Source organism: Phacochoerus africanus, chromosome 15 (assembly GCF_016906955.1).
Source record: "Phacochoerus africanus isolate WHEZ1 chromosome 15, ROS_Pafr_v1, whole genome shotgun sequence".
NCBI classification, from domain to species: domain Eukaryota; kingdom Metazoa; phylum Chordata; class Mammalia; order Artiodactyla; family Suidae; genus Phacochoerus; species Phacochoerus africanus.
In genome coordinates, this window is record NC_062558.1 from 51,801,407 (window position 1) to 51,870,898 (window position 69,492).

Here is a 69,492-nt window from a genome sequence, read left to right on the forward strand (position 1 = left end):
TTGCCCTGTCCAGGTGGGTCCCAGCTCCCATCGGCCACCTCCGCCCTAGCAATGGGGGCAGGGGGGGCCTCAGATACTCTCTTCTCAAGCCATGGAATGGATCACTGAACTAGCCTCCAACATACATTCCCTGGGCCTCTGCTACAGATCTGGGTGGAACCTGGCCATGGCTTGGCTGGGCACACAGGAGTACCCACGCCCGGAGGCAAAGAGACACATGCCGATGTGCTCATAGGCACACATGGTCACGCGAACAGACACACACGTGCAGACGCATACCGAGTTCACACACACACACACACACACACACGCCCACGGGCTGGGAGGGGAGAATCCCAGGGCATGCATGGGTTTCTCAGTCCTCTGAGCTCTGAGCACCCCCCCCCATTACACATGTGCATGGAGGCACAGGAACAGGTCCCTCTGAGGGACTTCGGCATGTGCCAAGCATGGAGACCACAGCAGGCATGCTAAGTGCATGCATGGCTGTGGGGTGTGCAGGCGGGGGCGAGGACATGGATGTGCACCCACAGCATGTGTGCGCGTGCACACAGGGCAGCCTGGCATGCCGTGTGCACATGCGGTGTGCAAGTGTGCAGCCCTTGTAGACACGTGCACGTGCGAAAAAAACGTGTGCAGCCTGCGGCAACGGGCACATGAACAGGGCACCGGGGGGCGGGGGTAGGGGGGCAGGCAGGGAAGCTCCCTCCAGGCAGGGCATGCCCAACTCCCCCCACAGGAAGTCATCCCCAGCACCCACTCTCAGGACCTCACACCAGGTTGGGGGAAGGGTCCCATGAGAGCTGCCAGAGAGGGGGTGCTTGGAGCTTCACCACCTCTGGTGCCCCCAGGGAAGCCCGCAGGGGCCCTCAGGCTGCGGATAGAGCGGGTGCTTGGCTGCACCTCTCCTCGCCCGCCCCCTTAGGGGGACAGCTCTGGGCCAGCCCCGCCCCCCACACCCTGTACTGTCGCCAACGCCCCCATTCTTCCTGCGGCGGTCTGATCCCAGAAAAACGAGAGGTCTTGATCTGAGCCCACCGGGGCAAGGATGGAGGCTGCCGGACACCTCCATCCCTGCTCCGCGCCCGCGTTTCTGCAGACCTGCTCATTAACCCCTCCGCGGCCGGGGCGCTCCGAGGCAGGACCCCACCCTTCCAGCCATTAGTCCCCACCCGAGCCTGGGAGCTGGCCCCGCCGCCGCCGCCAACTTTCCCGGGAAGCGGCAACTTTTCCTGCTGCCGCGGGCTCCGCCCTCCCGGGGCAGGAGCGGCACTGCGGTGGCCTCGCGGCCGCGCGGTAACCCTCCACAGCCTCGGCAGCCCGGGCGCGCCCCGCGGCTCCGCGAGGGGCCGCCCGCGTCCCCGCCCGCCGGCTGGCCCGGGCGCGGCACTCACCTCCAGCGGACGCCCTCTTCATCTTAGGGGTCGGGCGGGGCGCGTCGGGGACCGAAAGTCGCTCCGGGGCCGGCGCCCGTCTTCCCGCGGCCGGGTCCGCATCCAGGCGCCGCCGCTCCGGCCCGGCCCCGGCCCGGCCGCGGGACGAGGCTGCGCGCTCCGCCCGGTCGGCTGGGCTGGCGGGCGGCGGCGCGGAGGCGAGGGCGGCGGGCCGGGAGCGGATGAATGTTTTACGGGATCATGTGGTTTGACGCGCGAGCTCTCCGCCAGGTCCCCGCCGACCGGGCCGGGCGGGGCGGGGGCGGGGAGGGGCGGGGCCAGGCGGCGGGCGGGGCGCCCACCTGCGCGCGCCTGGCCGGGCCGGGCCGGGCCGGGCCGGGCCCGCGGGATGGGCGCGGGGCGCGGGGTGCAGGGCACGGGCGGGGCGCGGGCGAGGCGCGGACGGGACGCAGCCTGGGGTCGCTGGCCGAGCTCTGGAGGTGCACAGCCCGTCCGGTGCAGTGGCGCCGCGCGGCCCCGGACAAAGGCAGCGCGTTTCTAAAGAGGCGGCGGCCCCTGCAGGCTGCGGCGGGGATGGCGGCCCGGCCCGAGCGGGCTGGGGGTGCAGGCGAGGGCGTGGTGGCCCAAGCTGCGGGCCTTTGGGGGTCCCGGAGGGGCCAGCTGCCAGGAAAGGCTTTGTCCACAGGCCTGGGAATGCGAGGTGCGCCTCTGCCTGGCCCACGCCCTTCCTCACCTCAGTAAACCCTGGAGGCCAACCAATCCCCCTGCCCAGCAACCCTTTGCTGGGGGTAGCGTTGCTCCATTTTTCAGGTAGAAAACAGGCTCAAAGCTCCGGAGACTTCCGGGAGATCCCCAGCTGTCTTTGTGGCCCTCTCTGCACCACTCCAGAAAGGGGACTCAGACACAGGCCTGCCCCTACCTCCACAGGTGTCCCCCTACTTGATCCCTCCTGTGGAATGGGATCTTCTGCCCACTTGCTTAGTACTCTCCCCATCCACAAAGCTAGACCAGGTACTAGAGCCAGAGAACCCAGTGACACACACTTACATCCCAGGCACACCTGCACAGGTGTCCCATCTCCGTATTCTGTTTCGGAATCTGTCTGGCCTCACAGAGAAGCTTCTAAGTGCATCCCAGAGTCTTCAGCCAGCTGCCAGGCCAGCATCCCTGCAGGCTGCCCTGCTCATGGAGGAGGATGGAGAGCTAACCGCAGGATCTGGCCCTCTCTGAGCCTGCCCTGCAGGTAAGAGGGCCACGTGGATGGGGGACTGGCTGGCAGAGTTGATTCCAGTCTGAGGATCCTGTGCCCAGGGCAGGCCCCTCCCTGTGACTGGAACACCCTGGCTGAGGGCTTGGTGGTCCCCTGGGTGATGTGAAACTGAGGAATCTGGTGACTGAGAAGCCTGGTGCACTCTGCCTCCCCCTCTCTGAGCCCAGTAATCCCACCTGAGCACAGAATCACAGGCAGACTCATGGGATGGAGACCAATGGCGGTATCCATGCCAGGTTGACCCTCCGGCTGGTGTGGAGGCCACACTGCCCAGACCCCTTTGGCTGCTGTACTGTGGCCCTGACCACACCTTTGCCTGTTGCATCCCTGTCGCCCTTGTCCAGGTTCTTGTGGAGTACATTCAATTCCCAGGCATATGGGAGGTGAGGGGGAGCCAAGATCCCTCCCCAGCTCCTGTGCACTTGTGCCTGCCCCCGCCCCCACCAGCCATATACCCACAGCCGCCTCCCCAGTGGTCACTGGTGCTGGGTGCCATGGGTGAATCCTTCCCACAGCAACAGGGAGGCAGTTTGGGAGCCTGAGGCCAAGCTTCCCAGAGCCAGAAGGAGGCTGAGGCTTGTTCCCTATGCCAGCCCTACCCCCAGGATCTCTGAATGCTGGGCTCCCAGATCAGGAAGGGTTCTCCCCCACAGGGCCACTTCAGACCACATAACAAGCCATGTGGCACTGGCTGAGGTCAGGGCTAGTGTGAATAGGATCCCATGCTCCTGGATGGCTATAATGACCCAGGACCCTGGGGTTGGTGCACCACTGCTAAAGACTGTGCCTCCTCACACCTGTCTGTAGGTTCAAAGCCCCCTCCTTCAGCAACTGGGGCAGCCGTTCTGGGGCACAGGCCCATGGGTTTAATCCACCAAGCCCGATATGCCTGGCTGTTCTGGCCCTGGGTCTGGGCCCACCAGCCACCCACAGGTCTGTGCAGTGGGAGTGAGGCCTGCAAGCCAGCCCTGTGGGTGGTGGGAAAGATTTCTCTTGCCCCCATCAGCACCTTGACCAGTGCCCTCCTGGCTGAAAGCCCAGCGTCTGGGATGAGGCCTGGGTTTGTGCTGGGGGAGGGGGAGACAGGTGAGGAGGACCTGAGCAGATATGGGTTGTGGCTCACTTTGGCCTCCGGCAGGATACAACTGGTACCTCAGTCTGGAGACATGGGGAGGTGATGATAGGCAGAGGTACCAGAGGGACCTCTGGTCAAGGAGCACAGCCAGCCCTGGGGGTGGTATCAGTGCCTTGGGCAGGAGCCAGAGACCCCATGGGAAGAGTCTAGTCACATACTGCTGACTGCTGACCGGTTCCTGGGACGCCCAACATGGGTAGAGAGATGATTGGCCATTTGGGTCACACTGATCTGAATTCCCTAGGCTTTCTCTGGACACATGGCCCTGGGGCTCAGGAGCGGGCATGGCTGGAGACTGTGGACACCTCTGCTGTTGGGGTGAACAGACCTGTCATCCCTGCCTGGGCTGGACTTCTGCCTGAATTGCCCCCCTCAGACCTACCACACATAGGGCATGGGCTTGTGTCAGCTCACCCACCACACCCCTCCAGTAAGGCCATGTACAGGACTGCCTCAACCCTCAGTTCTGGATACCAGCCTCCAAGGTCATACTATTAGGCATGAGAGGGCCCTTCCCACTGTGTGACCAAAGCCCAGCCCCTTGGCTTCTCTTAGCAGCATGTGGATGAGGCAGACACTAAGGCCTCCTGGGATAGCTGGTCACTATCCCTCTGTTGCCCACCTCTCCTGCTCCCTGAGAGGGCACTGTGGGATTCTCACTCAAACCTCTAGAGCTACTGGGAGAATCCAGCTTGGACAAGGGGACCCTTCCACTGTAGCCGGGCTTGGGTGACAGGGACAGGGTTCAACCTGCTCAGAAGCTCCCAGAGGCTCATTTTCCATACTGGAGAGACAGGCTTGTGGTGGCTTCGTTCAGGGAGTCAGTGTGGTACCCTCAGCCACCCAGTCCCTCAACACCTCCTGGGGAGGGATGAGGGGACAAGGGGGCATGGTCTTGACTGCATCTCAGGGCAGCACAAGGAAGGTCCTATTAGGATCTCAAAGGGCATGCAGCAAAGCTACTCCTATGCAGGTGCTGCTGCAATGTGACCCTTCCTGGCACACCGAGTGGGCAGCTGGGAGTGTGGTCCCAGTGCCAGGGAGCTGGGGGCGCCGGCCTGCCATCTGCTCTCTCCACAGAGGGCGGCTGCCTGCCCGAGAGGGCTCTGTGCCAGGCCTGCTGAACACTGCTTCCTGTGGTATAGACACCAGCACCACTACCCATTGTACAGATGGGAGAATGGAGGTCAGGGGAAGTTTGGTGGATCCACATCCTGGCAGCCCCTCTAGGACGACCTTTGCCCATAGCCACTGCTTCACCTAGAAGCCCCCAACAGAGGCTACTGGATGTCTTGGCCTACTGTCACCAGCCCTGTGCCCCAAAGAGTCCTTCTGCCCAACTTTATTGCGTATTAGGCAATAATTAATCCGCTTCCTCATCTCTTATTCATCAAAGTCACACACAGCTGCAATTGGGGCCAGCACAGGGAAGGGGCTGACAGCCCATTTCCTGGCAGCATCCTCAAGAACCCCACTGGGCCTGCCCATCTCCAAATGCCTCCATTCTTCACACCAGAAGCTTCCTCCCACAAGATGGCTTCCTGGATTTTGCCAGGACATATGCAACTCCCACCTCCAGTAGGCTGCTGGGGACGGTTGAGGTAGTGTGTGCATTATGCAGTGGTGGCCCTCACCACAACCCTCACCCTGCTTCCCATGGCCAGTCTCCAGGATGGGAGCCCCAACCTGGAGAGGGGAAGGGACTCAGGCCGAGTGGGACATGAAGCACTGGGACCTGGCCCCCAAGGCTGGATCTGCCCCTTTGCTGACTCCAGAGGGTAGGGTGAATCCCTGTGGCTCCCTAGTGTTCACTGGGGGTGGGGTAAACTAGGGTCCTCTTTCAGTGAGTGTAGATTGGTGGCCTTTGCCTGGGCATCAGCCAGGGCCAGAGCTAGGGCTGGGAATGAGCAGGACGCTCCTGGTCCCTGAGGGCCCAAAGTCTGGTGCAGGGGCAGAACTCCAGAAGACAGGGTCCCCAGGCTATGCCCAAGGCACCAGCACTGGATCCACACCCCTCCCCCACCCCTGCAGGGAATGCGGATCCTTCCAGAGCCACCCACCCGGCAGTGACAGCTAAATTGGGAGCCACTCTTCACACCAGGAGCCCAGCAAGCGGTCAAAACCAGGTGGGGGTAGGAGGGGCACCTGTGAGAGGACCCACAAGTGCCCAGTGGAGTGGGGAAGGCAGGCCTAGGCATGGCCTTGGCTGCCAGCTGGAGTAGATAGGAGTGGAGGGCAGGGAGCATCATAGACCCTTTCAGGGGCACAGTTAAGGCACGCCTGCTGGGCCAACTCTGGCTCACATCTTGCTTTCCTAGGGCACCTCAGGATACTGAGACCCTCTCTGGGCTGCCATGATCCACTGGGCATGAAGATTTGCTCCATTTCCCAGATGGAGAGGCTGAGGGCAGAGAAGGCCAGCCCAACTTGGAGCTCAGAACTCCCACCCAAAGTGTACTGTGGAAGACGCCCTGGCCCTTCTCCCCTCAAGGCCTTCATCTGCGCTCTTGCTCAGTCATTTAGTCATTTGGTAAACCACTGGGAGGCCGATTCCAGGTCCCTTTATGCCTCTCTGGACTCCACTCCTCTCACCCTTACAGGGTATAGGTGAGGAAACTGAGCCCCAGTGAGGATGGCCTTGTCCTGGGGTCCCTCAGCTAATGAATCCAGAACAAAGGGTGTGCCCATGCCAAATGGTCACCCAGAAGCCCACAGGGACTGATGCACTAATAGGGCAGGCAATCTGGACAGTGCCCGCTTGGCACTGGCCTGGTGCCCCACATTTTGCTGGGGTAGCTCAGCCCAAGGTCTTGAGGCTCTGCCCCCCCAGCAAGTGGCTCTGTACCCCAGGAGGCAGGGGACAGAGAACCCCGCACAGTGGGGTTAGTAGAGCTTTCACCCCATGCCCCATTAGGCTGGACCTGGTCTCATCCTGATCCCTGCTGCAAGCAGGGAGCAGGGAGATAGAGTCCTGGAGACTGGAGCCCTGGACTGGGGCCCACTGAGTGCAGGTTCTGAGTTTTCATATCTGTTCAATGGGCCTTCTCACCAGCCTCTTTCACCGGGGTAGAAGGGCACTTTTGCAGGACCTGGCATGAGGAGGGGGCTCTGAGGCTGCCGCGGTAGCAGGCGGGCCTCTGAGACTGGGGTATTTTTAGCCAGGATTCCTGCTGACAGGCCAGGCTGGCCAAGGTTTGCTGCCAGCCACAGAGGCATTTCTCCTGGCCTGTGTCAGGACATCCAGGGTCTGCCCCCCTAGCCCATCCCCTGCTCAGTGCCCCCACCCCACCAGCCCATCCAGCTGCAGCCCTTTCTGGTAAAGTTGCTGGTTCCTCCCCAGTGGAGGGGGGCTCTCCCGGGTTAGGCACTCTGAGAACTGAGCCTGGACCCTGGTGGTACAGCTGAAAACAGATGAGGGAAGACAGGGGCTCAGAGCCATGAACTGCCCACTCTCGACCTGCCTGAGAGTTGGGTTGCTGGGAGGCTCTAAGCAATGCCCAGGTTCCTGGCTCTGGCCTCCAAGGCCTGGATGAAGCATGTGCAAGTTCTTCCTGAGGGCCCATTGGCCGCTGCCTCCCACCTGCAGGCCTCCTCTGGAATGTGTGGTCAGCAGAGTAGCCATAGCCACCTGCTCTGGGCCTGGGTCCTCTCCTGGACACCTCTGCTAATTGCTGCCTACCTCCTCTGGCCACTGGGTCTCTCCAGCTGGTTCTGCAGGGTCAGCAGGCTCTGCCCAGGTTCATGTGAGCAGAAGGGCCTACACCTGGGACTGCAGAGCATGTGGCTCAGCCAGGACCACCTTCCTTCCCATAATAAGTGATGACACCTAGAGAGAAGGCCCTCAGCCTGGGCCACTCCCTTGAACACTCCATTTCCAAGGCCCGGGAGGGATTAGAGTTGAGGGGCACAGAACCACAGTTCAGCACGCTGGACCGCCCCACGCACTCAGCCTGCTGGGGGCGGGGCCTGGATGGGACCGGGCTGTGGGCGTGGGTCAGAGGAGGTGGCCCTGGGCACATCCTGGACCTCGCTGGAGTTCTGACTGGTTGTTCTCTGAGCAAATCAGGAGGCCCTGCCAAAGTAATTCTGAGGTTCACATGAAAGAAACCCAAGAAAAATGTTAAAATAAGCATACTGAGGGAGACGGGCCATGTGGGATCCTAAAATATATTCTAGAACCACAGTAATTAACACAACCCATGGACAGTCAGATGATGGGGGGAAAAAAAAACAGAAGAAACCTCCAATGCAAATATGAGGAGGGAGCAGGGTGAAGTCCAGGAGGGAAAAATGGATTATTTAATAAATAATTCAAAACATATAATAAATACATCATCTTAGGACAACTAAACCAACATTTGGGGGAAATTTTTGGACTCCCCACCTCACTCCTTGATACTAAAATAAGTTCCAAATGGGTCAAAGCTTTAAAGTAAAAAAGAAACCATAAAACTACCAGAAATAAAAAAAAATGATAACCTTGAATCATTCTAAGAATTATACAAAAACCAGAAGCCATAAAATATGAGATGGATATATTCAACCTCATAAAAATAAAAGGCAGATGCATGGCAGTGGGAGGGGGGCACACAATAAAAAGATAAACAACATACTGTGGGAATACTGGCGACTCATCTCACAAAAGGCCACTGTTGGCTATATATGATGAATTCTTACAAATCTAAGAAAAGACCAACAGCCCAAGAGAAGGGTGACCAAGATATGAAATGAACCCATCAAAATAGGTTCAACTTGACTCAGTTTAAGAAAGATGCCAAATTAATTGACCGTGAAATGCAGTCCTCCCACCCCCTGGCAGGGCAGCAGAGTTCATTAGGGGGAGGAACTGTGCCAGAGAGGGGTCTACAGGTGAGGCCGTGGGGGTGAGGGGGCCCACAGGTACTGCTGTGGGAGTGAGGAGGGCTGCAGGTAGGGCTGGGGGCTTCAGGTAGCTGGAGGTGGGCTGATTCATCCCCTCCCGGATTTCCCCCCCAACACACAGGCAGGGCAGGGGTTCTTGGGGCCACCTGTGTGGAGCTGCCTCCAGATGCCTCGTCCTCACTGCGCTGTGCTGAAGACCTGCTCAATCTCTCATCCTGCTGTCCTGTTTCTCAGCAGAAGTGCCAGATTAACAGGGGTGCATGGAGGCCCTGCTCCACCCCCAGCCCCCATCACAGCCCCTCATCACAAGCTCCACTGCCCCCACCTCAGGGTCTAGTCAGCTTTACCCACATTGCTTTATCACATCCCAGCTGTCCCCACTCGTCACAGGTGGCCATCAAATCCCTGGCCTCCCACAGACTGCAGTGTCCCCAGGCAGTTCCTTCTCTTCCCAGCCTCAGTTACCCTGTTGGTGAAAGGGGTGAGACGTACCTCTTAGGAGGGAGAATTAATAAGAATGTGGGAGGTAGGAGGGCAGGATAGGGGGTCCCAGAGTGGGTCGGGATCCCTGAGTTTGCAGGTCCTGCCTAGGGATATCTATCTGGGAGGTGCAGTGACAACAGTCCTTTGGAGAAGAGGTGGGCAAACCGGGAGGTCTGCCAGGAGGAGCCAGAAGCTGACCCCTGAATGCTGGGCCAGCATGGCCAAGGCTGGCTGACTGCTCCTCAGGAACCCACTTGCCTGGTTTTGCCTGCACACCCCCCTTGCCCATGACCAAGGAAGACTACTTGACCAGCTTGCTGGGTGGCCCCTGGGGCTGAGCTTCAGGGACCGGAGTGAGGCCAGAGCTGCTCTCACGAGGCAGAGCGTGTGGGTCCCTCCTGCCCCATAACTCACCAGCTTGTCTTGTCCTGCCTGGCAGAGCTTCCTAGTGAAAAGGTTACCTTTTTACCTGAGGCTGTCTCGAGGAGGGAGGATGGCAATAGGGTGGGGAGCAGGGAATGAGGCTCGGGTGTGAGACCTGAGGGGAAGCACCCCCAGAAGCCACTCCACCTGGCAGCTCAGGGAGCAGACTCTGCTCCCCGGGCCCTGGGACAGGGAGACCCAGTCTGTGGGACCCAGGCTCCTGGGAGGGGGGTTGTCCAGCCCCAAGAGCTTCTGGCCACAGCCGAAAGTGGGAAGAAGCTATGCCACATGCTTGTTGGTGTTTGTTTGTTGGTGTGGATGCGGCAGCCACCTGGGTTTTTGTCACAGATGAGGAGACCAAAGCCCAGGAGGGTCCCCAGGAAGTGTCCAGGAAGTAAGGAGTGGGGAAGGGCCGTGACCAGCCAGGTGGAGGGTCACTGTCCATCTTGTCCAGGCCTGACTCCCAGGGAGCCCCTGGACGCCTGGTGGGCTGCAGAGCCCGGTTGACAAATACAACTCTGTGCCCCTTTGTTCTTAGGGAGTTTCAATGACTAAAAGGCAGCTTCTACAATAGAAAAAGGACATCAGGTAAAAACTAGAGAAAGAGGAATAAAGTATGGGCTTCAGTTGATAATAAAGTATCAGCATTGGTTCATCAATTAGACACACTGAGTAGGATGTAAACAATAGGGGAAGCTGTGTGTGCTGCTTCTGGGAACTCTGTGTTATCCTCTCAATTTTTCTGTAAATACAGAACTGTTCTGAAATCTAAAAGTTTATTTAAAAAATTAAAAGAACAGATAGATTTGTCAGCAAAAGCTTTGACTCTATAGAACAGAGCAGGACACCCTCCTCCATGACAAACCAGGCTCTATGCACCTGTTTCCACCCATTGAGCCCAGTTCTGTGCTGGTCCTGACAACCTCAAGTGGCCACTTGGGGGCTTTGACCAGAAAATTCTGCCGTAGATATTAAAAAGAATTTTTTTTTGTCTTTTTGCTATTTCTTGGGCCGCTCCCGCGGCATATGGAGGTTCCCAGGCTAGGGGTCCAATCGGAGCTGTAGCCACCGACCTACGCCAGAGCCACAGCAACGCAGGATCCGAGCCACGTCTGTAACCTACACCACAGCTCACGGCAATGCAGGATCGTTAACCCACTGAGCAAGGGCAGGGACCGAACCCGCAACCTCATGGTTCCTAGTCGGATTCGTCAACCACTGCACCACGACGGGAACTCCTAAAAAAAATTTTTTTTATTATAGTTGATTTACAATGTTCTGTCAATAGCTGCTGTACAGCAAAGTGACCCAGCCATATATATATATACACATACATTCTATTTCTCACATTATCCTCCATCATGTTCCATCACAAGTGACTAGATATAGTTCCCTGTGCAGCAGGATCTCATTGCTTATCCACTCCAAATGCAATAGTTTGCATCTACTAACCTTAACTCCCAGTCCATCCTACTCCCTCCCCCTCCCCCTTGGCAACCACATTTTGTTCTCCACGTCCATGAGTTTGTTTCTTTTCTGCAGATAGGTTCATTTGTACCGTATATCAGATTCCAGATATAAGTGGTATCATATAGTATTTGTCTTTCTCTTTCTGACTTTCTTAGTATGAGAGTCTCTGGTTCCATCCATGTTGCTGCAAATGCTGTAGATTTTTTTAGTTGCGTGAGTCTGAGGAGATGATTAAAGGGTGGATTGTCAGGAAGTAAAGAGTGCGAGTGGTGCCCAGGGCATAGAGAAAGCGCAAGCACCTCAAAGGCCCCGCGACACCCTATGGGATGACTCAAAGACAGATGGCACACAGTGGACGGATGTGGAGGCAAGAGGGGGCACGGCTGGGTGCTGTGGGCGGAGCACATGGAGGGAAGGACGGCATCTCCCCAGGCCTGTGTCCCCCAGCCTCAGGGACCCTGCAGTTACTCAGGGTAGATGGAGATTTTGGCTAGGGAGTGGGGATGGTGGGGCCAGAGTCTTGCGGCCACCATGTGGTTCCCTGCAGCCCTCACAGGCCAAGCATCACGCTGGGCTGCAGAGAGAGAAAGGGAGCCAAGGACCAGCACACCTCAGTTTCCCTCATTGTCTGTAACTTGAAAGGAGATCCCTGTAGAAGCGCACCTGTTCCCAGGGGCCTAGAGGAGCCCCCCACCAGAGTGAGAGGCAGTGGGTGGACCAGTCCCAGCTGAGTCCAGCCTTCAGCTGGACGGAGAGAGGAGGTGGCATGTGCTGCCAGCCCTCCCAGCTACCCCCGCCCAGCCGGCCCGCCAGGAGAGGAGGGAAGCCTTGAAGTGCCAGGCCTTTGAATCACCGTCTCCATGGCAACGCGTGGGCACAAAGGGCTGGGCCTGAGCAGGCGGCTGCGCAAAGCTGGAAGGAGGAAGGAATCTTTTATTTATGGGGATGAAGCACTGGGGAGCTGGGCTGCACCCATGCCTGGGGCCAGACCAAGGTCTTGAGGCTGTGCACTCTGCCTGTAGCTGGAGCCCCTGAGCCAGCACCTGCCTGGTGCACAACCCAGTCACCTGGCTAGTTCAGGAGTATGAAGCATGGGCAAATCGAAGGAGCAAGAGTCCAGCCCATACCCAGCCTGAGGAGCAATGGCAGAGGCGAGGGGTTGAGGTAGCCCCCCACTTCCATGGCACCCCAGTCTACAGGGCATATTTGCCAGGACAGGTCCATGCCAGGTACTAGGACAGGTACAGGTGTGAGGACATGTGGCCAGACCAGGTGCTACAGAAACAGAACTCAGGTGCTACAAAAGGGACTCTCAGAAGAGGAGGCTTAAAGGAGCCAGACGTGGGCAGCAGGAACCACCCACGCAGAGACCATGGGTCAGAACAAAGCTGTGGAACTCTAAGGGTAGGAAGGAAGCCAGGAGCCAGGGGAGAGGGTGGCAGCCTAGTCCCCTGCAGCCTCTCCTGTTCCCCTACCTGGCCATGGGCACCAGGCCTCAGACATCAGGTGCCTTGGCCACCAGGCATGGGTCCTGCCTGCTTCCAGCGCAGCCACCGTCCACTCCCAGGTTCCAACCACCACCCCCATCTTCCCTCCAGTTTGTCCCCTCAGTTCCTCAGTGTTCATTTTGTTCTCTGAGTACCCCCCGTGCAGGAACTGCACCCAGGGTGCATGAGGGGGTTCTGACCCCAAAGACCCAGGAGCAATGCAGAAACTACTATTATGAGCAGAGATTTTATTTTACTTTTTTAAAATATCTGAGCTGGAGTTCCCGTTGTAGCTCAGTGAGTTAAAAACCTGACATAGTGTCTGTGAGGATACAGGTTTGATCCCTGGCCTCACTCAGTAGGTTAAGGATCCAACTGGCTCTTATTCAACCCCTAGCTTGGGAACCTCCATATGCCACAGGTGCAGCTGTAAAAAAAATAAAATAAAATATCTGAGCCAGACTGAAGAGAGAAAGAGAGAGATGGAGGTGAATGTCATAGCCCTGCAGGTGTCTCCCCAGACCCACCCCACAACAGTTCCTCACTCCTCCTGGAAGCAGCCCTTGTAAATGTCTAGGTTGAGGCAATATTTTGTGAAATCAGGAGGATCAAACCGGAAATTCAAACCCAGCATGTCCGATGAGCTACACACACGTCCTCTGAGGCGAGAGAGGGATGCTGAGGTACCAGAACCTTGGATTTCAATGAGGAACCAAATCTCGGTGCTACAGAGGGCTTGTGGGGCAACATACCTCACTCTACCTGAGGCCTAGGCTGACCTGTATGGGAAAATGCCACCCTTTGGGGAGCCAGGGAACCTGGAGCCCAAGACCCAAGTGGCCCATCTGAGCTTTTGTGTTTTCCACAGCCCTAGGTCCTGGACCCCTGCACGCCAGCCCCAGCAAAGCTTAGGGCAGCTGGGGCTGTTTCCTCCCTTCGTGTCTGGGTACCACTCCCTCACACCCCTGCCTGAGCCAGGCTGCCTCCCTCCTGGTGGCCTTTGGGTCAGTTTGGTCTCCCTTAAGTTCCACTTTGGGGTCTGAGCCCTGAGTCAGGGGAGTGAGGGCTCCAGGGGAGCAGGCAAGACTGAAGGGACAGGCCCAAGTGAACAGTGAAACAATAAGGCCAAACCCTAGGCTGGGACCAGCAGAGGGAGAAGAGCTTGCGGGTGGTGATAGCAAATTCAAAACACCACCCATGGGGTGGAGGGCACTGAAGCGCCAAGCCTGGGCTTGTGGGAAGCAGCTGTGCAGGTTCTGAAACCAGCAGCCTTGAAGGGATGATCTCCGCATCACTGAAGGACGTAGGGACTGACCTTCTGCTGGGGTGACAAGAATCTGCAGCCTTCAAGATGCTGGGTCCAGGAGTTTCTGCTGTGGTGCGATGGGATTGGAGGTATCTCTGGAGTGCTAGGAAGCAAGTTTGATCCCAACCTGACACAGCGGGTTAAGGATACAGCGTTGCTGCAGCTGTAGCATAGGTGGCAACTGTGGCCCGGATCTGATTCCTGGCCTGGGAGTTCCATATGCTGCAGGGAACCCAAAAAAAGGAAAAAAAAAGAAAAGAAAAAAAGCAGATGTTGGGTCCAGAAATCCTCAGGCCCAGGGCGCAGTCACATCTGCCCCCCCTCCACCTTTAGGCAGAAGGTGGCCTCTGAGGATGCTTGCCAGGCCCTTGAGGCCAAATTTTGCTTCATGAAGGCGCTGCCTGCCTATGGCCATGCTGGCCCGCTGGCAAGCAGGGTCCCTGAGCTGCTGGGAGGTGTGTTCTTTAGGACTCGTGGTGCAGAGGCAACACAAACGTGCTTGATGGCCCCTGAGATGTGTTCGTCGTGTGCCACTCAGAATGTGCTAGAGCTTCACCCCCTTCCTGGGGGCAGGGGCAGGATTGCAGGAGGCAAACCCTGCACTGGGCTCTAGGATGGGCCAAGATTGTCCAGGGGGTGACCCATGGGGGTTGGGGGCGAGGACAGGGGAGAGAGAGTTCTCTGCAGGAGGCAGGCAGCAGGTGAGAGGCCTGAAGGGGAGGTGGGAGAGGGGTGCTAGCATGGGGTCAGGGAGGGGTGAGGTCTGATCTCCCTCTTCAGCCTCAGCTGGTGGTCTGGGTGTCCTTGAGGGGCAGCAAAGACGCTCTGTAGGGTGGCTCCATGGCTCTCTGCTGCCCTCTGCTGACCCATTCTGTCACCGTGGGCCTGGATGGTCAGCTCCCCAGAACCCACAAGGGCCTGGACCCTGGGAGAGCAGGCTAGGAAGTGCCAGGGGAAGGCACAGGTTGAGTAGCCAAGTTCTGAGGGAGGTTGTGTCCACCTCTGTGCCCTGCCTCATCCTGGCCAGGAGGCCCTGGTGGACTCTGTGGGACAGCCTGGGGGCCACCACCACTGCCACACAGTGGCTCAAGAGGAAAGGGCTCAGAGATGCTGGGCTGCCACCCATCTCAGAACAGCAGGGGCCAACCTGTCATGTGCTACCCAGGAGGGGGACAGGAAACCCCACCCAGAGCACCCCAGCCCCCTACAGGCACTGAGGCGCCCCATCTGGGCCCTTGGTTGGGGCCTAAGGAGAGGTTAAGGGAGGAGCTCCTTGCACCTTCTGCCCCCAACCTCACCCTGAACATGACCCTGCTCCCCCAGTCCCCTCCCAGTATGGGGCTCACCCCCAGACCCCCTCCATGAGGACCTACGTGTTGAGGGGATGTATCTTTATGGTGGATCTTTCTCTGTGTGCCCCAGAGCTCTGTACACAAATAAGGAATACCATCAATCTTTTTTTTTTTTTCTTTTCTTTTCTTTTTACAGCTGCACCCATGGCACATGGAAATTCCTGGGCCAAAGGTGAAATCGGAGCTGCAGTTGCCAGCCTATGCCACAGCCACAGCAACACCAGATCTGAGCCACATCTGCAAACTCACTGTAGCTTGCAGCAACACCAGATCCTTAACTCACTGAGCGAGGCCAGGGATTGAACCCACATTCTCACTGACACTATGTTCTTAACCCACTGAGCCATGATGGGAACTCCCTGTCAATATCAATGGTATTTGATCCCTGGTTAAGACAGGCCTGTGGGCTGTTCTGGAAGCATAGGTGCTGACCTGTGCTGAGCTGAGGCAGGGTCTTCACCTGTGTGAACCCAGGGCTGTGAAGGGCTCAGGGTGATTCTGTTTGCTAAGAAGCCCTCAGTGCCCTGGGCCTCCTCCCATCCCACCACGGCCCCCTCAGACTCCTGAGGCTCCCTTACCCCCTGAAGTTACTCAAAATCTTCCCTGCTCTTCAGGGGGTGTCAGATCCTCATCTCCCATGCTGTTTCTCCTGAGCCTGCCCACCCTGGCTGGTTGCAGGGGTCCTGTGGCAGAACAAACCCTTGCAGGCTGCTGTGGAGACAGTGCTGGAGGCAGCTCTCAGCTTCCATGGGCCTCTGTACCCACTGCGCAGCTGTGAGCCAGAGCAGGGCTTTCCAGTGCCTTGACAACTCGCCCTGAGGCAGCCCCATCCCTGCAGCGGTCTTACGTGGCCAGCAGGTCCCTCTGAGGACACGGATGCTGAGAAGCGCCAGGAAGGCGGGAGCCTGGAGCCAGGAGGGGTGGGAAGTTCCAGCAGAGAGGGCGGGTATGCACACACAAGCAGTGTGCTGAGGGTGCAGGTATGTGGGGGGCGGGGGAGTCTGCGCACATACACTTGAAATGTGTGTGCACATGTGTCACACCTGCAAAGAAGAAACTGCAGAGAGATACACCTGCATTTAGCCTTGGCTTCTCTCCCTGGGTTTGGGATCTCAGAGAGTGCTGTTCTTTCTGCTGCCTTTCCATGTGTTTATCAAGAGGTCTACAAGAATCACAGGATAGTTCTATAATCAGAAAGAAAACAAGCTTTTTCAAAACATCAGGCAGTGTTCAAAGCATACAAAGACCTCTGAGAGGCTGGGAGTAAGGCCTGGGTGGTCCAGATCGAGGTTCCAGAAAACTGGGAGGAGGGCTAAAGCAGGACCAGGGCTTCACTGGCACTGGGGGAATCCCCAAGTCTCTGTTTTAGAATCATGTGCATGTGTGTGTGTGTGTGTGTGTGTGGCATTTCTCACCAGCCATCCTGTCCTCACCAGTCCCCTCCTGGATAGAGGTGGGAACTTCCTGCCCTGTCCTACAGCCTGTTCTGCCCAGATTGCCCAACTGAGTCGCTCCAGACCCACCCTTGGGCCCCAGGGGTCTCACTGGTGCTAGCCTGAAGTGGGCACCCTGGTTCCCCAGGCTCAGCCCTCAGAGAAGGCACAGACCCTCCAGCGCCCACAGCATCCTGCTTCCCCTTCAGCCTCCCCAGTCAGCAGCATCTGAATGGACCCACCCCCTGAGTATAACACGGTCCGCAAGGGGGCCGGGTTGTCTGTGCCTTGGTGTCCGCCTCTCCAGAACAGCCGGATGCACAGGAGGACAAGAGCTTTGTGCTCTGCTGGGAGCAGGGAGGCCAAGGTCAGCATTGCTGAGTACCTGGAGGTACAGCTTGTACCAACGTCAAAGTGTGGCCGGAGCAAGGAAGGAAAATCGATGTCGAGCTGAGGGACTGTCCACAGCCGCAGCTGCACGTGTGCAGGGACAGGGTGGGGGCGGGGCTGGGATGGGGCTGGGGGCGCCAGACCCAGGCTGCTGCACCTTTCCACCTCCTATGAGAACTTGGGAAAGGGGCAGCCAGGTGAACAGCACCCCGGGAGCCTGTCCACGTGGGCCCGGGTGTCCCACCGTCCCTTGGGAGTAGTCAGGCTCCTAGCCCAGCTGGAGCAGAACTGCTGACTGAGCACTGGGGTGGATCCTGGGGAGGAGCGAGGGCCTTGAACAGCAGTCCAGAGACACTCCAGGCCAGCACCAGCCACGCCAGTGAACCAATCTTCAAAAAATTCTGGCTAACCTGGGTTGAAGGGCACCGGTGAGGGGTCGGCTTAGAGGCCTGCATCTCTGTCTCCAACTGGCCTTGATTATTACACTTTACAAAATAAGCTATAGGGTTATTTTATGGCATTATTACTTTCCTAAAAAATGATGCCATCACTTTATAAAAGAGCAATCGATACAAAAACACTACTATAAAAAACAAGGGTCACCCACAGTCCCTGCTTCCTCCATTCATGTGTTCTCTCCCCACTCCCACCCCTTTCTGTGGTCTTTGTGGGCACACAGCTTTGCCTATGCCGGCGCTCCCCACCCCTGTGCAGCAGGGACACATGTCCCTGTGGCCAGCACACAAAAGACTCGTTATCATCAGCCCTTCAGCCCCTGTGGTGACATTTAAGGATGTCCCAAATCTGCTTTATCAGGGGGCTCTGGCAGAAGCCCCAACACACTGAGCCCACGAAGGACCCAGTGTGCTGCACTGACCCTGCTGCCAGGTGACCTTCAGTGAGACCTTGGGCTGAAAAGCCTCTATGCATCCCAGGGAGATAGCTCTGCAGTCCCTGAGAGGTGCTGGGGCAGCAGAGGAACCTTCAGTCATCAGGTGTGCAGCCCCCACCTGTCCCTGACCCCAGGGAACCCATCTCAGTGACGCAAGTGCAAGTTCTGATGTAGCTACTGTTGGGGGACAGCCAGGGCAAGGAGCCCCTGAGGGTTCCCCAGGCCCAGACCCCAGGAGAGGCTGTGGTTTGGTGCCCCCAATTCAGGAGCTGTAAGGGACAAGAGCTCAGGGGGAACCAGGCACAACTCAGTACTGCTGGAGGGAGATGGGGCCAGGGCGGGGAGCCACTATGCTGAAGTATCAGAAGTCAGAAGCAGAGTCTGCAAGCCCCCTCCCCCCCAGGTATCCTGCTGGCTGGAAGATGCTCAGGCTGCAACCACTGATAGAGCAGGACCACCAGCCTCCCCATCTTGGGCCAGGTCTTGCTGTCACCCCCTGAATTCCCAGCTCTCCTGTACCAATCCAGCATTTCCTGATCTCAATTCAGCTGTTGCCTTCAGGAAGCTGCCTAGTCACCACACAGGTGCCCAGGAAGCACAGCCAGTGCCGAGGCCATTGCCAGTGGCTGGCTTGGGACACACAGTTCTGCCAGGCCCTGGGGACTCTGGGCAAGCTAATCCCTACACACTGGGGGCCTCCCTCCTTGGGGAGAGACTACCATGGACAGGGAGCTTGTGGGTCCCACCTGTGCAAGTTGCCATGTGGGTCCAAAGCCATGAAGGGCTGGTCGTGTAATCCTGACTTGGGCCAGCTCCTCAGGAATGTCCAGGACTTCAGCCAGAGCCCCTGCTTTGCCTTTTCTTTCTATGGCTATTATTCACACACTTAAAACATATATATATATTTTTTATCACAGAAGTCACATATGCTTGTCAGGAATAATAAGCTCAAAGAAGACAGGTGTATAAAGGCACAGGTGCCTATATCTGCCTACTGCACCTTCCCTGAGAGATTTCGGGGCCCTGGGCACCTGCAAAGACCACCCAAGCAGCCTATCACAGGCACCATCCTACACCTGCCCCCTGGCCTTGGGGAGGTATCGACTGGGTCCCCTAGAGGAGCTGGGTCATGTTCCCCAGGGAGGTTCCCATCTGGGCTGGTGTGTCACCGGGCTGGAGCAGAGAGGGCATGGCTGGCCCAGTGTCACCAAGAGTCCTGGCTTTTGGGTGACCCCAGAGGACCATGTGGTGTGTCTCTCACATCCCTCCTAGGCTCACAGAGTGTGTGTGTGTCACCCAGGGAGGACTGCAGGTAGGGAGACCAAAGCCACAGCTTCCCAGGATGGCCTTGCCTCTGAGACTTGGCCCAGGACCTATTGGCTATCCACAAGGTCCAGGTCCTTGGTGACCTGCCAGCACCCCCCAGGGGAATATTCATCATGTAGGAAGCCTGGGTAGAGGACACTGCCACGTCTGTGTCTCCAGGACTAGTGCCAGAAGGGTATCCCCTTCCACATGGGACTCCCCACCTGTAACCTGCTCATCTCTGAGCGCTGAGGTCCCTGGAAGCTCCCTCCTGACCAGCAGGAGGCCTGGTCTCCTGAAATTTCCCTGCACCTCAAAGGTGCCCTGTGCAGGTGACAAGAGCACACCTGGTTTGTCAGGTGTTTAGTGGATGCTCCCCAGTGCCCAATGAATCTTGGCAGCAATCCTGAGGGAGTGTTGCTGTTATTGTTTCCCCAGGGGATAGGTCCCAGCGAGTTCCTGTCGTGGCACAGTGGTAATGAACCCAACTAATATCTATGAGGATGCAGTTTGGATCCCTGGCCTCGCTCAGTGGGCTAAGGATTGGGCATTGCCATGAGCTGTGGCATAGGTCACAGACTTGGCTCAGATGCTGCGTTGCTTGGCTGTGGTGTAGGCCAGCATCTACAGCTCCAATTCGACCCCTAGCCCGGGGACTTCCACATGCTGTGAGTGTAGCCCTAAAAAGACAAAAAAAACCAAAAACAAAAAACCCTGGGGAGAGGACCTCTACCTGGCCCACAGCCACTGTCTGCGTCCTCGCTCTGCAGTCCCCGTACCAGGGTGTGGGGTGTGTCTAGGACACAACCACAGCTGGGTCGCCGTGGGCTGGCGTTACCATTGCCAAGTTACTCCAGTCTTTGTGTGCCTGCTTGGTCCTGTTAAAGGTGTCTGGAGCCCCGAGCTGACTGTCCTGTTTGAGGGAAGGACTCCATCTCACTGACCTCAGCCACACACGTGTATCCACCAGCCTTGAGTCTGCTTCATGCCTGCCCTTCCATCACCAGAGGCTTCAGGTCCCTCAGGCTTGGTTCCCTTTCAAGGCCTGAGCCTGGGCCAAGGCCCACATTCCTGCATCCCTGGCCTGCAGGTGCCCCGCCTAGTGCCAGCCAGCTCCACAGATGGAGTCTGACAACTGGAAAAGGTGGAAGAGGACTCTGGGGACAGTAACCCTGGCTTTGAATCCTGCAGTGGGCCCTTGGGCGGGTGGTCCCGCCCTTCTGAGCCTCAGTTTCCCCTGCATAAAATGGAGCAGCAGTCATAACTCCCCGAGGGGAAGTGTGTGATTGTCATGCTTGTCAGCATGTAGAAGACAATTTGATTTCACAGAGAAAGAATCTGGGACGGGGCGGGGGGTGGGGGGGACCTGAATGCCTTTCCTCACACATATTGAAAGTCACCATACAAAGCAGCCAGTGTAGTGAAGCGTAACGACATTCATGTAAACACAGTAGCTTGTTCTAGGCCTGAGCAATCTTAACGTCAGGAAATGCAATCATATTTTACTAGCTCTGAAAAAAAAATGACTAAAATCACAGAGTTAAATAGAGCTCGGACAGAATCTGTGAACGCTGGCAGGGGGTAGGATAAAGGGATAATGTGCCGATGAGGGAATTTACACTCTGGGGGAGCAAACACTGGCCTGTGTTTGGTGCAGGCCGATAACAGGAAGACAAGCCCCAAATTACACAAATGTGAATGAAACTCTCTGTGTGCAGACGGAGCAAATATATTAGTACAAATGGGTACAGAGCAAGCAGCAAAATGTAATAAATTGCAATGAGTCTGACGTGGAGCCACAATTCAGGCAAATATTTCAGGAAATACAGGAAGAGGCATAGGGCAAAATAATAACTTTGACAGAGTGCCAATGTCATGTTCATGGATGAAGTAAAAACAAACATTTCACTGCATGTCTGTAGGAGAAGGGGCGCAGGAGGAACTCAGGGAGGCTCTCTGGGAAGAGCTGGACCACAGGAATGTGCAAAAGGGGGTGGGGGGGCTGAGATGGCCAGGCTGGCCACTCACCAGGGCCTGTGGCCTGGCTGCTTCTTCCTTGAAGCCCCTGGCCTTGCTGACTGGCCCTCCTCAGGGGGGTTGACCAGCAAGGGACTTCCACATGACCAGGTCCCCTGAGGTCTGGCCCTCTCAGATCTGCCTCAACCTCCTGAGCTAGAGGACAGGGGTCCAGGGCTGACGTGAGGTGGGGAACCCAGTGCGACCTCCCTGCATGAGGCAGGGCTGAACATGCTCCTGTGGACTGACCACCACATGACTGTGCTGCCTCCTCTGTGAGGTTGGCCTGGAACTTGCCTTGACTTTGTCAGCTGTGTTTTGCCTTAGACTCTACCCTTTATTTCTTGAGTCAGAGCAGAGATGGAGAGACAATGTACGGGAAGTTCAGCCCATGAGCTGACCTGGCATTTCACATGTGCAATCATTTTGCCAAATGTGGACGATTATCAACCTTCTTCATTATCAGTGCAGTGAACCGTGGTACAGCTGGTGGTGCCACGGTACCCTCACCACTCTGGCCACTAATACAAGCACATTAGAGTGATGTCACTGGCAGGGGCAGACAAAATCCAGATTATCCTGGAAATGGGCTGAGCATGGTACCAGGCTGGTGGGGAGGGTTGGAGTCGGGTTCAGCTCCAGCCCTGTGTGTTGGCTGGGAGCGCAGACTCACACCGACTGGTGTGTATATCACCAGGTACCTGCAAAACTGCTCAGCTGCACTTTGTCTGGACATGTGTTCCTGGGGGGAATGCTGAGGACTGGGGACCTGGGTTCAATCCTGGTAACAGGTGCAGATGCTCTTGAGGGAATGCAGCCCAGGCCAGCTTGATGTGTCCAGCAGAGAAGAGACATGGCACCAATGGGGTGTCTGCATAGAAAGCAGGAGCCAGGGTGCTGGGTGTGGGCTGGGCATGATCCAAGGGGGCTCAGGGCTCAGGGCAGGGCCTGGAGGATGAGTCTCCAACCCAGTCACCAGCCTAGGGCCTGGCATCAAACTTCCCATGTCACAGGTGCTCCTTCTTTCATTCAGTAAAGACACCTCGTGGGGCATTTGGGGAGGGACACAGCAGGAGGCAGAGACATGTGTAAAAAGAGGGAGCTGTCAGGTCAAGTTGGTGCCCAGCTGACCCTGAGGAAGAGGGAAGGAGCTGGGTGCAGGGGGAGGGACAGCAGATTGACCTGCACAATGAGAGGTAAGGTGGGTGTAGGCAGGGCCTAGTTGAGAGGGCTGATGAGCCAGGCTGAGCCATACAGTCTTGTCCAGGTGGCAGCAAGGAGTCCCTGAATGGCTTTCGGGAGGAGGAAGTTCATCCAGAAAAGGAAATGGGGGGGTGACCATGGCCAGCTGCCAAGGCTGGCCTACTCTTGGCAAACTAGGTTTCTGAACTGTTGGAGGGACCCCCAAGTTCTGCTCCTGGGTCTTAACTCGCCTGCCCCCTGTGTCTCCCTTTCAACTCCAAAGGCGGGGGGCGTGGCAGGAGGAAACCTGTGACCAAGTCTAGAAGCCTCCTCAATGCAGGGTGTGAAGATGGTACCCCCTGGAGACATCAGCAAGGTCTGGGAGAGAGATGCCCCTGGCACCTAGCGGTTAGAAGCCTGGGGTGCTGATCAACGTCCTGCATACACAGGACCACCCCACAATTATTCACTCCAAAGTGCCAAACAGGTTACTGTGTCCAGGACACCGAGATGCGTGGAGCACCCAGCAAATGAGGTGAAACAGGTGAGCAAGGTGGGGAGTGAGGTCAGCTCCAAGTGAGGTCACACCTACAGTCAGACCCAGGCGTGCATTTGTGCGATGTTGGTGGGGGGCGGAGTTCCAGTGGTGCAGGCGGAGGCCCGTCTGCCAAGGAGGCAGGGTCTCCTAGGGGGTGCGGCCACCAGCTGAGGAGGCGGGGCCTTCAGGGTACTGGGCGCACGTGGCCGCCCCTTGTGGGCGGGGCCTGCCAGTGGATGCGCACCATTCGGGAAGGCGCGGGATGAAGCCTCTGGGTAGAGGGCGTAGCTCGAAGCTCAGTGTGCGGCTGGGAGAGGACGCGGGCGGGGCTGAGAGCCGGGGCGGGGCCGAGCGCGGGGCGGGGCCGGCGGCGGGTACTTAAGCAGCCGGCGGCCTTCCCTCAAGCCCAACCATGGGTCTGAGGCGGTTACTCTCTGTTCTGCGCTCCGGCCTACCCCGCCGCACCCCGCTGTCTACGGCGCCGGCGACTCGCGAGCAGCCTGCCGCGGGACCGGAAGCCGAGCGGGGACGTGGGGCGGCCGAGGTCGCGCGCCCCCCAGTACCCGCTGTAGACTTCGGCAACACGCAGGAGGCGTACCGGAGCCGGCGCAGCTGGGAGCTGGTGCGAAGCTTGCTGGTGCTGCGCCTTTGCGCCTCTCCAGCTCTGCTGGCGCGCCACGATCAGGTGCGCGATGTGGGGTGGGGTTGGGGATGCATGAGGGAAGCGCGGATAGGGCCCCGCGGGCGTTTCTGCCGGTTCTCGGTGCCTCTATGAAGTTTCAAAGTGGAAAGCAGGGTCGCTGGAGCATCGCTTGTAGCCGGGAAGTCAGGAAGGGAGGTGTTTCCTGCATTCCCTCTCAGGCCCTTAAATTTTACTATGTCAGTTACTAGCAACTACAAACAAAGACTAGTTTAAATTTTCACCTAAAAGGTAAAATTGAGTGTTGTCCATGTCGCCCGCAGGGAAGCTTGGTTGTGTTGAAGGACTCATAGCCTAGGACCCCAGAGTTCTAGGAAGCCGTGACCCAGGGGATCCCCAGAAGTGGCCACTCTGAACAGTGTTGAGGGAAACTGGGAATTTTCCTGAATATGCAGCCTTTGAAACTTTAATACAGTATTTAGAAAAGTATGAGAGCTTGGGAGGAAGTAAAAAGCAGAAGTGTCTTAGCCACTCAGCACAGGTGATCCTGGGAACAGTTTAAAAGTCAGAGTCCAGTTGATGTGGAGGGTCTGGAAAGCTTTTCATGCATTGGTGTTGACTTCTCAGTGAGACTATGCTGAGGGTATGTGGGCTGGGGGAGAGGCTGTGGAGACATCCGGAAGAAGCAACGAGCCACACCTTGGGCATAGGTGAATGTGAGGCCACGTGGGTGGGTGGTGAGGTCTAAAGTTGGGTCGCTCTGAGGGGGCCAAGTTCAAAATCAGAGAATCTAGCAGGGCTGGGGCCCTGGGGTACTGTGGGAGATGGTGGGAGGGACATGTCAGCTCCACTGTCCCTTGGGTGCCTGCCTGGGAAGAGTGCCAGTGCCATGGGTGCCTGGAGGAGCAAGGAGGCTCCTCCCAGGCTCCTCTCTGTCCTGTGTGCCCTGGGGACATCCTTAAGAAGCCCAGTAACTGTGCTGGGTCCTCTGCCTGCCCTCTGTGGGACCTGTTCCACTGGTGACAGTGGTCTTGGGGCCTGGTGCTGGAGGGATTGGGACAGAGGCCAGCTGCAGTGTTGTGGGCCCCTTACCAGAGTACCTCCTCCTTGTACTCTGGCCTGCAGCAAGAATTCCTCCTTCTGAGTCAGTGCAGGTCTGTGCAGCTCCTGCCCAGGGGAATGTCAGCCTGCAGGAGGAGCCCAGTTGGAGCTGTGGCATTGGCTCAGGACCCAGTGGGGGGCCTGCACTTGCCAGGAGGCTGTTCTTTTTGAGAAGGGTTTAGAAAATCCAGGTCTTCCAGGATGAAAGGCTCTATGCTTGGGTGTGAGCCAGTGCTGGAGTGTGTGAGAGAGGGGGATGGGCCCTGGGGGGGTGGGGGGTTAAGGGAGGAGAGAACCGGCTTTACCCGTCCTCCTCACTCTGCAGGCATCTCTTGGAGCCTTTTATAATGAAAATGAGTGTTTGTGTTTCTAGTTCAAGTTACTAAATCCATGAAGGATGCTCCTATCTGGAGGAGAGGTGGGACCACCCTGGCCTCAGTTAGTGCCACCCTGGGGGATGTCTGATGCCGGGGTGGTTTTACAGGGGCTGCTTTGCTCTGGAGTTGGCTTAAAACTGCCAGCCCTGCCCCAGGTGCTTCCATAGCCCTCTGTGACTGGCTGGCCTCCCCTTTGCCAGGGTGAGAGGGTGAGAGGTTACTTGGGTAGCCTTCGCTGTGGTTCCCTTTGAGCCCTGCCTCCCTTTGGGAATCATTAGGTCACCAGCCCATGACCCCTGGACCACATCCCAGCATCAGCCTTGCTCCTCCACCTTTGATGGGCATTGGCCAGGGCTGTTTTTATGCTAGTTGGGTAGTTACAACAGACACACAGCCTAAATTATTTACCATGTGGCCCGGGTCAGGAAAATTTGCTGGGCCAAGTGCAGACAGTGGCCCACTTCCACACACAGTGGGTTTCTGCAGAACTGGCATGTATGACCTCAGGCCTTTTCCAGAGCTAAGGGATGGTTTTCAGGTCCCTGATTCTCCTCACCTACCTCTGGGGTGAACTTTGATGTGTCCAAGTTCTGGCTTTTCCTCCTGTGAGGCTGCTCTGGCCTGTTGGAGCAAAGAAAGAAGACAGAAAGAAGGTCTCACCCTGCCCTGGCCAGCACCCCTCACCCTCCATTTGAATCACTGTGGAGTTACCTTCCCCTCCTTCTTTCTGTCTTCAGTCTGACTTCTGGCCAGACCTCCTATAAGGCAACATAGGCCTGGCCGTCTCCCAGGTTGGCACTTTCACTTTCCATTTCTGCTCTTCTTTATAAAAATAATGAGATGCGGTAAAACCAGATGCTGCACAGAGACTGCAGTGAGGCAGAGGCAATGGCCTGGAAACCTTCACCCCTGGGATACCGTGTGGCTCCTATAGGTGTGGCTCCTATAGGTGTGGCCCCTAAGCATCTCATTGAAGCGCCAGCCACAGTTCTGGTGTGTCTGCCTTTGAACGGGTGTGGGCTGTTGGGGACTCTTGGTGGATAAAGGTGTGTGAGTCGCTCATGTGTTTACTTAGGTCAGAGATTGTTCCCTGAGACCCTGATCCCAAGAGATGGTCCTCACAAAAAGAGGTGGGGTTCTGTTGTTCACTGCATTTGAGACACTTTAGGCTTTTCCTGTCTTGGAACTGGAGGTGGGAAGAATGGCCACCCGGGAATTCTCAGACACATGATGGCTGTGTCCTCCCAGTGGTCTGCTCCCTCGCCCCTCCTTGTCCTTGTTCCTCCTGTCTTGGCTGCACCCAGAACAGGTGTTCCATGTCACCTCCTTGCAAACAGGTCTCACCCTGCCCTGGCCAGCACCCCTCACCCTCCATTTGAATCACTGTGGAGTTACCTTCCCCTCCTTCTCTCTGACTAGGAGGTGAGCTCCTTGTCTGTTTCATTCAGCCTAGAATTATGCCGGGCAGGAGGCAGCTGCCTGGGACACTTGAGTGAAGGATGGCAGAAATTTGGGGTATGGCGGGATATGATTGGGGGACGAAGCTAAGTGTCTTTCCCGAGGACACATGTGCTTGACTTGCGGGTCAGCTACGGCCTGGATGACTATGCTGAGTCCCCGCTGGTCCAGGTGATGGTGGCCTGGCTCCAGTGGAACTCACATTCATTCTGAGTTTTGCACATGTTCATCTGTTGCACAACCACTGGAGGGCAGGCCCCTTGCTGGGCACTGTTTAGGGACTTGGAATAAGCAGTGAGTCAAATATTGAAAAATCTGGGTGCTTGCCTTCTATTTCTTATTTTCTTTTTTGGCCACCACACAGCATATAAAGTTCCTGGGCCAGGGATCAGATCTGAACCACAGTTGCAACCTAAGCCACAGCTGTGGCAATGCCAGATCCTTGAACCACTGAGCCCGGCTGGGGATTGGAACTGCCTCCTGGCCCTCCCAAGGCACTGCAGATCTCATTGTGCCACAGTGGTAACTCTTGGTGCTTGCCTTTTAGAAAGTCACACCAAATCTTCCTCTTCTCCAGTGTAACCCACAGGGGTGTGGATGCAGAGGATGTTATGAACACACCATTGCTCTTCCCAGAGAGACCTGCTGGTCACTTCTTTGTCCACCAAGTGGTGCTCAGGCAACTGTGTTGTGCTGCTGGAGTCACCCTGAGCATGCAGGGCAGGGAGGCAAGAGCGGCGCCTAGGACCAGCCACCCTCATGAGGAGTGGGTGATGGACAGTTGCAATGAGTGGAGAAACAAGCTGCTTCCGGTGGTGCCACTGTAAAACCAAAGCCATGAGCCAAATATGGCCCTGGGGAGAGGCTTTGTGATGGGCGGGGAAGCAGGGGTGTGCTGCTGTGGTCAGGGAGGCGGGTGGCCCAGGACAGCACTTCCCTTTACCTTCCAGCTGCTCCATCTCACCAGGAGGCTTCTGGGGCAAAGGCTGTTTGACAAACTGATGAAGATGACCTTCTATGGGCAGTTTGTGGCTGGCGAGGACCAGGAGTCCATCCGGCCCCTGATTCGGCATAATAGGGCCTTCGGTGTAGGCTCTATCCTGGACTACAGCGTGGAGGAGGACCTGACCACCGAGGAGGCTGAGCGCAAGGAGATGGAGTAAGGCCTGTGCAGGTGCACCTGCTACAACCCCAGCGTGTCGGGGGTGGGCCAGGCCTGGTTGGAGAGCCCGTTTAGCCCTCCTGGGCCTGCCTGGGGATGTGTTCTTGCCCCTAAGGATGGCCTTGTGTGCGGGAGGCCAGAGAAGAGGCGAGGATGGAGTTGGCAGACTGTGGTCCCCAGCCCAACCTGCCTGGTTTTGAACAGTCTACAAGCTAAGGATCATTGTTGTATTTTAAATGGTTGAAACAAAGCGAGAGTAATTTTTTGTTACCTGAGAAAACTATCTGAAATTCAAAATAGTTTACAAAATACAACTGCCAACTCTGATATGGGAAGTGCTCTGGCTTCCTGCTCTGCTGAAGCATCCCTCCCAGAATTCCTGACCCACTGGATGCGCCCCACTCCCCCACCCTTGCCTGGAGCAGGTAGGCTCACCTGGTGGGCGTGGAGCCTGCCTGGAGGTCTGAGGAGAAGGGAATGTGCTGTCAGGAGCATGTGGCAGACCAGCCCACTGGCTCCTGCTAAGGTCACCAACTGGCTGCAGGACCTGTTCTCTGGGAAGTGAGTGTGGGGACACGATGGGCAACCCCCCCCTTACCTACCCTCCTGGGCCATAGGACAGAATTCAAGGACCAGGTCACCTTGTGTTTCCTGGGTAGCAGCCTCATGGGAGATCCAGGCAGGACCAGCCCTTTCTTTGCAAAAGGCCTGGTTCCTGTGCTGGCATCTGTACCCTCCAGGCTGGGCCCTTGCTTGCGCTCAACCATCAGAGCCCAGATGTGCCTAACCATCAGAGCCTTGGGACAAACTTGATGAGTAACCTGCCCTGCCTCAAGCTCTAGTGTTTGCTCTAGCCTGGAGAGTGGAGGGCGGTGGGGGGGGGTGGGGTGGGGGGGAGGCGGGGAGGAAGAGGCATCACATGGGGCTCCTGCCTGGGAACAGAACGTCTGAGCCAGCCAGTGGATTGGCCTTGGGAACCAAGCCCCTGCCTGGCGATTCGCTGTCTGGAAGGCGGGGTTCTCCTGCTGGGCACCCTGGAGTTCCTAGGTGGGCTGGGCTGCAGCCTTCACTGAGGCTGCTTGTTGAATAACTAATGCGCTGTGTCCCCATTGGCTCTGGGTGAGAGCTGGTGGTTTCACAATGGGATTTTCTCTCTCTGGTATGAAAAGACTTTCCCAGGGCAGTCTGCCTGGCTTCCTTAGCAGGGGAGTGTTGGGAAGTAGGCTGGCCTCACCCTGCCTCTGGCAGTGGAGCCTGTGACCCTGGGCCACCCCAAGTGCCTAAGAAGTCCCACCTGGTGGGCTTTGGGACATGAGTGGCAGTCCCTTCCTATCCTAACATGGTGGCTGCCATCCGATGCCTGTGGCTGGTTGAGGACTCATGCCCAGGTCTGCTGCCAGGCAGCCCATGTGTCTGGTGGGGCCTGCCTGAAGGGAAAAACCAGGCTCACAGGTGCTGATTGAACACCCATGCCATCGAGATGTTGTGTGTTATTCTCCATCAAGAGCCCCCCATGTGGGGAACGGAGGGTCACAGGCCCCTAATTCCTGCTCTGTTAAATGATGCAGAGGTCACTGCCCCAAGTTAAGGCCACAGGAGTGGGGTGGGGAAGGGAGAGTGCAGGTGGGGGGGCTGCCCTGGGTATGACTGGAAGAGACACAGAAAAGATGGGCACGTCTGCATGTGCAAGAGGCCCAGCTTGTGTCCCAAGGGTGCGGCCCTGGGAGGAAGGCCCGGGAGGGCTTCCCCAGGGTAGGAAGCAGGAGGCAGAAGGCTGAAGGCACAGGAGGGATGGGGTAAGACAGTGTTTCCCAGGATACTTGTTAGAGGGCAGAGGCCACTCTAGCAGAGGAGACCCACAAAGGGCCCCTGCAGGCTGAGAGCCAGGGGATGGAAAATGGGGCTAGTGTTCCTCCTGGTGATTGGCTGTGATGAGGGGCTGGGTTCAACGTGGAGGGCAGGGTGTCTGTCCTGGCAGTGCAATCCCAGTGCTGGTTGGAGCCTTGGCCTTGGTTCCCAGGGTGAAGATGGCTCCCCTAGACTGAAGGCAGCACAAGCATCTTGGGTGCTGCTCTGGGCCAGGGCCTTGGGGGCCTAGCAGGCTTTTCTGGCCTCTCTCCTCCTGTCTCCTGCATTTCACTAGGGCAGAGCTGGTGTGAGGGCAGCTGGCAGGGGCTCCCCTCTTTCCGCTTTTTTCTAAAAGGCGTCCAGCCAACAAATTGCCTGACCCAGAGCTGAGCTTGGAGGTAGCTGAGGGGATGGTCAGGGTCTTTCTGCTGCTTCTGCAAACCCCCCGTTAGCTCCCACTGCCCCCTTCTGCCCCTGGGTGCTCTCCATGCCCACCTCCTGTCTTGGGCCATGCACATGTGTCTGCAGGTGTGTGTGAGCAGAGTGCTTTTTCTTCTCTCCATAGTGACATGACCCCTCTTCCCCCCAGAGTCTGGTAACTGCCATCTTTGTCATCTTTGTCTTCTTGTGACCAACTAGCCAGGCCTGGTCCCTGCTAAGTATTTTCTGCTCTGGGATTGGCCCCTGCCCCCCAACCATGCAGCCGTGTGACTGGCTGGCTTCCCTGTGCCTTTGGAGCCTGGATGGGGCTTGGGGGCGGTAGAGAGCCAGCTGTGGGGGCTTCCTGATAATGGTGTCCTGTCATGGAGGACGTTACCTACCGGAAATGGGCCTTGGGACCAAGCCCCTGCCTCAGTGCAGGCAGTGGGTGTCTTGTCATGCCTTCACCTCAGTGGGCCACAGCTGGGGGGCCTGGGCCTGGCCTTACAGATGCCCACTCCCCAAGTGGCCTCGGATTGACTGGGGTTTGTTCGGGTTTGATAGCCAGGGCTGGGTTTGCATTTAAAAAGGATTCTGGGAGAGTTCCTGTTGTGGCTCAGCAGGTTAAGAACCCAACTAATATCCATGAGGATGCAGGTTCAATCCCTGGCCTTGCTTAGTGGGTTGAGGATCCAGCATTGCCGCAAGCTGTGGTATAGGTCGTGAATGCTGCTTGGTTCTGGTGTTGCTGTTGCTATGCTGTAGGACGGCAGCTGCAGCTCCGATTGGATCCTTAGCCTGGGAACTTCCATATGCTGTGGGTGCAGCCCTAAAAAAAGACAAAAAGAAAAAAAGGAAAAAAGAAAATCCTAGGAGTTCCTGTTGTGGTGCAACGGGATTGGTGGCTTCTTGGGAGGGAGCACTGGGACATGGGTTCAATCTCTGACCGGGCAGAGTGGGTTAAGGATCCAGAGTCGCTGCAGCTGAGGCTTACGTTGCAACTGCAGCTCAGATCTGATCCCTGGCCCGGGAACTCCATGTGTCATGGGGCAGTAAAAAAAAAAAAAAAAAGTTCTGTTCGCCAATTTGCAGTCAATCCTGAGGGGCCCAGGTGGTGGTGGGGCTGGCTCTGTGCCAGGGCAGGAACGGAATATAGGGGGAGGGTGGAGCAAGGGGGTCTTGCTCCTGGACTTTGGGGATCTTGAGCACAGGGGGCTTCCTATCTCTGGCATCCTCAGCCCTGACTGGCCATGGCCCAGCCTTTTTCTCACAAGAAAGAGGATGTACCCGACAGCGGGTTGTGTAGCCTTTATTCCTCCTCACCCACTGGAGGGAGGGGCTCCCCCCGGGATGGCATGTGGGCAGACCCAGCCTTCTCCAGGGTGTAGGGCTTGTAGGGTGGGTCCTGATGCAAGGCTCAGAGGAGGTGACCCTGGAGGCCTGGGACTGCTGGGGTGGGGAGTCACTTACCTGGCCAGGTGATCCTGCCCTCCTCATCAGCCCTCCTCTGTCAGGGTCAAGGCCCAGCCTCTAGCTTCCTCCCACCTGTGCCTCCTAAGTGGGACGTGCTTGTCACTTGTGCCCGAAGTGGTGTGACCCTGACCCTCGCCTTCTTTGTCCCCCCACAGGTCCTGTACTTCGGCAGTGGAGAGGGATGGCCATGGTGAGTAAGAGGCAGCCATTCAGGACCAAACTCTCCCACCACATGAGCACCCCTGGCTCAGGAGACCTGGTTTCAGGGACACAGGCTATCCTTGGGACCAAGGGATGTTGCTGTGGCTCTTCCCTGTGCCGCAGCACCCAGGCCATCATTCTGAGTGGCTGCCACATCCTCCCAGCTCTCCCCAGGGGCCCTGTCCACCTGGGCCTCAGTGGACCTGGGTTCTGGCCTGGGTTTGTCACATGCCAGGCAGAAGAAAGAGTGGGGTTAGGGCAGATGGGTTTGGGAAGCAGGGAGTGGGAAGTAGTGCAGGCAGTGGCCGTGGGGTCAGGGTGGAGAAGGGACCGAGTGGGTGCTCAGGCCTGTGCCCCTTCTCTAGGCACCAGTAAGAGGGAGAAGCAGTTCCAGGCCCACCGGGCGTTTGGAGACCGCAGGGACGGCGTCGTCAGTGCCCGCACCTACTTCTACGCCAACGAGGCCAGGTGCGATGGCCACATGGAGACGTTCCTGCGCTGCATCGAGGCATCAGGTGGGGCCCCGCTTGTTTCTGGCCCCCACCCGCCAGGCCCAGCCTGGGCTGAGCCCCAGCACATGGAATCGCTAGAGGGCGAATGCGAGGCTGGGTGAGGGCAGGGGAGTTTGCTCAGGGCTCCGTCCCCATCTTGGGTCCCAGGATGGTTGTGAGGATGGCCTGAGGTGACATGCAAGAGCCATGGGCTGGGCTCGGTTGTGCTGGGGTCACACCATTTCCAGCTCTGTCCTGAGGGGTCCAGCTGACCCCAGGAGGGCAGCCCTCTCCCTCAACGAACTAGGGCCCAGATACGACCCGTCAGTGAGCTGAGCAGCCCCCAGTCCCAGGCAGGGGCTTGTCTCTTGTTACCCAGCACTTGGCTTTTGTTTTTGGCCACACCTGTGACATGTGGAAGTTCCTGGGCCAGGGCTCAAACCTGCGCCACAGCAGTGACAACAACAGAGCCTTAACCTGCTGCACCACATGGACACTCCAGCCAGCACTTGCCCTTGCTAAGGCTATGCTATTGGGAGCTGGTGCCCCATCCTCCTTCACAGAGAATTCTTCCCATGTGGCCTCTGGGTGGGAGCACCTGAGGGGGGTGGTCACAGAGGCTCAGCCTCCTTTAGTCTCTGGGTCCCCAGCAGCCCACCTATTGGGGGGCCCAGGCCTTCTGATCACTTTTAGGAATGGGAGTGAGCAGTGCCAGGAAGCCACCTCCTAGGAGCAGCACTGGGCATGCCCCGGGTGCCCAGCATCCAGTGCAAGGGGTGTCTTGCTTTCCTGCCGCTCTGCCTGGGGGAGATACAGGAAGGCCCACACAGAAGCAAAGATGTACGTCCTGGGCTTCTAGCAGCCAGAGGAGGGAGATGGGTGTGGTGGTTGAGTACCTTCTGTCTCTAGCCTGTGCTCTGCTGGGCGTTTGTGTTCTCTGACCCCCAGGGGCAGCCCCCAGTGCCAGTGGCATTGGAGAGGAAACAGGAGGGGGAGAGTGGGCAGGCCTCACCAGCTCCTTTGCCCACTGCCTTCCTAAACCCTCATGGCAAACACAGGCCTGCCAAGTCACTGGCCCCCGCCTGGTGAGGTGTCCGGAGCAGCTGCGTGCAGGGCGTTTGCAGGCTCATTGTCCTTCTGCCCATAGGTGGTCTGCCCTGCGGTGGACCATAGGGTTCTCCCCTGGGACTGAGACTGCCAGCTAACCACAGGAGCTGCTGCTGGGAGCCAAGCAGCCTGCTCAGGAAGCATGGTCACCATGGGCCTGCTCAGGCCTGGTTGGGGAAGGGAGTGGAAGTGCTGGAGCCACTGCACCATCTGTTTTGGTGACAGGATCATTCAGCCTCCCTGGTGGCCTATCTGCTAGGTAGGCCCAGTACAGTATGTTGTAGGTAACTGATGGGAAGAATGGCCTCTGCCAGCCACCTGTCATCTGTCTCACGTCTGGTCAGACGTGTCCACACTCTTGAATAGAACAGATTTGGGGTGTAGGCTCCCGGTTCCCCCTTCCTCTTGGAGCCCTGATGGCTCTTCTTCTGGCTTCTCACAGGTGGAGCCAGCGAGGATGGCTTCTCAGCCATTAAGCTCACAGCGCTGGGGAGACCTCAGTTTCTGGTAAGTGTCAGAACCTTCCACCTGCAGAGCGTTTGTAAGAACATGGGGAGGCTATGAGCATGAAGTGAAGGTGCGTGTGGCAGTGCCTTGGCACTGGGAGCCAGGCGGGCAGGTGGGAGGGGCGGGGCATGGGCTGCCCAGGGCCCTGGTGGTAGGGAGCTATGGGCTCCAGAGTTGGCAGCTCAGGCCCCCATCTGCAGCTGCAGTTCTCAGATGTGCTGACCAAGTGGAGAAGGTTCTTCCACCAAATGGCTGCAGAGCAGGGCAAGGCGGGGCTGGATGCCATGGACACGAAGCTGGAGGTGGCTGCACTGCAGGTAGGGCTGCCCTGCCCTGAGGGTGTAAGTGGGTAGGGTGGGGAGGAGCCCTGCTCAGGGGAACTGGCCAGGCTGTCCAAGGTGGGTTCCAGAGCTGCTTAGGGCCTGCTGCTGGGTGGGTGGGGAGGAGGCTGAGCCGAGGTGGAGAGTTTGCAGGGTGGTGGAGGGAGTGCCCCTGCAGGTAGCAGGCACTGCTGAGCTACAGGGACGGGCAATGGGGTGAGGCGGGAGAGACCCATCCGTGGAGCAGAAACACAAGGCAGAACTGCAGCTTGGTCTCCGTACTGGGTAATAATAGCAGCAGAGTGTCACAGACCAGTGGAGTGGGTGACGGCCGCTTCTTACTTCTGAAGGAAAGTGTGGTAAAGATGGGCATCGCGCCCAGGACTGAGATTGAGAACTGGTTCACCGTGGAGACCCTGGGCGTGTCTGGGTAAGAGTACCTCCTGGCTGAGAGAGTTCAGGAATGGCTGCCCTGGTTCAGCCAAGGTTCTGGCTGAGCCCCAGTAGCTGCTTCTCTTCCTGGTCACCCTCCTCCAGGGCATGGACCTTGGGATGACCAGACCAAGGGACCTGCCCCCATGAGATGCCCAGTGGGAGGTGACAGAGCTGGATGTTGTCCACAAGCTCTGCAGCTGGGGGGGCACCCTCAAACTATGGGGCATCTTATGGAATTACTTGGGTTCTGGAGTAAGGGTGCCATACCCAGCCATCCCCAGGCCCCCCTGGAAGGCAGGTGAAAGGTAAAGGCAGTGAGATCCTGGAGGAGCCCCATCTTATTGCGAGGGGCTGAGGGCTGGTGGCAGAAGGCCATCCTCTCCTGCCTGGTCTCCCATGCTCTGCTCTTCCCCAAGCCTGACATTGCCTGTGCTGGTCTCAGTGCATGCCCCAGGTTTTCATCGCTGCTGCCGCCCTGTTGTAATAATATTTGTGTTCTGGATTCCATTTTTTATTTTTATTTTTTTGTCCTTTTTTTAAGGGCTGCACCCTCGGCATATGGAAGTTCCCAGGCTAGGGGCTGAATTGGAGCTATAGCTGCCAGTGTACACCACTGCCACAGCAGTGTGGGATCTGAGGCGCGTCTGTGACCTACACCACAGCTCATAGCAATGCCAGATTCTTAACCCACTGAGTGAGGCCAGGGATCAAAGCCACACCCACATGGATACTAGTCGGATTCATTACTGCTGAACAATGACAGGGAACTCCTCCATTTTTTAAACAGAGGACTAAGTTCACATTTTACGTCTTTCAGACTGAGCATGAGGCAGGCTTTGCAGGGGTGGTGGTTTGGGAGTGCTCCTTCAGGGAAGGGGTTGGTTTGGGGCCTGGGCCTGAAGCAGATCCGAGCAGCCTCGGGAAACCACGTGTCCGTGCAGGGAAGTGCTGTGGCCAGCATACTAATGTGCCTTCTCCTGCAGCACCCTGGACCTGCTGGACTGGGGCAGCCTCATCGACAGCAGGACCGAGCTCTCCAAGCACTTGGTAGTCCCCAACATGCAGGTGACGCTACCCATGCCATGCACCAGTGTTTCCGTCCCCCTGCCTCACAGTTCTCCCAGGGATATCACACAGCTCCCCGCTCCCATGGCCAGGGCTTCCTCAGAGTGGTGCTGGGTCCCCAGCATGTGTATTCCCACAAGCCAGGCAGAAGCTGTCCCCTTTCCTAGTGGAGTCTCAGAAGTTCCACACTGCCATGTCTGCCAGTACCATTTCTTAAAAGGGAGCCATGAGACCGGGCTGTGTTCAGGGGAGAAAAGGGGGCTCTGCCTGCCCCTGGAGCCTGACTGGGCCTCTGTGGTCATGTCTGGAACCACCCCTGAGCTGGGATGAGAGGGAGCAGAGAGGTGCCTTGAGAAGCATCCCACAGGCACTGCTTCCCGCAAACCCCAGCCTGGCAACTGTGGCCCTGAGAGGGGTGGGCTCAAGGTTACCGGGAGTGCCGGGCAGTGTTAGTGGGGCAGCCAGGTGACCCGAGGCCCCAGTGCGACATGGGCCTGCAGGGTGGGTACCCACTGCTGACCACCCAGCCCCCCGAAAGCTACCATCTAGGGCTGATGCCTCCATGCCCCTGTGGCATGTCTGGGCTGCACAGCTGGCGCCATCTGACTATAGGCACAGATCTCCCTCCAGTCCTCTCCCTGCCACGGGCTAGGCTTCCCTGCTGATTGGATGGGTCAGGGTGACTTCTGAGCTTTGTGTGGGAGCAGAGGGGAACCCATCCTGTGGATCCTGGGGAAGCTGTGGGAGCAGGCTCTGGTGGAAGCCTGGTCTGGGACAGCCAGCCCCGTGAAGGAGAGTGCGCTGGGGGCAGTGTGGTTCTGGGGTGCTGTGTGGCTGGCCAGATTCTGGGCAGGATGCTGACCTTAAACAGGGCAGAGGAGGGGTGGGCCCTGGCTGCTGGTGCTGGGCCCTGGCTGCTGGCATTGGTAGGCCCTGCACCTGGGGGCGGGAGGATGCCCATGGGCAGTGGGAGTGCTGGCCCTGAGAGCCCAGTTCTGGAGCCCTGCTGTGGCCTGACTGCCCTCCCCCCTCAGACGGGACAGCTGGAGCCTCTGCTGTCACAGTTCACGGAGGAGGAGGAGCAGCAGATGACGAGGATGCTGCAGAGGATGGATGTCCTGGCCAAGGTTAAGGACCCTGGGATGTGCCCGGGGTGGGGGGGCACCTGTTTCACCTAAGCCCCAGACGAACCTCCTCTCCTACCCCTGCACCCCTCAGAAAGCCAGCGAGGCAGGCGTGCGGCTGATGGTGGACGCAGAGCAGACCTACTTCCAGCCAGCCATCAGCCGCCTAACTCTGGAGATGCAGCGCAGATTCAACGTGGAGAAGCCACTCATCTTCAACACGTACCAGTGCTACCTGAAGGTGTGCCACCAGGTGGCCCCGGGACCTGTGGCCAGGCCAGTGTTGAAGGGGTGGAGGAAAATGAAGGAGCTTTCTTAGAATCCACCAAACGTGCCATAATCCCCAGGTTTTGAGAGTGACTATTTTCTCTGGCCTTTTTTAGCTTGGTTTTTTCTAAGGAGGTGATGAAGGCTCTGGGACCCTCCCCAGAATTGTGTGTGGTCCTCAGGGAGCCCAGGGGCAGGATCCTCGAGCACAAACCTTGGCTGGCTGCTCGGGGACCAGCAGGGTGTTTGGAGGACTCGGGGTGGGGTGGGTTTTGGGGCCATGGGGACAAGGGGAAGTGGGCAGGTCGGAGTCCAGGCAGGTGCTGACAGCTTACAGTGCTCCCTGCTCCCAAGTCAGCCTGAGGCGACACCAGAGTCTCCAAGCTGCTGGCCCTGGTGTCCCTGCTGATTACACACTGGGGAGGCCCCAGGGGACACAGGCTGGAGGGGCCCTTCCTGGCTGTCCTCAACTTTTGGCCCGGGCCCCACAGGACGCCTATGACAATGTCACCCTGGACGTGGAGCTGTCTCGTCGAGAGGGGTGGTGTTTTGGGGCCAAGCTGGTGCGCGGTGCATACATGGCCCAGGAACGTGCCCGCGCCCTAGAGATTGGCTACGAGGACCCTATCAACCCCACGTATGAGGCCACCAATGCCATGTACCACAGGTGCGCTGCCCTCTTTGGCCTCAGAGCTTCCTGGGGAGGGGAGTGAACCCTTTCAAGTGAAGGACTGGAGCTGACCAAAGGGGGGGCCGCCCTGGGCCAGAACCAGTACTTCCTCTGCCTTTGTTTTACTTTTTCCAAAACCATTAAGGCTTTTTCAAAATATAGAAAATCTACTCAACCACACTGAACTGTCCAGGGGCTCCAGTCTGCTCTAGTGATGCTGAGGACCACGGCTGTGCCCCAGCAGCCCGTCCTACATGGCAGGTTTTGAATCCCATGCCAGGATTGCCCACTGTTGTGCACCTGGTTGTTAATAGTAGCAGTCGTGTCACAAGCAGGGATAGACCTCATCTATTTTCTGGGATAACATGTGTTCCCCTCATGGGCTCCCGGCCATACCCTGCTTCCTTCCAGGGCCTTGTGCATCTGTGCATGGGCCCCTGCGCCCACATGTCCATGTACCGTTGGGTCCGGATCCTGCAGGTCGGCGTGCAACCCCTGTTATCCTGTGGGCCAGCAAGGGTGCCCGTGGTCATAAGCTGGCTCTGAGCTCACTGGTGGGGTGCCCTGCATGGTCATGACCTCATTCCTGTCTGTGGTACTCCCAGCAGAGGTTCCTGGAGGTGCAGTTCGTGGGTCAGAGAACACACACCCTGCCAACTGTCCTCGCTGCCAGCTGAGCCCCGTGACAGGGAGGCCCTGCCCCCCAAGCCTTTCATTTCCTTGCATGGCCTGGGGGCACACTCATGTTGTGCCTCAGTCCTGCTGGATGTGCAGCCCCAGCTGAGGGGTCAGGTGCTCCTCTGAGGCCCTGCGCCTGCCCCGTGTGTCCCTGTGGTGGAAGTGCTCGCTGGATGACCCTCCACCTGGCCTGCCTGTGGCCTCTGCCCTGCAGGGGCTGTCCAGGCCCAGCTCATGTGTCACTCTCTCCAGGTGCCTCAACTATGTCCTTGAGGAGCTGAAGCACAATGCCAGGGCAGCAGTGATGGTTGCCTCACACAACGAGGACACTGTGTCCTTCACGCTGCGCAGGTAGGCTCCACCCCTTCCTGCCTGATGTGTTGCCGCCTCACTTATAAACAGTTTCTCATAATGTTTTAAACTGTGTTTGGAATTTAATATACTCTTTTATCTATAAACAATTGTCCCATGGTGGGAGTTCCCATTGTGGTGCAGTGGAAACGAATCTGACTCAATGGGTTGGGGATCCTTCACTGCCATGAGCTGTGGTGTAGGTTGCAGATGCTGCTCAGATCTTGCATTGCTGTGGGCTGCTATTGTTGTAGGCCAGTAGTCCCAGCTCCAACTTGACCCCTAGCCTGGGAACTTCCATATGCTATAGGTGCAGCCCTAAAAAGCAAAAAAACAAAACAAAGAAAACAAAAAACAGAAACAAAACAAAAACAACAACAAAAAAAACCCTAAACCCTCAAAAACAATTGTCCCATGGAGCATCCTTACAAGTCAGATATAGAAATAAGGTGACATAAATTCTTAAATATCCAGTAGTCTTTTATCTCATACCCTAACCTAAGGTGGACCACACCAGGGGTCCTAGCTCCCCACCGCCCCCTCTCTCAGAGGAGCTGGGCTGGTGGCAGCCTTGCTGGCCCTATCCTTTCCCAGGAGCAAGGGAGGTACCCTGAGCCCTGGGCTTGAGCCAAGTAGTGAAGGTGCAGGCGATGCTGCCCACGGGCTCTTGGAGGGCTGCTTCTGGTCTCCAAACCATTCATTAATGCTCTCCTGTCCTTCTCGTGCTGGGGCTGCTTTTTTACAGCCTGAAACTGCAACTGAAAGCCACAATTTCTACCGCTGTGCACTTACAGCCATCCTTGTTGGGAACAGGAAGCCCCAGGGGTGCCCAGGCGGAGCGCAGGCTGTAGGGAGGTGCTCTGTCAGGGTCAGGCTGTTTCCTTTTGGGGGTGGATGGGTCCAACTGGCAACCTGGCTGGGTGGGATATTCTGCTGTCCTTCTCTATCCCTGAGTGCTCTCTGGGCACTCATCTCCCACCTTTTGCGCTCAGGGAAGACTAGTTCTGGCTTCTTTGACTTTTGAAGGAAAGCAGGCTTGAGTTTCACATTAAAAAGCTGGCTTTCACTTAGGCTTACGAATACAATCCTGTGATGGAAGTTCGATGAAGCTGGTCCCTCTGGTGCCAGGGTCCTCCCCAGGTGATGTGCACAGAGGCCCCTGCCCCTGCCCCTGCATGGCAGTGCCTGCCTCTTTTTTTTTTTTTTTTTTTGTCTTTTGTTGTTGTTGTTATTGTTGTTGTTGTTGCTATTTCTTGGGCCGCTCCTGCGGCATATGGAGGTTCCCAGGCTAGGGGTTGAATCAGAGCTGTAGCCACCGGCCTACGCCAGAGCCACAGCAACGCGGGATCCGAGCCGCGTCTGCAACCTACACCACAGCTCATGGCAACGCCGGATCGTTAACCCACTGAGCAAGGGCAGGGACTGAACCCGCAACCTCATGGTTCCTAGTCGGATTCATTAACCACTGCGCCACGACGGGAACTCCGAATGCCTGCCTCTTTAGGTTTGATCCTGATCTCAGCAGCCTGTGGTTGTCACCTCACATTTAAAGTTGGGGTCAGAGGCTAGTCCACTCAGACTGACTAGGTGAGGACAGTGAAATGTCTAAAGGTATATAACCTGCCCTCAGGGCTTCTTTCCCGCCTCCCAGATTTCCAGATCTCACCACTGGGAGCATGTCTGCCCTCCCCCTCTTGGCTGCGGGGGCCTCCTGCCTTAGACACAGCTCCCCTTCCTGAGTGCCAGCTGAGCGCTCTCCCCTCTTGTAGCCTCCAGGGCCCGCTTCAGGCTCTACAAATACTGCTGTCCTGGGAGGGGCTGGGTTGCACAGGTCAAGGGCCTGTGCACCTGCTTCAGGGGCTGCAGAGCCCGAACAGCTCAGGCTGGTCTTCCCAGGGAAAGCCATGTGGCCCTCTGATGCCTCACACCAGGGACCTTGGTCAGATAGCCTATGTTACCTCTGAGTTACAATCCAATGACATTTCGGAGGCCTAAACACAGTATATTCCGTGAGCCAGAAGTGTGGGTTGGGCTCTGCTTCAGGCTGCTTCTGCTGGCCTTGCCTGGGACCCATCCTGCATCTGTGGTCAGCTGGAGTCTGGCTGGCCCTAAATGGCCTTGTTTGTGGCTGGGGCAGCAAAGGGCACTGCATGACATGCTGGGTGTTCAACAGGCCAGCCTCACCTTCTCCAAAGAGCAGTCTTAGGCTTCCAGAAGCCCTGGAGGGGGCCAGCCTCTGCCCACATCACGTTTGCTATCGTTCTGCTGGCCAAAGGAAGTCGTGCCCAGCCTGGATATCGCTGACTGGATAGTTAGAGCCTCCCTCTTTCCTGGGAGAAGCTGCAGTCACGTGGGTGGGCTGGCAGGGGAGGGGCAGGGGCAGTCTTTGCAGGACACCACGTGATGTCCCCACGGCCAGCAGGTGCCAAGACAGTGGCAGCCCTGCTCTCATGGGGTTCATGTTCTCATGGGGGACAGAGACCATCAGCTGGAGACATGGTGCAGACTGTGGCCCCAACCCTGGAGCCCAGCCCTGGGGGAAGGAGAGAAATGGTTTGTGGGACGGCCCTTGTGTGGAGGTGCAGTGTGAGATGCATGCAGTGCTCAGGGAGACTGGGGTGGGGCCCAGGGACAGGGATGGACTGGCGCAGCCTGTACCTGGGTGTGTGTGAGGAGGTCCCAGTCTGATCACACCCCTGCGGGTGGAAGGACAGGGCAGGCTGCAGAGTGCTGGTGCAAGTGTGGATATGTGCGTGTGGGAAGCCAGAGATAAAAATGCAGGAATCATCAAGACATAGATATTTCAAACTGGGAATTTTTTAAAGGATCCTATAAGGGGAGGCATGAGATTGGAGAGGGTTCAGACAGAGTTGGGGGCCCCCATCCCAACATCTGAGCAGCACCAGTAGAAATGTGAGCCACATCTATTTTTTTTTGTCTTTTTTTAGGGCTACACCCACAGCATATGGAGGTTCCCAGGCTAGGGGATAAATTGTAGCTATAGCCGCTAGCCTACACCACAGCCACAGCAATGCCAGATCTGAGCTGCGTCTGTGACCTACACCACAGCTCACGGCAATGCCGGATCCTTAACCCACTGAGTGAGGCCACGGATTGAACCTGGGTCCTCATGGACAGAGTCAGATTTGTTTCCACTGAGCCACATCTATTAATTCCAAATGTTTCAATAGCCATGTTACATAAAAGGAGATGAAGTTAGTTTCAAAATAATTTCAATTAGCATATCCAAAATAGTACCATTTAAAGATGTTTTCAGAAAACCAGGGAGATACTCTGCATGGTTTTCACATGAAGTCCTCAGAAGCCCACATGTGTTTGATACTTTGCAGCGCATCTCAGTTCAGATCAGCCGCTTTCCAAAGGCTCAGTGGCCACTAGTGGCTAGTGGCTGCCTTGTGCACAGGGCAGCCAGCAAGGGGAGGACGAGTGGCTGGAGGCGGGGTCAGCCGTGGGGGACTGAGAACATGGCAGTGGAACTGAGGGATTGAGAAGGGGATGGTGGGAGGGCTGAGAGCCTGCCGGGACCACACCAAGGGCCAGCCACTGGGTTGGCCTCAATGGGTCAAGGTGGGCAGCAGGGGAGGGGCCATTGGGAAGCAAGCACAGCAAAAGGGGGCGGCTGGCTGGGGAAGGAGGGCATTTGGTGGCCATGGGCTGAGGTAGGACAGCAGGGTGAAGCCCTGGTCCAGGTAGGACAGAGTGTATCTACAATCTATCCAGTAAGTGGTGACCTGGGGAGTGGAGAGAGGGACTTACCACTAGCTCACCTGTTCACAGGATGGAGGAGCTGGGCCTGCACCCCGCCGATCGCCAGGTGTACTTTGGACAGCTTCTGGGCATGTGCGACCAGATCAGCTTCCCGTTGGGTGAGCTGGGCCTCCCTGGGGGGTGTGGGTGGGGCACTGGGGCAGGACTCACCACTCTGCTCCTGTGTGCAGGCCAGGCTGGCTTCCCCGTGTACAAGTACGTGCCTTATGGCCCCGTGATGGAGGTGCTGCCCTACCTGTCCCGCCGAGCCCAGGAGAACAGTGGTGTCATGAAGGGTGCTCAGCGGGAGCGGCAGCTGCTGTGGCAGGAGCTCAGGAGGAGGCTCTGGACAGGCAGCCTCTTCCACCGTCCAGCCTAGCACCGCGTCCCTGCCTCTCGACGCCTCCTCACCTGGGCCGTAACCTCCAAGGGCCCCCAGGCTGACCCCGGCCTCACAGATTCACCTTTCACATCTAAAACTGTGAGACCCCAGTGGCCCCTGGCCAGGTTGTGGGCACCCAGGTGTGGCTGAGCCAATACCTGCCAGAGCCTCTAGGAATCCTTAGGAACTGTCTTTTAATGAGCGAGCACGGCTGCATCTCTGCCCACCCCCATGAACTTGGACCTGAAGAACCGCTTTCTGTAGGATCCAACTCAAGCACAGGTGGGCAGCAGCAGGCTGGGAAAGCTGCCCTGTCAATAAACCACTATTTCTGCAGCTAAGAGCCCTGGACTCTGCCCACGATGCTCTTCCTGCAGAGTGGTCACATGTGGTCAGTGGCAAGGGAAGGGCGCCGATGGCCTGGGAAGTCTAATGGTCAGGCTTTGCCCCCACTCACCAACACCTCCCTTCAGGCTGTACTGTAGACCCAGCTGTGCAGGGGGTTGGACACCCTCCCCACCCCAGCCCCACAACCGGGGCTCAGATCAAGGCAGACAGCGAGCTGCCCTGGGACTTGCCCCAGGAAGGGGCCTCTGTGGTATGTGGGGCGGGGGCATCCTCTGCCCATTCCTCCATAGGCATCATGGAGCTCACAGATGGGCCCCACCTGGGTCCTGGTCACGAGTTAGGACAGAGCTGTCACACAAGCCATGTGCAGGCCATACTGAGGTGTCTTTATTTCTTGGGGGTCACATAGAGCTTGGGAGCCTTTCCCAGGTGGGGGCTGCACCTGCCAAGGGAGAGCCTGAGACCAGAACAAATGGGAAACCTGGGGCAGACAGCCAGAAGGCGGGCCTGCTCTTCCCCTCACCTTACCACCCTAGCTCTGGACAAAAAACCCAAATGAAGGTGGGTGGCTGGTGCAGCCAAGTCCATCCAGCTTCTCCCTACAGGGCACCTCTCCTGTAGGCAGCTGGGAAGGTGACAGCCAGACTTCAGGAAGACAAGTGCCACTCAGCTTTCTGCTGCCTTAGGTGACTGTGGGACAGGGCTGTCTTCCCAGCCACCAAGAGCAGCAGTCACTGGCAAAAACCTTGCCTGGTCACAGGGCCGCCTTGCCTGTCTGGCAGCCCCTCTGTTGCAGCTTCCGAATGAGCTCCAGTAGGTTCATCTGTAGTGTCAGCTCCTGGGAATGCACAGAGCTGCTGTGAGGTCCCCCTTATCCCTGGCAAAGGCCCCAAGAAGCAGCCTTCCTTTCCTCATGGCCCTGGGGCAGATATTGGGTCCTGGAGACCAGTCTAGTGAGCCCTCAGGGCTGATTTCCAGTGAAGCCTGGCCACCACCTGCCAGAAAGGGGAGAAGCTGGGACTCTACCCATGGGCTGGCTTGCAGTTACCTTTCTTAGCACAAATGGAGGCGTGTGCAGGGAACCACAGACCAGAGGCCTGTAGGTATACCAAGCCTGGGGATGGTGGGCTGTGTCCTGCAGCCAGTTGGCTTAACCTCCAGTGGTAGAGGCACCGCTTGGCGCAGCGCAGAACTCGTCCTGGAGCCTCACTCACTCCCCATCTCCCCTCCCCACACACACCCTGGGCTCGGGCTCTACAGCAACCCGCTAAAACCCCAGGTGGGATCTGGCCTTTGGGGATGGGCATCCCAAGGCAGGCCCGCAGCACTGACCTGAGGGTTGGTGGTCACATAGAAGCCAGCGACCCCTGCCTTCTCCAGTGTGCTCTGCTGGTCTGCCACCTTCCGGTCCAGCTCCAGGACGATCTTCTGGTCCATTGCCCGCTGCTCCTCACGGATCCGGTGCTCCACGGCCTGCCACAGTAAGGGCAGCTCAGGGTCTTAGTCTCCTGCTCAACAATGCCTCACACACACTCCTGGCCTGCGACCTCCTCTGGCCCCACTCCCCTCACTAGTGGCTCCAGCTCCAAGACCCTGGGTGTTGCCCTTAGTGCACCTAGATCCTTCCCTCCTTGGCCACCCAGAACTCTCTGGGCCTTGGCATAGGTTTCCTTCCCATTGGAGCTCAGCACCCACTCCCTGCATGCCCTGGCTTGGGGCTGCCTTGGGACCCCACACGTCTCTGCATGCACCCCACCACCTGTGGCTTCTTGGTTGTGTGTAGGCCTCTGGTTGTTTGTAAGCAACCTGGGAGCAGGACCCCTACTGGCGGGCTGCATCACCCCACCATTGCCCTCACATTTCCAAGGCCTCAGACACAATGGCCCCACTCATACCTGCCCTGCCCTGCCCAGGCCCGGCTCATGAGGAGTTGTCCTCTCAAGAAGCAGGTAGGGAGACGGGGGGAATCTCACCCACCCCAACCCCCGACAGTGAAGGGCAACACTCTTCACGGCCCACCCCAGGCTGTGGCCTAGGCCGCTAGCAGTTCCACTGTGGCCCTGTCAGCAGAGCCCAGCTGGTGCCCACCCTGCCCACACCTCTACCTCTAGCTCGCGCTGCTGAGCTGCCTGGAGCACGGGCAGGTTGTGGGGCCGGCAGGCCTGCTGGGCTTCCTGATGCTTCTGCCGCAGCGCCTGCCTGAGCACTGGGAGGGGACGAGACCAGAGCATCAGCAGGCAGCAGAGGGGCCGGTGAACACCTCCCACAGTGGCACCCGCTCCAGCTGTTCCCATCACCACAGGGCAGCTGGATAGAGATGTGGACATGACAGAGGCCTGCCCTGGGAGCTGGGTGGAGCTCAGGGGACCTCCAGCCCCCCACCCACTCAGGCCTGCCCTCACATGGATACAGCCCTTCCCCAACCACCAGGCTCTAGGGTACTACAGGGTAAAGCCAGACATGTGTGCGTGTGGGAGGGGTGTGTGGGGGAGTTGCCCAGGGTGAAGCCTGGGCTCAGAAGACTGCAGTCTGGAGATTTCTAGGCTCAGATGATTAGAGGCCAGGAGTCCAGCATGACCTGCCCATCACCCATGGGACATCCACCAAGATGTCCAAGAGGCCAGCCAGGCAAAAGCCTGGGAAGGCGAATGAGAAGAGTGGGCTCTGCCCTGGGGGTGGCAGTGTCGCTCCCCTCAGTGCTGCCCTTGGTGGTGGACAGGGGGAGTGGGCAGAGCCACTCTGCACCATCCTATCCACAGTTCCCAGAAGTAGCAGGGTGGGTCTGGACCCTACAAGGCCCAAGGATGTGATGAAATAACTTCATATTGTAAGGTAAGACAAGAAAAATTTAAACAAATTTTTTTCTCTGCCCTATGGACCTCCTGCCCGCCTCCAGTGTACACTGGGCATTAACCAGACCTCCCCAATGGCAGAAATACCTGCCCAACCACAAAGATCAATTTTTCTTCTGGCACCAGCCCTGTAATTCCTTAGGAGAGAGTATTCTTTTCTCAACCCTATTTGGGGTCATAAATGACCTACTATTGGCCATACATGCAATTACCTTTGGTGGACTTTATATTCAGTGCCAATGTATCATTTTCTTTAACGACAGTGACTGATGCAGAACAGACTGGCCAGATGACCTGGGGAAATACCTAGCTGCATCTAAAGGAAGTTCTTAGCTTAAATACTTACTTATGATCTTATTAATGTCACTAGCTGTATTTTGTATTTGGCCTATTTTACAAGATTACTGTTTCTTTTATTACCAAATGTGTGACACAGACTCTGATAAAAATAATGACTAGGTGACCTGAAACAACTGATCAAAGACATAGTTCTATAAGATCAGTGATTGTAAGAGTGTAACTCTGGATGTGGGAGGAAGCCACAAGAGGGACCATTTCCTGGACCATAACAGGCCAGTAGACAGGTGGCCCAGAGGCTTTGGGCTACTGTTAACAGGGCCTAATCCAGTAACAAAACAGCACATTACCTGGCCTATCGACAAAATCTTCACCGGGCCTGGGAATGAGCATTCCTAGGGTCTTGGGACAAAATGGTCACTAAATGCCTCCGAAACTTTAGTCAAAATTAAGACTAAAAGGGAGTGGCTTGTAACATAAAGACTGTTGCCCACGACCCGGTTCTACAAAAGGAAGTCACCAACCACTGCAGTCACTGACTCACAGTCCACCCTGCAAGGAATTAGGACAAAGATCAGGATGAGACACTGTGTCTTCTTAGAAAAGGGAAAGAACTGCCCTCAGATAGTTAGATATTTCCAGGAGAAATGAATGTTGTATGAACCCAGTTTCTTGCCTCTTTCCACACTTAGAAAAACACTAAAACCATTAGGTCTCTGTTCCTCAGCAGTGACCTTCTACAAGATGAATGCATGCTTGGTTGCATGTACCCCTTTGCCAAAAATCACACATATACTGGCCTCCCACCCTAACCTCTTTGGAACAGTCCTCAGAGCTTTCTGAAAGACTGTCTCCAAGGTATAACCCTCAGGTTGGCTTGACTAAAAATTTCCAATTCTTTCTTAGATTGACTACTGATCAATTTTTTGACAGATGGGATGAGCCAACAGAGGTCATGTGCTGGGGAGTCTGCATTGTTCCAAGAAGGGCCCACCAAGGCCACTAAGCAAAGCTCCCGTTATCCCCACTAGCTGTACGGAACTAAAAAGAGTAGGAAGGTGGCATGGGATGGAAAGAAACCAATCACAAAACAGTACTCAACACTATGGGCCAAGACCCTAGACTAGTGTCAGGTGGCACGTCTCCCCTATGAGGAGGGGTCCCAGCTGTGAGGCAGAAGCTCAGGCAGAGACCTCACATTACAGCTCTCCTCTGGAGGCCCCCTGAAATTCCCTGCCAGTTCCCCCCTTGTGCCCACAGCCTTTGATCTGTTTCTCAGCACTGTGTGCACACCTCAGCTACAGCATTTATCACACTAGGTGAATCTGAGGCTGAGAGCCACCCTGTGTACACACAGAGAGGAGAAAGACACTCTGTAGGTAATATTTACACTGCATGGAGACAGGATGCGAGGAAACAGAAAAATGGAGGAAAATGTCACCTTGGCTGCCTTTATCAAACATTGCTACAAATCCCAGGTCAACTTCCAGATTCCACTAGGTGAGCAACCAGAGGCAAAAAGAGAGGTGTGCTCACAGCTCAGGCCTCAGTAATGGCAGCTAACCACCACCTGCTAAGTCAGAGGAAGGAAAAGCAGAAAGTCACAGGCACTTCCCACTGCTGACAGCACAAAACCTTCCAAAAGACAAGAGGCAAAGTCTCTGAAGAGTTATCAGAACTCCCCACTAAAAGGAACCAGGTTTCCATGGATAAAGAGCTTGTTTCATTGATGCCTCATCCCCCTTTAAAAAATTATTCTGGGAGTTCCCGTCATGGTGCAGTGGAAATGAATCCAACTAGGAACCATGAGGTTGCAGGTTTGACCCCTGGCCTCGCTCAGTGGGTTAAGGATCTGGCGTTGCTGTGGCTGTGGTGTAGGCAGGCAACTGTAGCTCTGATTCAACCCCTAGCCTGGGAACCTCCATGCCACGGGTTCGGTCCTAAAAAGACAAAAAGACCCCCCAAAAAAAAAAATTACTCTGGGTGCTTTATTTTCTTCCTGAACTACTATCCTCTGGAGATAAACAAAAGTGAGAGCTACTACTACTTGCTGATGGCTGGCATTTGGCAGAAGGAGTGGAAGTTTTATGGTGGCAAAAGGGAAAAGTCCATCCTGATAGGTTATCAGTGGGGGTAAGTTGGAAGCAGGCTGACAGAATGTTGGGAAAGAACAAAAGATGAGCCTCAACCAGAAAGCAAGGAAATGCTCAAAGAAAGATGGGGACAGGAGTTCCCATCGTGGCGCAGTGGAAATGAATCTGACTGGGAACCATGAGGTTGTGGATTCAATCCCTGGCCTCGCTCAGTGGGTTAAGGATCTGGCATTGCTGTGAGCTGTGGTGTAGGTCCCAGATGCAGCTCGAATCTGGCGTGGGTGTGGTGTAGGCCAGCAACTACAGCTCCGACTGGACCCCTTGCCTGGGAACCTCCATATGCCGTGGGTGTGGCCCTAAAAAGACAAAAACAAAAAGGAAAAGAAAGATGGGGACACATAAGGACACAGGAGCCAGTCCACTGTTCTCCCAGTGGCCAAATGTGGCACTATTTGAGCATTAAAAAGAATAAGCGATGGACTTTTGGATTTGTGAGTGTGCATCTCAAACCTCAATAAAAATGTGAGCAAATACAAGCACCCACACATTTAGGAAAGAAGTAGTACCAATTCTACACAAGAATCTTCTGGAAAACCAAAGAGAACACTTTCCAATGCATCCTATGAAGCGAGCATCATCCTGACACCCAAACCAAACATGTTACAAGAGAAAAATTTAACATAATTCACCATAGTAACCAAAAAGCCGCTCAATCATCTCAAGAGATGCAGAGAAAGGATTTGACAAAACCCAACATCCATTCCTGATAGAAACACATGAATCCTGGGGCAGATACCTACATTACCAGGAGGAATCTTTGCCAAAAATGTCTAACATGAGTATTGTTATGCTATCCAGTTTACAGGAAACACAGGGGTTGGAGAAAGAGGAAAAACGTTAGCACGAGGAAGCAATGCAACCCATCCAGAGTGGAGATGTTCTACAGGTAAAATGCCCTGGACTATTCAAAAAGTCAGTGCCACAATAAACATTGGGTACTGTTCCAGAAGTAGAAACCAGAACAACCAATTGCTACACATAACCACACACCAGATCCTTATAAACTGACACACAATTTAAGACAGGTTATGGCATGTGACCGTGGACTGAAGGTCAGAACACACCCTGGAATGATTAATTTCTATCCATTGTGGTTATACAGGAGTGTTTTTTTCTAGATCACTGGTTCTCAATCCTGGGCCAAGGTTGATCCCTCCCCCCAAAGGATGTCTGGAGACATTTTGGTTCTCCCCACTGGAGGAAGGTGTCACTGAGATCTAGTAGCTAGAAGCCAGGGATGCTGTTAAATATTCTGTAATGCACAAAACATTCTCACCATTAAGACCTGTCAAGCCACCACAAATGCCAACACTGTTGTTGTTGAAGACCCTGGCCTAGAGGAAGGCTGATGACTCCTGGTGAAGTCCTGTGGCGCCACACATACTAACAGACATAAAAGAACTTTGTCAATACTTTAATTACTGAGTGTAGCTGCAGAATGTATAGGTATTCATAACTCTACCCTTCAACTTTTCTAAATGTTCAAGCTTTTTTTTTTTTTGTCTTTTGTCTTTTTAGGGCTGCACCCACAGCATATGGAGGTTCCCAGGCTAGGGGTCTAATTGGAGCTGTTGCTGCTGCCACAACAATACCAGATCCGAGCTGAGCCTGAGACCTACACCACAGCTCATGGCAACGCCAGATCCTTAACCCACTGAGCGAGGTCAGGGATGGAACCCCACCCACAACCTCATGGTTCCTAGTCGGATTTGTTTCCTCTGTGTGACGACGGGTACTCCTCAAACTTTTTTTTTTAATAAATAAAAAGTTGGGGAGGAAGGGGGTTAATATGGCAGAATAGAAGGCCTGGAGCTCAACTTCTCTCCTAAACAACAAAATTCACAACTAAAGACTGAGCATTCTTCACCCAAATGGACCGGAAACCTTAAAAAAGATACCTACTCCAGAAGAAAAAGAGAACACATCAAGAGGTAGGAGGGGTTATTTCGTGTTATAAACAACCCCATACCCCCTGGGTGGGAAGCTCCACAGACTGGAAACTAACTGGTTCACAGAGACTCACCTATAGGAGTGAGAGTTCTGAGCCCCACATCAAACTCTCACGTGTGGGGATCTGGCATTGAAGGCCAGTGGGGCTTGTGCGCAGGAACTCCATGGGACTGGGGGAAACGGAGACCCCATTCTTAAAAGGCGCACACAGACTTTCACATGCACTGGGTCCCAGGGCAAAGCAAACTCTCCATAGGAATCTGGGTCAAACCTGACCACAGTTCTTGGAGGACATCCTGGGAAAACAGGGGTGAATGTGGCCTGTTGTGAGGGAAGGACACTGAAAGCAAAGTTCTCAGGAATATTCAGCAGCTGCCTTTCTCTGGAGGTGGCCATTTTGGGAAAATCTGGCCCCACCCGTCAGTCAGCTGCTGAGAAGCCCCAGGGCAAACAACAATCCAGATGGGATCACAGCCCCGCCCCTCAGTAAACAGGCTACCTAAAGACCCCTCAGGCACAGAGCTGCCTCTAATCCCATCCAGAGACTAAGCCCCACCCACCAGAGGGATAGGAATCAGCTCCTCCTACCAGTGGGCAGGCATCAGCCCCTCCCATCAGGAAGCCTACAGCAAGCCCCCATACTGACTTCAGCCACAAGGCGGGCAGACACCAGAAGGAAGAGAGGCTATAACTCTATTATCTATAAAAAGGTCACCACACCAAAAAACCTATAAAAATGAAAAGACAGAGAACTATAACTCAGATGAGGGAGAAAGGAAAAGCCCCAGAGAAACAGCTAGTGATGAGGAGATTCTCAGCCTCCAGGAAAAAGACTTTAGACTGTTGATGCTGAAGATGATGCAAGACATTGGACATAAACTGGAGGCAAAGATGGATAACATACAGGAAACACTGACCAAAGAGATACAAGATATAAAACTTAAACAAGAAGAGATGCAAAATACAATAACTGAAATAAAAAATTCACTAGAAGCAGCTAACAGCAGAATACAGGAGGCAGAAGAACGAATAAGCGAGGTAGAGGACAGATTAGCAGAAATTACGGATGTGGAACAGAAAAGAGAAAAAAGATTGAAAAGAAATGAAGCGTCTCAGAGAACTCTGGGACAACGTTAAACACACCAACATCCATATTACTGGGGTGCCAGAAGGAGAAGAGAGAGAGAGAAGGAGACAGAAAAAATATTCCAAGAGATAATAGCCGAAAACTTCCCTAACATGGGAAAGGAATCACTCACTCAAATCCAGGAAGCACAGCGAGTACCATATAAAATAAACCCAAGGAGGAATACACAAAGACGCATATTAATCAAACTGATCAAAATTAAAGACAAAGAGAAAATCTTGAAAGCAGCTAGGGAAAAGAAACAAATCACATACAAGGGAACCCCAATAAGGTTATCGGCAGATTTTTCAGCAGAAACTCTGCAGGCCAGAATGGAGTGGCATGATATACTTAACGTAATGAAAGGAAAAAACCTCCAACCAAGATTACTCTACCCAGCAAGCCTCTCATTCAGATTTGAAGGAGAAATCAAAACCTTCACAGATAAGCAAAAGCTGAGAGGATTCAGCAACACTAAACCAGCTTTACCACAAATACTAAAGGAGCTTCTCTAGGCACAAAAGAACAAGAGAAGAAGGAAAGAAAAAACAGCAACAAAAACAAATCCACAGCAATTAATAAAATGGCAATAAGAACATCCATAGCAATAATTACCTTAAATGATAATGGACTAAACACCCCAACTAAAACACATAGACTGGCTGAATGGATACAAAAACAAGACCCATATATATGCTGTCTTCAAGAGACCCACTTCACTTCTAGGGACACAAACAATTTGAAAGTGAGAGGATGGAAGAAAATATTCCATGGAAACGGGAATCAAAAGAAAGCTGCAGTAGCAATACTCATATCAGACAAAATAGACTTTAAAATGAAGAATATTTTAAGGGACAAAGAAGGACATTACATAATGATCAAAGGATTAATCCAAGAAGAAGATATAACAATTTAAAATATCTACGCACCCAGCACAGGTTCACCACAATATATAAGGCAACTGGTAACAACCTTAAAAGGACAAATTGACAATAACACAATCATAGTGGGGGACTTTAACACCCCACTTACAGCAATGGACAGATCACCCAGACAGAAAATCAATGAGGAAACACAGGCCCTGAATGATGCATTAAACCAGATGGACTTAATAAATATTTATAGGACATTCCACCCAAAAGCAAGAGAATACACATTCTTCTCAAGTGCACATGGAACATTCTCTAAGATTGATTACATCCTGGGCTACAAATCCAACCTCAGAAACTTTAAGAAAATTGAAATCATATCAAGCATCTTTTCTGACCACAATGCTATGACTAGAAATCAACAACAAGAAAAAACCTGCAAAAAACACAAACATGTGGAGACTAAACAACATGCTACTAAACAACCAATGGATCACTGAAGAAATCAAAGAGGAAATTAAGAAATACCTAGCAGCAAATGACAACGAAGATACGACACTCCAAAACCTATGGGATGCAGCAAAAGCCGTTCTGAGAGGAAAGTTTATAGCAATACAAGCCCACCTCAGGAAACAAGAAAAAGCTCAAATAAACAAGCTAACTTTACATCTTAAGCAGGTTGAGAGAGAAGAAGAGACAAGACCTAAAGTTAGTAGATGGAAAGAAATCACAAAGATCAGAGCAGAAATCAATGAAATAGAAACAAAGAAAACCATAGAAAAGATCAATGAAATGAAAAGCTGGTTCTCTGAAAAGATCAGCAAAACTGATAAACCCTTAGCCAGACTTATCAAGAAAAAAGAGACAGGACTCAAATCCATAAAATTAGAAATGAAAAAGGAGAAGTAACAATGGACATCACAGAAAAACAAAGGATTGTAAGAGACTACTATGTGCAACTATACGCCAATAAAACGGAAAACCTAGAAGAAATGGACAAATTCTTAGAAAAGTACAATCTTCCAAGACTAAACCAAGATGAAATAGAAAAGACGAAGGGACCAATCACAAGAACTGAAATGGAAACTGTGATTTAAAAACTTCCAACAGGGGAGTTCCCGTCGTGGCGCAGTGGTTAATGAACCCGACTAGGAACCATGAGATTGCAGGTTCGATCCCTGGTCTTGCTCAGTGGGTTAAGGATCTGGCATTGCCGTGAGCTGTGGCATAGGTTGCAGACGCGGCTCGGATCCCGTGTTGCTGTGGCTGTGGCGTAGGCCGGTGGCTACAGCTCCAATTCGACCCCTAGCCTGGGAACCTCCATATGCCGCGGGAGCGGCCCAAGAAATAGCAAAAAAAGACCAAAATAAATAAATAAATAAATAAATAAATAAATAAATAAAAACTTCCAACAAACAAAAGTCCAGGACCAGATGGCTTCACAGGAGAATTCTATCAAACATTTAGAGAAGAGCTAACACCTATCTTTCTGAAACTATTCCACAAAATTGCAGAGGAAAGGGATACTCCCAAACTCATTTTATGAGGCCACCATCACCCTGATACCAAAACCAGACAAAGATACCACAAAAAAAGAAAACTACAGGCCAACTTCACTGATGAACATCGATGCAAAAATCCCCAACAAAATACTAGCAAACTGCATCCAACAATATTAAAAGGATTGTACATCATGATCAAGTGGGATTTATCCCAGGGATGCAAGGGTTCTTCAATATCCACAAATCCATCAGTGTGATACACCACATTAACAAACTGAAGAAGAAAAACCAGATGCAGAAAGAGCGTTTGACAAAATCCAACACCCATTTCTGATAAAAGCCCTTAAGAATGTGGGCATAACGGGAGCCTACCTCAACATGATAAAGGCCATATATGACAAACCCACAGAGAACATCATTATCAATGGTGAAAAGCACAAAGAATTCCCACTGAGATCAGGAACATGACAAGGATGTCCACTCTTGCCATTACCCTTCAACATAGTTTTGGAAGTAATCAGAGAAGTAAAAGAAATAAAAGGAATCCAAATTGGAAAGGAAGAAGTAAAATTATCACTATTTGCAGATGATATGATACTATACCTAGAGAACCCTAAAGACTCTACCAGAAAACTGTTAGAGCTCACCCATGAATTTGGCGAAGTCGCAGGATACAAAAGTGATACACAGAAATTGATGGCATTTCTATACACTAACAATGAAAGATCAGAAAGAGAAATTAGGGAAGCAACCCCGTTTACCATCATATCGAAAAGAATAAAATACCTAGGAGTAAACCTACCTAAAGAAACAAAAGACCTGTACTCTGAAAACTTTAAGACACTGATGAAAGAAATCAAAGATGACACAAATAGATGGAAAGATACACCATGCTCATGGATTGGAAGAGTTAATATTATCAAAATGACTATACTACCCAAGGCAATCTACAGATTCAATGCAATCCCTATCAAATTACCAAGGACATTTTTCACAGAACTAGAACAAAATATGTTAAAGTTTGTTTGGAAGCACAAAAGACCCAGAAAAGCCAAAGACATCCTGAAAAAGAAAAATGGAGCTGGAGGAATCAGGCTCCTGGACTTCAGACTATACTACAAAGCAACAATCATCAAAATTGTATGGTACTGGCACAAAGACAGAAATATAGATCAGTGGAACAGGATAGAAAGCCCAGAATTCAACCCATGCACCTACAGCCAACTAATCTATGACAAAGGAAGCAAGAATATACAATGGAGAAAAGACAGCCTGTTCAATAAGTGGTGCTGGGAAAACTGGACATCCACATGGAAAAGAATGAAATTAGAACACTCCCTAATGCTATACACAAAAATAAACTCAAAATGGATTAAAAACCTAGATATAAGACCAGACACTATACAACTCTTAGAGGAAAACACAGGCCAAACACTCTCTGACATAAACGACAGCAACATCTTCTCAGATCCACCTTTTAGAGTATTGACAGTAAAAACAAAAATAAACAAACGGGACCTAATCAAACTTAGAAGTTTCTGCACAGCAAAGGAAACCCTAACCAACACGAAAAGACAACCCACAGAATGGTAGAAAATCTTTGCAAGTGAATCAACTGACAAGGGATTAATCTCCAAAATTTACAAACACCTTCTGCAGCTCCATACCAATAAAACAAACAACCCCATCAAAAAATGGGCAGAAGATCTAAACAGACAATTTTCCAAAAAAGACATACGCATGGCCAAAAAAACACATGAAAGGATGTTCAACATCACTCATTATTAGAGAAATGCAAATCAAAACCACTATGAGGTACCACCTTACACCAGCCAGAATGGCCATCATCCAAAAGTCTACAAACAATAAATGCTGGAGAGGGTGTGGAGAAAAAGGAACCCTGTTACACTGTTGGTGGGATTGTAAATTGGTGCAACCACTGTGGAAAGCAGTATGGAGATTCCTCAGAAAGCTAAACATAGAAGTAACATTTGATCCAGCAATCCCACTCCTGGGCATCTATCCAGAGAAAACCACAACTTGCAAAGACACATGTACTTTGATGTTCAAGCACTCTTTTCAATAGCCAAGACATGGAAACAACCTAAATGTCCATCGACAGAAGAATGGATCAAGAAGATGTGGTACACATACACAATGGAATATTACTCAGCCATTAAAAGGAATGAAATACTGGCATTTTTAGCAACATGGATGGACCTAGAAATTATCATGCTAAGTGAAGTCAGTCATACAATGAGACACCAACATCAAATGCTTTCACTGACATGTGGAATCTGAAAAAAGGACAGACTTAACTTCTTTGCAGAACAGATGCTGACTCACATTGAAAAACTTATGGTCTCTGGAGGAGACAGTTTGGGGGTTGGGGGGATGTGCTTGGGCTGTGGGATGGAAATCCTGTGAAATCAGATTGTTATGATCATTATACAACTACAGATGTGATAAATTCATTTAAGTAATAAAATAAATAGATAAATAAATAAATAGGAAAAATTAAAAAAAAAAGTTGGGGAAAAATAAAAGAGGTGGAGATCTGAGATGGGCAGGAAGAGCCGCCCAGCATGTCTTGCAGGAAGGGGCTCTGAAGCCTCTCCCACACCAGCAGGGATGGCAGGGAGGGGCAAGGCTCAGGAGGCTTTGGCCTTACATGTGGCTCAAGTGGAAAAGCTTTCTGTTTCTGGAGGGTGCCATTGGACACAATGCGCAGCAGAAATAGAAGTGACGCCAAAGAGGACTTAAGAGCTGTCAAAACTGTAGAACATTACTGCGGGTGGCCAACCACCACTACCAGGACCTGCCCGTAGGCTGATCAAGCACAGAAGCTTTAGGCCATCCTGCCTGGAAGCGGGTGAGGGCACAAGGGAGCTCGAGCAGGGAGTTTCTGGATGTCCTGCGAATGATGACCGTGCAACTGACAAAGTAAAACTGACTTGACCTATTTGTAGCCACAGGCCCTGCGCCCTTGATCCGATCAATTCAGGGACTTATTCCAAGAGATACCCGGAACAGGCTCAGCCCGGAGATCGGAGCTGCCCCGGCAGGCTAACTTCCCGCAGGGGTAACTGCATCGTTCCGCCGCCCCAGCGCACCTCGGTGCTCGTTCTGCAGCCGCAGGCGCTGGTTGTACAGGCTCTTCTCAGTGAGGTGCTGGATCTCCAGCAGCCCCTGCACGATTTCGAACACGGTGCCGTCGAGGAGCGCCAGGGCCAGGTCGCTGAGCGTGGTGTAAGACAGGCGCTGCTGGAAAGAGCTGCAGGCAGAAGGTGCAGTGAGCGGGACAGGGCGCGGCCGCCTCGCGGGACCGCCCGCCCCACCCGCCCCGCGGCCACGCACCTGGGCAGCTCCTTGACTAGGCTCTGCAGCGCAGAGAGCAGCTGGTAGTGCCGCTCCTGCTGCCGGGCCCCGTCCATCGCCTCCTCCAAAGCGCCAGCGTAACGCTCCATGGCGCCAGCGGCCAGCTAGTCGCCCCGGGAGCGTCGTGGGCCCCTGGCGTTGGCTCTAGCCCGACGCGCCCCGCCCCCTTTCACGACAGTTCTGAAAGTGCACGGCCAGCCTTCAGCACAATCCAGAAGGCTAGCTCCGCCCCTCCGCATTGTCCCCGCCCCTTGCACTGCTTCCCCTCCCACAGACCTCGAAGGCAGATCGCCCCAGCCTAAAATCGCGAGATTTCTAAGAAGCTCCGGAGTCCGCGCAGTGGGCGTGGGCCGAGGCTCCCCCACCATGGTTCTCGGCTGTTACCGAGGCTGTGTGGCTTTTTTTTGGGGGGGGGGCGGGCTCAGTTATTTTTCCTGGAATCAAATTACAGTACTCCTTCAAAGCATTATACTAGGGGAAAAAAAAAAAGCCAGACACAGAAGGCCACATATTGCATGATTCCATGTATATGCAGTGTCCGGAAATGGCAAATCCATAAAGACAACATAACTTGGTGGTTGGCTAAGGTGGGGAACTGCGTGGAGGATGGGTAAGAGATGTCTAATGGAAGGGATGATAAAATGTTTTTGACTTGATTGTAATACTGATTGTGCAGGGTTAAAAACCATTAACATGTAAACTTCAGAGAGGTTAATTGTATGTTATGTGAATTCTATCTCAACATAGCTGTCATTTTAAAACGAGGGGGGTTTATTTTGGAGTTACAAAGAAATTCTGGAGATAATGGTGATGGCTGCACAATGATGTGAATATATTTAATGTCAGGTGTACACTTAAAAACGGATAAGATGGTAGTTTTTTGTTTTGTTTTGTTTTTGTCTTTTTGCCTTTTCTAGGGCCGCTTCCCGCGGCAGATGGAAGTTCTCAGGCTAGGGGTCTAATTGGAGCTGTAGCCGCTGGCCTACGCCAGAGCCATAGCAATGCGGGATCCCAGCCGTGTCTGCGACCTGCACCGCAGCTCACAGCAATGCTGGATCCTTAACCCACTGAGCAAGGCCAGGGATAGAACCCACAACCTCATGGTTCCTAGTCGGATTCGTTAACCACTGCACCACGTCGGGAACATCTAAGATGGTAGATTTAAAAAATTACAGTATTGGAGTCCCCAGTCGTGGTGCAGCAGAAACAAATCTGACTAGGAACCATGAGATTGCTGCAGGTTCGATCCCTGGCTTTGCTTAGTGGGTTAAGGATCCGGCATTGCCGTGAGCTGTTGTGTAGTCACTGACGTACTTCAGATCTGGCGTTGCTGTGGCTGTGGCGTAGGCTGGCAGCTGTAGCTCCGATTGGACCCCTAACCTAGGTACTCCATATTTTAGGGTTCGACCCTAAAAAAAAAGTAAAAAAATTACAGTATTGATTAATAGATTTTATCTTTTATATCTAGAGAAACAGATTTGTTAATTTTATAGTTTTTCTTAAGAACAAACACGTATTTAGTAGCTCCATTGCATTGGAACAGTTTAACTCACAGTGACTTGTGAAATCCATCTTCTTCAGCCTTCTGTGTTGGGTTTTCCAGTCATGGTCTAGAAGAAAAGCCATCCTGTCAGGTGGCAGGATGTTTGCGAGTGACACTGGTTCTTTTCAGACTTTTCAATTTTACCCAACAACTAGTACTAAAAACTGGCACTTGCCATCTGCCTCTACAAGGATTAAGTCACAAGCCACTGACCTTCAACACCCTCTGTGAGGAGCTCGGGGTGGAGATCAGGAGTGATGCTCTCTGTGGTCCAGGAAAAACTGGAAGAACAGGTATTTAGATAGTTAGATATTTTCAGAAGAAGATTTAATGAGCCCAGTTTTTCCATCTCCTCATATCTAGGAAAGCACTAAAATCCTCCATGGTGACATTTGTCCCTTGTGACTAACAGCAACCTTCTGCAAAATGTGTGCTTGGTTGGATGTACCTCCCCCTTTCATGAAAATCACATACATGCTGACCTTTCCCTCTAGTTTCAGAGTGGTTTCTCAGAGCTGTCTGAAATGCTGCCTCCGGGCTATAGTCCTCATTTTGCTTCCCATAAAACTCAACTTAAAATTCTCACATTGTGCAATTTTTTTTTTTTTTTGCAATCAACAAACCCCAAATTAGAGTGCTGAGGAAACTGAGCAGGACCTTCTGAGATCCTCCCAGCTGACCAGAAATTCATGGCTCAGATAATGTTCCAACCACAAGCAATACCCGAAAGCTACTTGGAACCATGATTGGTATGGTCATCCCTGAAAATTGAAGATCACCTTCTCCCAAGCATGTAGCCCCTTCCCCTTTTCCTTATATAATCCCTGGGGTGCTATAACAAAGCTCCATTTAGGTATTTTAGGTAGCTTATGAACAATAGAAAGGTGTATATAGATCCTTATGGTGGAGGCCAGAAGTCTGCATCAGGGTACCAGCTTGGGAGTGTGAGGGCACCCTTTTGGTGATGGATTATATTACAGAGAGCCCCGTGCTGCTGCTTTTATTTCAGTTGGCCATTTTTCTGGAATCATATGAGGGAATACAATCATGCATTTTTACCAGTGTGGTCCCCTGGATAGTTACTTTAAGCCTTTGGTTATTATCCGGATATAGCATTTGGTTGCTCAGTTTATTCTGCTTTGGCTGTTGATACCGCTTTCCTGTCCTTTCTGTTTCTTTTGACATCATTTCATCTTCAGGGTTTTTTTTTTTTTTTTCCCCACCTGGTTTAATTCCTTCTTAGTTCCAGTTTCTAGGAGACCTCTGTGTGCTGGAATTAAATTTGTTTCTTTTTCTCCTGTTGATCTGCCTTGTCAATTTTATTTTGAGTCCAGCCATAAGAACTCAAGAGGAATAGAGGGAGAAAATTTCCCTCCCAATAGTATACACACAAAATTAGGAAGATTTCTATGTGGAACTGTCTGTATCCATATTAAGCTAAGGATGAGTTTATGTGAATGTCTCCAACATCATATGGATGTGTACTTCTCCGCTTGCTTATCTGTAACTTCCCACTCAGACAGTGAGAAACCTGGTTCCCACCATCTTTCCAGCTATTTAATTTATTGTTCTCCATTCCAGATCACAGACATCGGCATTCTTAGCTCCTACCCACATGGGAAAGACCTTTCCAAAGTGGAATCCACTGTTTATATACAGCACATTTTGCCTTTAATCTATGCATTCTGTTCATTTCCAAAGTTACTGAGGCCAACACCATTTGCCCCATCAATAACAGTAAGGGAGCCAGGAGGAAGGGCTGAGAGTTGATGTTAGAACTGATGGCTGCCAGTCAGTTCTAGAGCACCAGCAGAATCCCTCTGCAGCTCCCTGGATGCACCTCCATGATCAGAGATGGGGTTTTCATTGGGTTGGTGGAACCCCCAGACGTGCCCAGAAATAAATGGTTAGTTACAGGGCACCTCTGACTCCCCTCACAGAGGAGACGTATTTCTGCCTTAAGCATCTGATGGGACTTCCAGACATGTCGAGTGTCTCTGTGGCCTGACAATTTGACAGTCATTCTGTGGTCCGATTGCCTTTGTATCCAGAGGCAGGACTCTGGCTCCAGAAATACCTGCTAGACTCTTGTCCTCACAGTTTTCAAGCTTCAGGTTTGTGTGGGCTTTGGCATCTGGGAAAAGGTGTGGTGGTGTTGACCACAGACTGTGAAGAAGTGGTGGTACTTTGGTGGGCAGGCTGTGCTCATCCCTGTGCCCTTTCTCTGGAGGTTATCTCAAAAAACCCTTCTTACTCAATCTGATCTTCTTCCTTCTGTCCTTGATCCCTGCCAGGGGAAACTGACCTAAAGCCACATCACGTGAATTAAGGGGGGGCTGATTGATTTAAAGCCAGTCTTGTGACATAAAGTGTTTTGACTTAAAATAGTGAGGTGGGTATGGAAGGGTGTGTACCCTGGGAGACTATGAGAGAAAAATACCCCCTTTGTATGACATTTCACTGGCTTTAGTAGGACAGGAGGAACAAAGTAAGTCTGGCAGGTGCCCAAGGCCAGTTCAGCCCCTGGGACAGAGAAAGGAGGCAGGAGGAAAGGCTGAGCGTTGGTGTTAGAGCAGGCGGCCGCTAGAGGGCGGCAGAGGGTCAGTAGAACACACCTGCAGCACCCTGGCCAAAGAGGCTCTAGAAGGGGTTTCAGATGTGGTTGTGAGGTCTCAAGAGAAGAGGCATTGGTTACAGTGTACCTCTGACTTTCTAGCCCAAGTTTCCTGACTTCACACAGGGCACTTGCGTGTGCCATCAGCGTTTGATGGGTCACTTCCAGCCTGGTCTGGTGGCACAGTTGCAAGACAGTTTGAATCTCTTTGGGCCTGAGGGTTCTTTGTTTCTGCCTTGGCTGGGTTCTGGACCAGAAATACCTGGCTTACATCTTTGGCTTGGAGATTTTTTGAATCAGGCTTGGATGGGGTTTGGCATCTGGGAAGTAGGGCTGGTTGTTGTGAATGGAGTGTGTAAAAGCAATAGTGTTTGGTGGGCGGGCTGTGCTCAACTGTGTGCCCTTTCTTTGAGTTCTTCTCAAAGATCCTTTTTTTTTTTTTCCGTCTGAGCCTCTTCCTTCTGACTTTGACCCCTGCTGGGGGAACCTCACCCAGAGTCAGGTCATGTAAATAAAGGGGGGGGGGGGTGCTGATTGATTTCAACTAGTGGGGTGGGGTAGGAAAGGGTGAGTGCCCTGGGAGGCTTGGAAAGAAAAGTAACACCCCCCACCCCAACCCGGCCCCTTAGGGAACTTGATTTCACTTTGAGGGAGAGGAGGATAGATCAGGCTGACAATTGCCCAGGGCCAGTGCAGACTCTGGAGCTGGGGACTGAGAAAAAAGGAAGTGCTAAGGGTTGGTGTTAGAGGGGATGGCTGCTGGAACACAAGCCCAGCCCACCTGTAGCCCCCTGGCCGCACATCCAGGCTCACAGGTGGGATTGGAGATGGAGTTGTCAGAACCCCCAAACCACATACAGAGATGAAGAGCTAGTTACATGGTGCCTTTGATTCTCTGGCCCAAATGGCCCCACCTCACACAGAGGGTATATAGTTCTGAATTAAGCATCTGATTAGGTACTTCCAGCCTAGAACCAGTCTAGTACCTAGTGGCCAGCCAGTGTGCCAGTCTTTCAAGTTCTGACTGCCCTTTGATATTTCAGAGGCAAGACTGTAGATCCAGAAATGCCAGGATTGAATCTTGGACATGCAGTTTTGTAGAATAAGGATTGAGTGGGGTTTGGCATCTGGAGAGCTGGGCTAGTGGTGTTAATGGAGTGTGCAATAACTATGGTACTTTGGTGGGCAGGCTGTGTCCATCCCTGTGAACTCTCATCATTCCTTTTCCTTATTCCATCTGAGCCTCTTTTCTTTTTGTTTTTCGGGCCACACCTGTGGCATAAGGAAGTTCCCAGGCGAGGGGTTGAATCAAAGCTGCAGGTGTAGCAACATCAGATCAAAGCCACGTCTGCAACCTATACCATAGCTCACAGCAACACCAGATCCTTTAATCCACTGAGTGAGGCCAGGGATTGAACCCATATCCTCATGGATACTAGTTGGTTCGTGTAACCCACTGAGCCACAGCGGGAGCTCCCCGTCTGAGCCTCTGGCCTCCAACATGGACCCTGCTGAAAGAAGCTGACCTAGAGCAAGGTGTCGCAAATTCAGGGGGTCTGATCAATTTAAAGCCAGGTACGTGACCTCAAGTGACTTCAGCTGATTGGCTAAGTAGTGGTGTTGGATAGGGAGGGGTGAGTGCCCTGGGAGACTTTGACAGAGAAATGCCCCCCTCTGTAAGGCACTGAATTGTGCTTAGAGAGAGAGGAGGAAAGACATCAAGGTGTCAGGTGCTCCAGCCCAGGGCCTCTCCCGGATGTGGGCAGGGAGGCAGGAGGGGCTCTGAGTTGTTGATTGAGGGGGTGGCTCCAGAGGGCATCACATCACCAGCAGAGCCCACCTGCTGCTTTCTGGAGGCCCCTCCAGGCTCATAATTGGAGATAGACATGGCATGAGCAGAATCCCAAGAATGTGCCCAGAGAAAAGGGTTTGGTACCAGTAAGACTCTGACACTCTGGCCCAAACTGCCTCCCCTCACAGAGGGGACATAGTTCTGCCTTCTGGGTGACTTTCAGCCTGGTTGGGTGGCCCATTGGCCTGACAATTGGGAAGGCTCTCTAGGGTCTAAGTGCCCTTTGACTGTCCAGAGGCAGAACTCTAGACCCAGAAATACTGGCTTGAAACTTGGGTGTGCCGTTTTCTAGAATGAGGCTTGAATGTGGTTTGGCATCTGGAAAGCTGGGCTTGTGGTTGGGTATCTGTGGTGTTTTGGTGGGGGGGGGGGACTGTGCTCATCCCTGGTGCCCTTTCTCTAGAAAATCCTCAACTTCCTTTTTTCCTTCCATCTGAACTTCATCCTCCTCTACTCAACTCCTGTTAGGGGGAAAATACGTAAAACCCGGTGGCATGAATAAAGGCTGAGGGTTATTGATTTAAAGCTGGGTCCCTGGGCTGAAGGGTGCTGATGGATTTAAAGCCTGCTTACGTGAATTAAAAAGCAGGGCAGCCGAGTGATGTCGGGCTGTCGGGTGGTGTCAGAGGGGGTGAGTGTCCTGGCTGACTTTGAGAAAGCCATGTCCCCATCTGTAGGATATTTCATTTGCACTTATGTTAGGGCACCATTGACTGAAACACTGAAATCGCCCACCTGGGCCCAGCAGGATAACAGCTGCTTGCCAGAGTTGTCTCACAGCAGGAGGCCCTGAGGAGGACTGGTGGTGCTTCCCTGAAGACCAGTGGAGAAGATATAGGAGGGGCAGTAGGAGGGAGGAGACCAATGACCTCCCAGGATCCTTGGCGCTGGACTCCATCTTGGCTGAGGTGTGTTCACCAGTAAGAACGGCCCCCATTCCCATAAAACTAGAGGCTGCGAGCCATGTGGCAGAGCAATTCTCCTGGGTTCTCTCACCCTACTGCCCTCCACCCGGGCACCACTTCCCAATGAAGCCTCTTGCTCTGTTACCATGTGTGTCTCCTCGGACAATTCATTTCTGAGGGTAAGACAGCAGCCCTCGCTCGGGCCCTGGAAGGGGTCCCCCTTCCTGCAACAGCTGGTGACTCGGGGTACCTTCTTTGCTATGACGGACATCCCGACCACTTGGGGCACTTGGAGACCAGCTTGCCCACCCACAGGCCAGACCCAGTGGTCGCTGCCAGAACCCTTTATACCCCTGGTCTCCTCTGGATGCGGACGCCTGGCCAGAGTGCCCCCACTGGGTAAGGGACGAGAGACTTTGTTGACCTTTCCCCTTCCTTCTCCCTTTTCTCTTTTCAACCCACCCCCCTCATCTTACCTTGCTTTTTTTGTTTGTTTGTTTTTCTTTTTCGGCCACCCCACAGCATATGGAGTTTCCAGGCCAGGGATCAGATCTGAGCTACATCTACAATCTATGCCACAGCTGCAGCAACACCAGATCCTTAACCCACTGTGCCAGGCTGGGGATTGAACCTGCATCCCAGTGCTGCTGAGATGCTGCTGGTCCCATTTTGCCACAGTGGGAACTTCACTCTTCTTTCTTTTTTTCTCTCCTGGGTGCAGGAGCCTGGTGGACAGCCTCTGTTATCTGAGGGCTGGAGGCTGATCACCTCCGGTAGGCAGAGAACTTGAATTCTGAATTCTGTATTCTGGTTCTGGTTGGGCTGAGTTCCTGTCCCCATTTCTGGAGCCCAGGGAAAAGTCCTATAAAAGTGCACAGCTGGGCATTTGCAGGTGTGGGAGACGACCATCAGGCCACTCCTTTTGTCCCTCCTCCCATTCTTCTCTCAATCTGGTCTCTTTTCCTCTCTCTGAAACCTTTGTCAATCCAAGATATTTCCTTTCACTGTTTGTTAGTACTGAAACCAAGCAGGGCCCTGTGGGGTTCTTAGGAACAAGTCTTTCTCTGTCCCCCATATCTTGTTTTTAGGGAACAAGCTGCAGCCTCCACGACCTTCCCTGAGTTCCAAAGGGTAGGTTCAAACAGTTGTTAATCAGAGGAGGGAGGAGATGCAGAGACCAGGGAGGAACAGTCGAGAAACAATATTACAAGCATTCCCGTCGTGGCACAGCAGAAACAAACCTGACTAGAAACCATGAGGTTGCGGCTTTGATCCCTGGCCTTGCTCAGTGGGTTAAAGATCTGTGTTGCTGGGAGCTGTGGTGTTGGTCGCACACTTGGCTCGAACCCCGCGTTGCTGTGGCTCTGGCGTAGGCCGGCAGGTGTAGCTCTGATTGGACCCTGAGCCTGGGAATCTCCATAAGCTGTGAGTGTAGCCCTAAAAAGCAAAAACCAAAACCCAATATTACATCCTGGGGGCAGGTCCTGGTTCCTTTTCAAGGAATATACACAACAATATCTGAATTCTTCTGCAGAACTAAAACTCCAACAAATGAAAACCAGAGAGGACCATCAGAACCAGTCCAGGGGCCACTAAACACCAACTTTGATGAAGAATGAAAGCTTGTTATCTACCCTGATCCTTATCTGTGGCCCTATTTTCTACCTCCATACTATAAAACCACTTCCTAATCTCTCCCAGGGGAGGGCACATTCCTTAAGGCATTACCCTGCTGTGGCCTCCTTTTCCTGGCAAAGTAATAAAGCTATTTTTTTTCTCCTTTGCCAACAACTCTATCCCTGTGTTTCTAGTTGGCACCAGGGGACAGAGGCAATGAAGCTATTTTTTTCTTCTTCATCCACAACTCTATCTCTGTGTTTCTATTCAGCACCAGTAGACAGAGGATAAGTTTTGGCAACTATACTCAGATCTGAAGTTCTGTGTCTCTGAAGGTTTTCTGAGAAAGAGACTGCAATCCTATATTTAAGGCAGTGTCTGACTAGGATGGCCATACCTGTGTGTTTTGTACTTTCATGTTCTCTGTTGTCTTTGTGATGGCAGTTCTGCCTTGTGAAATGAGAAATTTGGTTCTGTTCCATGTCGTGTCCTCTGGGGAAAATTCTATCTGACTGGGAAGATTTTAGCTACGAGCCTAAGACTAAGAAAAATATATTTTATTATTATTATTCGGCTTTTTAAGGTCACACCCCTGGCATATAGAGGTTCCTAGGCTAGGGGTCAAATTGGAGCTGTGGACGTGAGCCTATGACACAGCCACAGCAATGAAGGATCCAAACTGTGCCTTCAACCTATACCACAGCTCATGGCAACACTGGATCCTTAACCCACTTAGCAAGGCCAGGGATTGAACCTGCATCCTCATGGATACTAGTCAGATTGGTTTCCTCTGAGCCACATTGGGAACTCCAAGGATATTTTATTTTAACCCTATGTGGCCACCAGTAGTCTTTAGACTCTAAAGTAAATTGGTTTTTAGGTGAAACTCTTGGATATTTCAAAACTGGATCTTTGTGCATATACAGTTAGAAAAAGCAAGCTTGATAAAAAATCTTTTTCAGAATTCTAACCTTGAGGAAACAAATCCTACTAGGAGAACTTATTTTTCTCACCCTGGCCCTTATGACACAGGCTCTTAGGATCACTTATCTTGGGTCACCTCTAATTCCTGGAACTGAAAAAAAAAAAAAAGGCAAGAAAAGAAGGCTTTTTATAAACTAGTGAGTTTTATATTGTAATATCTGATTTGTGACTAAGTTTAGCAAATGGAGCTATGAGCTCTCTGGTTGTGTGTGTCTATATGTCTGTGTGCATTATGTATATGTCATTAACTTTGGATGGTAGGAACAAAATTAATTTGTCATTGAGCTATACTTAATTGGCTTAAAAATTAAGTGATTACATTTTTAAAAATACTGAAGGGAACTGGCAAGAATTAATTTTAGGTTCATGTGAACTGGGAAATATTCAGTATTAAATTAATATTTGGTATTAGAGTTTGTTGCTCTAATATAGACATATCATTAAGTAAAATATTTTTTGTACCTAGTTTTTATAAAAGTTAAATAAGATCTTGTTGTATGTTGCAAATTTGTTAGCAAGAAAAATATCTTCGTATGAAGAAATTTTTTTTTCTTTAGGACTGTACCCGCAGTATATGGAGGTTCCCAGGCTAGGGGTTGAATCGGACCTGTAGGTGCTGGCCTAAGCCATAGCCACAGCAACACAGGATCTGAGCCGGGTCTGCAATCTACACCACAGCTCATGGCAACTCTGGATCCTTAGCCCAATGATTGAGGCCAGGGATTAACACTGCATCTCCATGGATGATTGTGAGATTCGTTTCTGCAGAGCCAAGACAGGAACTCCATAAAATTTTTTTTTAATACAACTGTGAGAAAATCTGGACCTTAGCTCACTGAGTAAGGACAAGGATCTATCCCACATTCTCATGGAGACTATGTCAGGTCCTTAAATTTCTGAGGCACAATTAGAACGCTAAAGACATCTTTAATAAGCAACTTAAATGTATATGAGATAAGGGCTTAAGTGAACTCTTTTTTTTTTTTTTTTTGTATTTTTAGAGCCAAACCCAAGGCGCATGGAAGTTCCCAGGCTAGGGCTCAAATCTGAGATATAGCCACCAGCTGACACAAGAGCCAAGCAATACCAGTTGCAAACTGCTTCTGCAACCTAGAACACAGCTCCCAGCAATACCAGAAGTTTTAAATGATTGAGTGAGGCCAGGAATCGAACACGAGTTCTCATGGATATTACTAGGGTTCCTTATGGCCAAGACAGAAAGGAAACTCCCTGGATTATCCCTGTCTAAGGCTTGAGGGTCTTTTGCCAGTTGGAAAACACAACACAGAGCCCAGACTTAATAGACCTGAATCTTGAACATGCTTATATGTAAAAATAGGCTGGCCTGGCATTTGGATAGTGGAAGGCAGAGCCCTAGGTTGTGAAAGCAGCCTGTGAATACGGTGATGATTTGGGGAGGAGGGAACATGACTGAGACTATCCCATTGCTCTTTCCCTACAGAGGGTCCCAAACAGCCTCCTTCCCGCTCCACCTAAGACAGTTCTTCCTCGGGCGGATATCTGTGCCAAGGAACTTGACTGAATTCAGGTAAAAGTGAAGAACTCCTGGGAGGTGCTGGTTCTCCAGCTGGGTGCCAGGGTGGAAGGGTGCTGATGGACTGGCCATGAGCTTTCGGGACTTAAAAAGCAAGGAATGGGATTTCAGAAATGAAATGAAACAAGTCAATTGCAGGCAGTGGGATGGTGTCATGGGGAGTGAGAGTCCAGGCCAACACGTGAGGTAGTCAAAACCCTGCCTATGGGACATTTCACCGTGCTACCGAGTAGAGGAGTGGGGATATCATTATAGACAGTGACCGAAGGACATTGGAGAACAGGACTCAAATGTGGGAAGATAGTGAAGGTATGAGAAGGGATATTACGGCAAATGTCTGCAAAAGGCAAAAAAAGCAACAGGAAAATTTCTATGAAAATCAACACATGCATCTCAGGGCTGAGAAGGGGATTGGCCCTGGACTGATAGAACCCCCAGGAGGTGCCCGGAGCCTGGTGCCTGCGCACGTGGTGCCGCCGGCCCGGTGGGCCGGTTTGGCTCCCCTCGGGGAGGGCACATGGTTCTGCCTCACAGGGCCAGTTCAATTCGTGTCCGGACGGGAGGCCGGACGGGAGATCGAGAGAGTTTGACAGGCTGTGCGGGGTCCGGGTGCCCTTTGCCTGTCTGGCCCCGGAAAGAAACACCGATGTCGAAGGTGGGGCGTGAGGGTTTCCAGAATCAGCCTGGCGGGGCGTGGGGCCTCTGGAGTGCTGGGCTTCAGGGGGTGAATGCAGTGTGCCAGTGCGGTGGGGCCATGCGGTTGGGGGCCGCGGGCCGCGGGCCGCGAGCCGTGCTGGCACACCTGGCTCCGTGTGGCCAGGGATCGCCCAACCCGCTCCTTCCTTCGGCGCCTCAGCCTGTGCGGGGACCCCTATCAGAAGGAAGCTCGCTGGAACCAGGAAAGGGGGGTCATGGCTGGCTGGTCATCGTTTCAAGCTGAGTCACAGCGACGAAGGGGGCTGATTCCAAGGCGGCTTGCGCATGGGCGAATGAGTGGGGTGGCTGGTATCGGGAAGTGGGCTGGTGTCGGGTGGGGTGCGCGCCCCGGCTGACCTAGGGGCCGGTTCAGCCCCGGTTGCAGCGCACCTCAGTGCGCAGCGGGAGAGGGGTGAGGGGGTCGCGCTGGCATGAGCCCCAGGCTCGGT

At 53.6% G+C, this 69,492-nt stretch overlaps 3 protein-coding genes across 3 annotated transcripts in view; 1 reads left to right on the plus strand and 2 right to left on the minus strand.

Annotated features, from left to right (window-relative positions):
* Positions 1-1,650, minus strand: part of RTN4R (reticulon 4 receptor) — a 23,829-nt gene extending 22,179 nt beyond the window's left edge. The window contains exon 1 of the mRNA XM_047761582.1: positions 1,395-1,650. Coding sequence (XP_047617538.1) covers positions 1,395-1,416 — 22 coding nt within the window. The 5' untranslated portion in view covers positions 1,417-1,650. The remainder of the gene's footprint in view (positions 1-1,394) is intronic.
* Positions 1,651-23,354: 21,704 nt separating this feature from the next.
* PRODH (proline dehydrogenase 1) lies at positions 23,355-43,145 on the plus strand. The gene is made up of 14 exons (XM_047760083.1): positions 23,355-23,642; positions 27,484-27,692; positions 31,592-31,626; positions 32,003-32,152; positions 33,678-33,742; positions 33,943-34,059; positions 34,413-34,492; positions 35,481-35,562; positions 36,597-36,689; positions 36,781-36,927; positions 37,445-37,620; positions 38,554-38,652; positions 42,451-42,539; positions 42,612-43,145. Exons 1-14 carry the CDS (start codon positions 23,370-23,372, stop codon positions 42,797-42,799), a joined length of 1,803 nt encoding a protein of 600 aa, XP_047616039.1. The 5' UTR covers positions 23,355-23,369; the 3' UTR covers positions 42,800-43,145.
* Positions 43,146-43,515: 370 nt separating this feature from the next.
* Positions 43,516-57,458, minus strand: LOC125115702 (protein DGCR6). Its single transcript, XM_047760084.1, has 5 exons — positions 57,257-57,458; positions 57,013-57,173; positions 45,256-45,356; positions 44,483-44,623; positions 43,516-43,988 (listed from the first exon to the last, which is right to left on the minus strand). The coding sequence occupies exons 1-5, from the start codon at positions 57,364-57,366 to the stop codon at positions 43,905-43,907; spliced, it is 597 nt and encodes a 198-aa protein (XP_047616040.1). The 5' UTR covers positions 57,367-57,458; the 3' UTR covers positions 43,516-43,904.
* Between the last annotated feature and the right edge of the window lie 12,034 nt (positions 57,459-69,492).

Excerpts from the sequence above, each read along its gene's own strand:
- LOC125115702 (XM_047760084.1), bottom strand. The coding sequence starts at position 57,366 with ATGGAGCGTTACGCTGGCGCTTTGGAGGAGGCGATGGACGGGGCCCGG. Across the intron at positions 45,357-57,012 it reads GCTGCAGAACGAGCACCGAG|TGCTCAGGCAGGCGCTGCGG; the intron begins GTGCGCTGGGGC and ends GTCCCCTCCCAG. Across the intron at positions 44,624-45,255 it reads CTCAGCAGCGCGAGCTAGAG|GCCGTGGAGCACCGGATCCG; the intron begins GTAGAGGTGTGG and ends TTACTGTGGCAG.
- PRODH (XM_047760083.1), top strand. The coding sequence starts at position 23,370 with ATGGGTCTGAGGCGGTTACTCTCTGTTCTGCGCTCCGGCCTACCCCGC. Across the intron at positions 27,693-31,591 it reads GCTGAGCGCAAGGAGATGGA|GTCCTGTACTTCGGCAGTGG; the intron begins GTAAGGCCTGTG and ends GTCCCCCCACAG. Across the intron at positions 36,690-36,780 it reads GGATGGATGTCCTGGCCAAG|AAAGCCAGCGAGGCAGGCGT; the intron begins GTTAAGGACCCT and ends TGCACCCCTCAG.